Raw genomic sequence first — 72,089 nt, 5'->3', positions numbered from 1 at the left:
GATCCCCAATCAGGAGCGTGCAGGAGGCAGCCCTCTCTCATCGTTGATGTTTCTACCTCTCCCTATCCCTTCCTCTCTCTGAAATCAATAAAGATATATTTAAACAAAAGAAAAAAAAGAAATATGATTTGGAGCCATGGTTTCAGGGTATATTAGGCTTCAACACTCCCCTCCCCAAAGACCTATATGCTGTCGGTTTAAGTATTTTCCCTTTTACTTTACTTTAAGGAAGAAATAATCAAGATTCTTTTCCTCAGGAACTGAGGGGATTTGGGACTAACCTTAAGTAGGTGGCGTAGGTGACCAACCTGTGGGCTTGAGCCAGGAATGCTGACAAAGGCCTCTCATGGTTTCCTACCGGCCTCTTGCATTCTCAAAAGCACCAAATGTCAGAGTTATGTTCCTTTTGGTCTTTTGATTTTCTTTTTTTTTTTTGGTCTCTTTTTGAAACGTGAATTTCCCTTAGAAAGGTAAGCCATCTTAATGAGGATTTGTTTACAAGAACTTCTCATGTTTGACATCTGGCTGGGAACAACCTGAAAACATGTAAGTAGGAAACTGGAGGTACAATAGCAGCTGAGGAAATGTGCTTGCGATTCTGTCTAGGGTGAGCCCCTAGCATAATTGAGTAGTCCTTTTTTATTTCCACCAGAATTTTAAGACCTTTCCTTCCTTCTTTCCTTCTTCTCAAAATGTGAAGTTCAACAGGTTTTAGTCTATTAAAAAAAGAATTATTATAAGAGTTGACAAAAGAGGGGAAAGGCATTCATGCCACATAGGAAATTTCCCCTAACGGAAATTTTCAGTAAATTTTTCCTTCAATGAGTCTTTCTTTTAGAATTTTTCCCTTCAGAAATTCTTTATTTAATTGTCCCATAGAAAATCAAATTATACATCTAAACTGTGGTTTCCCAAGACCATGAAGTTTCCTAAATGAAATTAAGCATCAGTAGTGGTGGCACCAAGTTAAACAAATGTGTCTGTGCACAGAGTTGTCAGCGCTGTGGATAGGTTTAGGACAAAACTGCCAGATTTTATAAGATAACAACCAAGTACAGCATGACCTCAATAGACCCTTTTCTTATTTTAGCAAAACCACATTCTGCTTTGAGAAAGGTCAAACTCAGTGCAAGGGTATAGCCTTTTTTCTAGTGGTCTTTCATAAACGTGTCACTTGAAATAAGACACAGGACAAATGGGGCATTTGCCTCATCTAGACAGTTTACAATTTCATCTCAAAGTTCCTAATTCTCTGGGCCGATCTTTTACAGATTTATCTTGTTGTTGTTTTTTCCATAATGAATGATGCTCAGTCTTATTACTTTGAAAAGTTATTGACTATTCTGCCCTGGCTGGTGTGGCTCAGTGGTTAAAGTGTTGGCCCGTGCACCAAAGGGTCACGGAATTCAATTCCCGGTGAAATGCATGTACCTGGGTTGCAGGTTCGATCCCTAGCCTCGGTTGGGGCACACTCAGGAGGCAACCAATTGATGTTTCTCTCTCTCTACCCTTCCCTCCCTTCCACTCTCTTCAAAAAAATAATAAAATAAAATAAAATAAATCATTCTTTAAAAAATAGCAAAGTAAACTTGCCGGCTGGGGGTGGGGGCAACTATATTGGGCCACGCACATACACCTGGGGCAGAGCCTATGCCTGAGCATAGAAAAGAATGAAACAGAAGAAGAAAATATGCGGAGAACTAAGCTAGCGACCTCGAGGAAGGAAGAAAGGAAGAGAGACAAGCGCCTAACCACAAGGTGCCCTCGCATGGATTCTGGCATTTTCGCTGCTCCTGATAAGTTTCCATTTCCTGGCTCAGGTCCCTCCTGATGCCTGATGTTACTTCCTGACACTTGGCTTCCTGGTAACACTCTTGTTAAATTTTCTCTTTGCGTATGAGGTGGGGACTTAATTTAGTTCAAGTGGCTTTTTATTGCCTGCGGTGTGAGGAAAAAAAATGTGATTCTGACAGTCATTTACTAGGTGTGTAATCTTAGGCAAGCGATTTAACCTCCTGGCTTCATTTTCCTCATTGGTAAAATGAGATTGTAAGAGTTTTACTTGCCAGGGTGGCTGTAAAAATGACACATATGAATTAATATATGCAAAGAGTTTAACAAAATGCTTGGCATGTGGTATGTTCTCAACCCATTACATGATATTTTCATTACTGGTTTTCTTTGCAGGCAGACTGCCACTATACTGAGCATAGGACACCTTGTGACGCCACCAAGAATTATACAATGCCACTGTGATGTGACGTGCCACCTAGATTCAGGTACACTCCTGATTTTACCACCCTCTAAAGCAGTGATCTATACCCCTAAGGACTTTCCTGAAAGACTCAGGAGAGACTGGAGTGGGCTGGGCACAGTGGAGAGGGTGCGGGTGGAAGGAATGCCTCTCCGGAGGGACCGCGTGGCCTGCAGCAGAGGAGGGAAGGGGCTGATGCTGGCCCCTGACCCTTTGTTGGGGCTGGGAGTCTGTGAAAGTTGTGAGGGAAGTAAGTTGTTAACGGGACTGGCTGATGGCTGCCAAAGGCTCAAGTGGCATTTTCCTGGTTTTAGTAGAGCCCACTTCCCATGTGAGGACTCTTGGTTTAGACTAGTGACTGTCCAGTGCAGCTCTCCCGGTGATGATCACTGGAAAACAGCAGACTGCGTTGCCGCCGACACCTGCTTCCCTAACAGGCTTTCTGTCTAGCTGGCTAGCCGTTAGTGTGCCCGCGTGAGGCTGTTATCACCAGCATCAAAGGATGTAAAATGGGCCTTGAGAAAAGGAGTTCTACAAGCACATCATTTCCACCCCTCCCCAGCTTTACTGACATATAGTTGACATTACGGAAGTGTAGGGTGTGCAAGGTGATGATCTGATACACATATACATTGAAAAATGATGACCACGATAAGGTTAGTCAACGCCTCCATATCATCACATAATTACCTTTTTAAAAATTTGTGGTGAGAACATTTAAGATCTACTCTCTAAGCAATTTTCAAGGATGTAATACAATATTGTTAACTATAGTCACCCTGCTGTACATTAGATCCCCAGAACTTAATAATCTTATAACTGGAAGTTTGTACTCTTTGACCAATATCTTCCCATTTCCCCCCCTTCTCCCAGCCCCTGACAATCACCATTCTACTCCCTGTTTCTGGGTCAGGTTTCTTTAGATTCCACAATTTCTTTAGACAATTGCTGTATAAGTGAAGTCATATAGTATTTGCCTTTCTCTGTCTGATTTATTTCACTTAGCATAATGCCTTCAAGATCCATTCATATTGTCACTAATGGTAGGATTTCCGTTTTATGGCTGAGTAATATTCCACTGTGTATATATCACATATTCTTTATCCATTTATCCGTCCATCCATCCATCCATCCCTGGATGCTTAGGTTGTTTCCACATCGAGACTATTATAAATAATGTTGCAACGAGCACAGGGGTACATATATCTTTTAAAATTAGGGTTTTTGTGTTCTTCCGATAAATACCCAGAAGTGAGATAGCTGCGTCATATGGTAGTTCTATTTTGAACTTTTTTGAGTAACCCCCAACTGTTTTTTTCATAGTGGCTGCACCAGTTTACAATCCTGCCATCAGTGCACAAGGATTTCTTCTGCAAAACAAGTGGGAGGTGGAATAGGGAAGCAGAGAGAAAAGAGGAAGCCGGGGGATGCATTCATTCGCTTAACTATTTATTGAGGCTTACTCTGCATATCAGGTGCTGTCCTTGGCACTGTCGATAGAAACGAAACAAAGATCCCTGTGTTTGGAGCTTCAGGTCCCGCAGGATAGAGCTGAACAAGTTTTCATCACAGCCTGGATTGGACACGAAAGTGGGAGCTGTTGATGCGCAAGGGCAAGTTCACATTGACGTCTACAGAATGCTTCCTGCCGCCGCATTTGAAACTTGTAGATATTAATTACATACGTTCACTTATGAGGATCCTGGCAGGAACTGCGGCAGTGCTGTTCCTGATGCTGTTGGTGAGCCACCATTCACCATATATAAGGCGTGGAGAGACCCAAAACTTACGTTAGAGAGGAGAAATAAGGCTGGAAAATGTTACATGCTCTTACAGTGTTAGCCTCAAGTGTCCATGACACTGTGGATTTTTCCTAAACTTTGTTACCAGAAAGACAGTTAAGTGACGTCATCTATAGAAAGTTTCAACTCTTCTAGCCTGGAAGACACCACAATCTCCACGAACATTTTCCAGGTCTTTCTTCTGATACGTAGCTACTTAAAAATCATTTGTGATCCTGTAAGATGTGAGATAGCAAGCACATTTCAGAGAAGTGTTTTTCCATGTGAAGGCTGCAGTAGGCACTGCTAGTTACCTTTTCCATGAACGTTTCCCTCTTTTCTCTTGTTGATTTTGTGAAGGCAGCAATGGCTCATCCCAGCGTAGACATGAGCCTTTATTGGACATGAATATGCTGGTGCTGGTGCTGGTGGTGGTGCATGTGATACGGTTCTGGCCACTAAGATATCGCCATCATCTGGCACCATCTTTGGCTCCTTCCTTCCATCTCCTGCCTTGAACGGGATGTGATGACTGAAAGAGCAACAGCCATCTTGGGCCATCAGAGTCAGAGTGAGAAAATCACAGAGGTGTCATCTCTGACTTAACTGAGATGTTGAACCAATGCCTGCAGCCGCTACCTCCATCCTCTTGTTACGCGAGGAAAATAAACGGCTATAATCATGCATCATTTTGGTCAACAACAGATCACATATATGGCAATGGTCCTATAAAATTATATTGGAGCTGGAAAATCCCCATTGCCTGGTGATATAGCCGTTATAATGTCATAGCGTAATGGGTACTCGTGTGCTGGTGGTGATGCTGGTGTAAGCAAACCTACTGCACTACCATTATTTAAAAGTGTGGCACATACATGCTGGTAGGTGATAGCATCGAGGTTTGGGTAAGCACTTTCTATGAGGTCCACACGACAGAGTCGCCTAACTGCGTGTCTGAGGATGTATCCTGTGATTAAGAGGCACGTGGCTCTATTTGTTTAAGCCACTGTGGTCCCGTTTTCTGTTACTTGCAACTGAATGTAATCCTAGCTGATATGAGACATTGAGGGCAGAGTAGTGCTAATTCTGCTGGTCAAACATCCTCACAAGCAGTGATCGTAACTAGACTTTATTCTTTTCAGGGTCAAGACCTTCTGGTTTCCATGGGCTTGAATTTCATTTTTCTCTGTGCATTTTGGGATATGCCTTTCATGTGCAGGTTTCCCTCAGATGTCTGGATTCATTGGCTGGCCATTAATTTTTAAGACTGACTTGTGAAAAATTCTTTGGAAACTGGGTGTATGGACAAGGTTTGTTGCCTGGAGGGCTTTGCTGTAGGATGATTGGGTAGTGAATCAGCCTTATTTCCACTGAGAGACCCTATGATGTCAGTGTATGGAGGTCTTTTCTCTGGAACTGTCCAGTTTCTCCAGAGGAGAAACCTCTGCTTGGGTGGAGGAACAGATAGGTATATGCTGGTTGCTGGCATTCTGGGAGCAGGACAGGGAGGAGCCTGAGGCTTCCATAGTTCAGTATATAGCTTCTTAAATAATATACCAGATTTCAACTCTATGACTTGTTCTTGCCTCCATGGAGCCTAGACTCCAACTCCAGAGCCTCTTGGGTTAATTTCTCAAGAGTATGAATCTCTATTCTCCTGTGGGGTGGTGAGTAGAGAGGAGAATATTTGTTTGGCTACTTGAGAGTTGGGAAGGGGACCTGGGGCTAGAAGTCCAACCATTTTCTACACATATGGTCTACCAATCCCACTAATTTTAGAGTCATACCTTCACTTCCACCTTTTGTGGACCTTCCTGCCTCCAGATACTGAGAGTCTCAGTTTCAAGTTCATTATTCATTGTAATTCCCCCTCTGCTTAATTTCCAAATTCTCCTGTTCTATTACGCTGGTGGTGACTTCTCCATTCACTTTCCATCTTCTATAAGCCTGTTGAACATTCTTTGTTTCTGTTCCTCTCCATTTTGCTGCTGGAGCCTGTTGGGGGGAAACCTCAAATGTCTCAATTCAGGATCAATTCCAAAGAACTAACGCATCGTCTGTTCAAATCCGTAAGAGCTTTAAGCGGAGAAACTTACGTACACGGTGGTGGGCTGTGAAAAAACCCACACCCCTTTCAGGACAGGCTCTCGTTTTATAGGAGGTTAATAGTAAAGCCAAGTGCTGGGCAGTCACATAGACAACCAGGAAGAACAACGCATTCCCAAGTTAACAGATAGCATCAGGCCGTTACCACGCTCTACACCTTCATTAGCCTCCTTCCTGGGGCCTGTTCTGTACCTGTTACCGGCTATCGTTGGGCTGCATTCCAGTCCTCTAAGTCAGCCAAGCCCGAGGCTACAGAGAGTTAAGAGCCCAACATTTCGCACACACCTTGGCTGCTGGAGTTATATGCATCTCCGTGAGCTCCCCTATAGGGGCTAATAATTTTTCACTGTATTTCTTTACTGTAATTTTACTGGTGTTTGGGGGGGGGCGTGGAACACAGGTGTGTGGTCACTCTACCATGTTTTCCTTCCTTTTTCTAGTCAACCTGACTTTGAATCCCAGGAATTTCAGTAGTGAGCATCCCAATAATTGGCTGTAGGAATGAAAACCCCTGAAAATGGTTTAATAGTTCAGCAGATTGTGGCAGGAAATGGAACCATTTTTTAGTGAAAGAAACCCTGCCCAAACAGGCTAAAAGCAAAAGAAGTTATTGTCTTATCAAAGTTAGTAGGTTCAGAGGATTGAATGGACAATTTTGGTCTATAAAAGAAATTCAGGAAGATTATCTATTATGTAGGAAGAAGGGAAGCTACCTACATTAGTCAGTAGAAGTGAAATAAGTTAAATTAGCAAATTCAGGGCAAAGTAAACATGCGAGTCAGTAGTTTTGGAAGGAGAAATAAAACAAAGAGAGACATGGGCAGGAACTGCAGGATGTCTGTTTTTAAGAACACAAAAGCAAGGGGAACCAAGAACACAGCGGGAAGTGAACCTGATGTGGTTCAGGCTTCGCTCAGGTTGTGCTGTGCTCTTTCCCCACAGTCACTCTGGCGATGGAACAGCCTCCCAGTGATAAAGGCAAAGACCACTTGCAAATGAGTAAATAACAATTAGGGGCAAAACCACAGGTCGGCTAGTGAACTGAACCTTGGGGGACTATCTGGAGAAGAGTTTTGGAAATGATTTGCAGAGAAACTTTAGAAATGATTTGGCTACGTATTAGAATAATATCACGAGGAAAACAGTTTCTGTTTGTAACAAGGATGATCTAAAACTTGTGGGATTGAGAGAGCCAGGTACTTCCAACCCGATGTCTTTCTCCCTGATTGGTTGACGTTAATGAAGACAAGGAATCACGGGCTCATATATTCTAGCGTCTGACTACTTGTTTCATTGGCACCACTGTCTGGAAGGAAACTCCAGGAACTCAGGTCTTGGAAATGCTGGTAGTTTTTACTCCTGCTGAGCTGGGCAAATTGTTCTACTATTGGAATGGCTGAGCCTACTCCTCCAGAGTGGATGATAGGAGAAGGAAAGAGAGTTAATATAGAGCCAGCTTCAGACATAACTGGATCCAGGGACTCAAATGATGTCATCAGGACTGTTTCCCCCTCTCCCAGCTCTGCTTACCTCTCACAGTTTCATTCCAGGCTTCTTCAGTTCTAGACGCCTATGCTCCCAGTTTAGCAAATCCATCAAAAAGAAGACTTTTCCCCAATAGCTTTGACAAAACACCCCTGGAGGTGACTCTGATATGTTCTGCTATGTCACATATACACCTCTGAAACAGGCAATGACACTAAGGAAAGGGGAAACTCTACTTGGCCTGGCCTGGTCACTTGCACAATCTTGTGAGGATGGCTGTGTGGCCCTGAGTGAGAGCTGAACCCCAACTAAAACACCTAGATTTGGTTTCTCACAGAAAAGAAGGATTCTATCATAAGGGGAAGGAACCAGACTGTTAAAAAAAAGAGATGTCCATGGTTCATTTACCATGGATGGATTAGAATCTTATCCTTGTGTGCTGGCCAACATGGACTGTAAAACATTATAAACTTTTCGAGTGAACATGGAACTGATTTGTTCTATATAATTTTAAGTACACATTAATTTGGTGTGATGATCATAGTACCTGCAGAAATGATGCTATTATAGCCTCACTCTTTTTAGGCTTTATAAATCCCAGCTTAGAAATTTGGTAGCTGTGAGCATGAAGACCATGGCAGTGGCTAACTGTAGAGGAATAACTTCTTAGTAGGGGATGTGTGCCAACTGGCTTGTCTGACTAGCCTTCATCTCAATGTCTTTTCATTATCAAAAGTTTTTAATCCAACTTATTGGAATTTTTCCCCCACCGGAGAAGAATTGAATGGTCACGGTGTATGTAAATTATACCTAAAAATGGCTACTTATAAGAAAATAGGGTTTGCTTTACATTTTATTTATAGTCAAGTTTTCTGAAATATTTATTTTATAAAATGAGGAATACCTATGGAATATAAAACTGGGAACTGGTAGGGAATTTTTGTATATTAGGTGGAGTCCAAATGTTCATATACCTAGTCGGCCCAGTGGAACCAAAAGAGTCAGACTCAAAATACATGCCTACCTAAAAAACTTCAGTAACTTCCTCTCACAAAATCTTCACCAGTTAATTTGGAAGTTGTGAGTGGGTTTCTTGCTCATGTCCCTGTGGTGGTCCAGTCTCCTGGTGGAGGTCCCTTGTTCATAACTTTTTTGAAGGAGGCACTGACCCTATTGCTGGTCCCCTGGAGCTACTTTTCTGCTGCTCCATCCAATACAGCACTTGCTATACTTGCTTTGCTCCATCCATTCAGAAGGAAACAAAGACAATGACCCCAGCCCGCTCTGTCCTTTATGACCTGGGTCTCAAAACAAAAACAGTGGTGCATGTGCCTAGTCTGACAAAGTATCCTGAGAAAGTGTCTTCAACTTCTGGTTCTGTCGCTTCTTTTCACAAGGATCAAATGAGTCCACAGAACCAAGTGGGGCAGGGTGGAGTTGCCACATTCTACAAGCTTCCAGGCATAACTAAGTCAAGCATCAAACACCCCTGTGTTTGTTTACAGATTCAAATATATGTCCCAGAACAGGAGAGACTGTGTGTCAACCGCCCACATGCCCCTCTCTGCCAAGTCTTAGGTTCACCAGATCACCCGCTTCTCAGATAAATCGCTTTTTAGAATAATGCCATCAAGGCTTTCAGAAATAGTTTTTAATCATCTGTTCCAATGGATCAAGGAACAGAATGCTATATAAAGGCTGATAATGGTTTTATTCTTTCCCAACCCTACAGTATCCGAGTAGCCTACACTTTCTTTGTTCTACATTTTATACTTGCTGAATTACTCAGCACATATTCATAACTGAGGCTCTATTTCTTGCACTCACATTGCTTAAAAGAGAGAATGAAACGCTATAAAGCATTCTGCAAATGTTACATGCTGTAATGCTTAATACACATTTTATGAACAAAATTGGGCATTGTCAAAATATTTTCAGTTACTTTCCCATTGAAGCCAAACATACATTTTAGTTCTTACCCAGATCCAGTGACGGGATCAGTGGTGAAATAATTCTGAATTTTTTTTACTTGTGCAAAGTTTCCTTTCAGTGGCAATTCTGAACGTGGGCTAGCTCCAAGCAGCATTCCGCAGAAGAAGAATCACATCCTCTGTTAATGAGCCTTCCTGTCCTTCTTCCCCCTCCGAAGCACATATTGATTTGACTTTTTGAGTTTTTAAAAAATGATTTTGCAGTAATCTGAATAAAGTTTCTTTTGACGTTATGATTATAGTGGTGAGATTAAAATTCATCTTTAATAACAAAATGTATAGTAATCTGAAGATTAAACCCCTTAGAAGAGTTTGTAAATCATAACAGTACTCAATTTTATTTTAACCCTCTTAATATTTTTATTGCAAAAATATTAAAGAGAATGTTTAAAAGCTTAAATAACTTTATCGTCATATTAGAAGTAACCTTTTAAATTTTTTCAAATTCCCTCCCAGTTTTGTCTATATGGGCATATATACATTTTTTTTTCCCTCTTTGGGAAGAAATTGTACTAAAACGGTGCTGCCTAGGGTCTGAGCTCCGATCCTATAACTTTCCTGCCGTTGTGGAGTGTGCATGTTCTCTCTCATACACACACGCAGACGCACACACGTATCTATACACACATGTGACCTTTTAGTATTCTATAGGTGTGCAGGTTAAAACGTGGTCTACTTAAACCAAACATTCAGTTTCTTTAGGTGAGTGTGGAGGTGGGGAGGGTGGCACCTAACAGGCTCTGCATCGTCCTTCAAGCTTCAAGTCCCCTTCCTGTACTACAGAGGCCTCTAAGCCAAACATCACATCTTCCAGACTCTCTTGCAGCTATTATTATGGAAGTGCCTAGGTCTCAACAATCAGATACTTCCATGTAAGACCTGGAGGACTATTTCTCTGATAGGCATGGTGAGGAGCCTTTTTTTTTTTCTTCTGTAGGGGCCCCAATGTTCAGTCATTAGCTCTGTGAAGGTCAGGAAGCGTGGGACAGCGCATCCATTTTGCTGGTTCAGATGACAGTTGGTTTGGTCTGATTCTGGAGCGGGCTGTGGAAGTGGCAGTTTCTTGATCCTGGCGGCTTCCTGGCGGTGGCTGGGATGATGTAGTTCTGAACCACAACCTACTTCTTGGGGTGAGGTGGGCCATTTCCAAGATATTTTTATTTAGCTCACATTAAAAAAAGGCAGAAAAGAATTGAGAGCTCATACTTAACAACAAAGTTATTAAGAGTCACTAATCGCTCCCAATTATTTCACATTCTCAGTACCTTTTTAAGTGTGAGCAACTATCTGTTAATTTTGTTTTATCTATACTGTCACATGCAAAATGAATTTACTTTGATAAATTCTACTTACTCTCAACTGGGGACAGAATGACATGATTTTAATCTTTTTATTAAGAATATTTTTAAAGGTCTCTAAAGCACTATCAATTCACTTGAGACAGAGAAAAGTAAATTAATTTAAATATTATTTCTAAGACTTAGGAGAAGTAGCCATAACTGATAGCAAGAATCTGATGTATATGCTAGTCCTTCTAAGATCATTGTTTTCTTTTTGCAGATTAATCACAAATTATTTTTCTAAAGAGGCTAAACCCAGTGGCAGCTCTAGCCCCAAAGCAGCTGTGCTGATGATAGCGCCTGAGAGAGAATACCACTGTGGTTACGCTTGACTACCCAGCGAGCTAATAGTGTTCGAGGCACTTCCTGTGGGGTGCATCCTGGTGGAACGGTGGCTTCTTCTCACCATAACTAACCAAATGCGGATGGAATTACAGGAGCTAGTCTGGGCACCAGTGCCTCAGTGCCACTTTCCTGATGATCTCTGTCAAACAAGGAACATGACATCATCACAAATAATGTACTCTGAATTTGACAAAGTTTCATAGGAACTAATTGATTTGCCTCTGAATGGACTTTGTTCTAAGCTGGACTTATGTTAAACGTGTCTTAATTAAATCTACCTATATGGTTCCAATCCTTTGGAAATGTGGCTCATAGATAAGGTGTATATGAAGATTTAGTTCGATTTTTTCAGGAGCTGAGGCAGGAAACAAAAGTTTTGTATTTTCAATGTAGTAGCAAGAATATTGGAAAATGAATTTTGGTATGAAAAGCTCATAGTTTGCATCTCTAGCTGTTCAAATGACAATATCCATCAGAAAATGGTGACACTTTCTCATAATTTCTGAGGCTTTTCTATAGAAATTACATTTTAAAACAAACACTCAAACTGTGTATTATATTTGTAATTTCCTGTGGAAGCTAATTGAATTTCCTTATACCAATAAAAAATGGTGAAAACTATAATTTATTCACTCCTTCCCATAATTACAGTTGTATATGCCCTGGTAGAAATTAGTGAATGAATTAGTATCATGATAAGTGACTATAAATTAAATCTATATGTTCATGGCAGTAAATCTTGATGAAGGGTATTGGCTCTGGAATCAGACTGCTTGGGTTCCAATCCTGGCTCTCTAGCTTACTAAGTATGTCTTCTAGAGCATGTCTCAATCTCTCCTACATTATTTCTTAACTTGTACAATGGGCACAGTAATAATGCCTCTGTTAGGAGGCTTCTGTCAGAATTTATTGACATGACTTTGTAGCAGTTAGCACAGTGCCTGGTACAATGTAAAAGGCTGTTATTATTACATGTATATTATTTGTGCCTTGTAGCCTATCCTTTGGGCATGTACCTTGTTTCCTCAACTTGATTGCAAGCTTTGAAAAGGCAGGGACCAGCTCATATAGTTTTTTAGTCCCTTCATCATTTAGTGCAACGTCTTTTAAATAGTCAGCAATGAGATTTAAAATTAAAGGGCAATTTGGGGATAGATTATAAAGGACCTTGACTATCAGTTTTCCCAGGCCTGTTCCGGACCTGTCTCCCACTCTAGCATAACCCCTGAATCCTCTTTGAATTGTGGCATAGGGAGTTCATGGCTGCTTCTTACCCTAATCAACAGCAGCCAAACTAATTAAGCATTTAGACCATTGGTCCTTTGGCCTGAGGCTGTATGTAGTCCGTACAAAAGATCCCAGATGGTCGTCATTTAGGAGCAGTTTCTGAGTTTCTTAGGCATTCTGACTACTGGCCGTATATTATTTCTTTCCCTCGTCTAAGTTAAATTATGCAGAATATAACTTATGCGCTTCTTTTCCTCTTCTCAGGGTAGAGTGATGAGCTAGCTTGTATTTTCTTTATCAAAGAATCTACTGTTACAGTCTGAACAACTCATCTGCAACAGGCTCAAAGGTCACCCAAGGTCAGTGTACTGACCTTTGTTCTTTAAACATGTTAACTTTTACTTCTTCAGTTGGTTTTGTTTTGTTTTTTTTACCTAGCAATTTGATTTGAGCTAGTCCAAAAAAGAATTAAGCTTAATACCGGTAGATACTGACTTATACCTATAGTTCGTGAAGTAAACGCTGAGTATAGCAGCACGTTTCCTTACTGATGGTGTGGGAGTTGCACTTTAACCTGGTAGAATCCATAGGTTGGATGAAGGCTCTGAGAATTTAAAATATTTTCATCACCACATGAAATAGTTGGGAAGTTTGTATAAGGCCTTCGGGCTCCTCTCATTCTTCCCAGTGCTCTGCCAATGACATTCCCTCATCTGCAACCAGCTCTGCAGCTCCCTGTTTCATATTTCTCCTGTCCACTTCCACTCTATCTTAATTTTCAAAATAAATTCCTAATTAGTTTTTTTTAGTTCTATTTTGTTAGTGATTACTTGCAGCCACACATAAATTTGATTATAGGTCTATGGTGCTGTGAAAAAGCTTGCAATTGGATTCCAAAATGACAGTCAGTGTAAATTATAAAGTACAAAACACCGTGTTAAAGCACTGTCAGCAACAAATAAAGATGTTTAAAAAAATGTTTTGGAAAGGAGAAAGAACTAGGCTGAGAGAGGAAATAATCCACACCTAGGAAAGGAACAACCACATTCAAGAAAGCATGTGAGGGACAAGAACAATGGAAACACTTAAGTGAGTTTATTTTTAATAAAATATAGTAACATACAATATATTAGTTTCAGATATACAACATAGTTATTCAACATTCATATACCTAACGAAGTGATCGCCACGATGTCTAGTAGCCATCTGACACTATGCAGATATCACATTATTATTAACTATATTCCCTATGCTATACATCACCATGACATTTCCTTTATAACTGGAAATTTGTACTTCTTATTCCCCTTCACCTTTTTTGCCCTTTCCGCACCTCCTTCCCCTCTGGGAAACATCAGTTTGTTTTGTACGTCTAGGAATCTGTTCCTTTTGCGTTTTTAAAAAAGATTCTACATATAAGTAAAACCTTATGGTATTTATCTTTCAGACTTCTTTCACCTAGTGTATACCCTCCAGGCCCATCCATGGTGTTGCAAATGGCAAGACTTCGTTCTTTTTCATGGCTCTGCAATATCCCACTATATCTATGTGCCACAACTTTTTTTTTTTTATGTAATTTAAAATATATATAAATATCTTTATTGATTTCAGAGAGAGGAGAGGAGAGGGAGAGAGAGAGAGAGATAGAAACATCAATGATGAGAGTCATTGATCGGCTCCCTCCTGCACGCCCTGACTGGGGATCGAGCCCGCAACCCGGGCCTGTGCCCTGACCGGGAATTGAACCCTGATCACCTGGATCCTAGGTTGACGCTCACCCGCTGAGCCACGCCCGGCCAGGTGTGCCACTTCTTTATCCATTCCTCTGGACGGGGCACTTGCATTGCTGTCATACCTTGGCTATTGAAAATAATGCTGCAGTGAACATAAGGGTGCGCTACTTTTCAAACCACTGTTTTGGTTTTCCTTGGGTAGATACCTAGAAGTGAAATTGCTGGGTATGGATCCTTGGTAATCCTCCAAGGACTGAGTCACAGAGGGCATTAGGTTGCATTAGATCTGCCGGTGACTCTTCTGGAAGACATAGTGGATTTTTATTCCCCAAGGGAAGGCTGGCGATGAGACTTGCAGAGGAGCTATTGCTCGGCACCCCTTCGGCATAGTTGAGCCCTAACTTGTTTCGGAAATTGCACAGGAACTAGGTTTGCCAGCACAGTTCCTGTCTTCAAGCACTCTTAGTCTTTGAAACAGAACATGCGAGGCGGCAGGTGTAAAGGGCCCGTCTCCAAGAGGAGAAAGCGCCGGCTGAGCTTGGAGGAGTCCTCAAGGCTCCGCAGAGGAGGAGCGCCGGGCTCCACATGGCAGAGGGAGTTGCGATCGGCTTTCGTGGTTTAAAAAAATAATGTGAAATAGATCGTCCCTACAGGAAAGGGTTGGGATGATGACATTTTACGCAGAAGGTTTAAAACATTCAACTGGAGCAGGAACTTAGGCAAGTCCCCGGCGACTGTCGGAGAGGAGAAGGATGCCGGCGGCCCGCGCGTGCCGCTGCTGGTGCCGGCGCCGCCCCGCGGCGCGTCCTCCGCAGACCCGCACTTGCGCTCGTCAGTGCCGACTGCCTCTCCATCTGCTTAGGGCCGGGCCCACCGCCATCGGACTCCGCACGCAGCGCGGGGAGAAGGGTGCCGGAGCAGCTCCGGAACCCTGCCTCCCTCCCCGAGTTTTAGGCTGCGTAGGCACATCTGCAGTAAGTTCAGCGGTTTTCCCTCTTTTTCATGACAAATAGAAGCATTCAGATTAGGGCGGTTAACACCCGCAGCCCCGAGCCCCTGCCAGCCCGCCGCCCGCCCTGCAGGGTTCCCTGCGCGCCGGCCTCGGGCTCGCCCGACAGCGCCAACCGCCGCCGGGGGGCAACCGCCTCGGGCGGCGCGCGCGGAGCGTTGCGCGGCCGGGACTCGGGCCGGGGTCGAGCTGCGACGGAGCCGGGAGGAAGGCGAGGCCGGGCCGTGGGGGCTTTTGACGAACGGCCTTGAGAGCCAATGGGAAGCCCGGTCGACTTTTCCCCCTGCCAATGGGGAGCGAGCCCCAGGTGGGGGGGCGCTTCCCGCGGGCTGCGGCTGGATTCGATCCGCGCGGCGGCGGCGCGGGCGGGGCGGGGGCGGAGGCTCGGCCTGGGCAGCGGGCAGCGGATCCGGGGAGGAGGGAAGACCGGAAGCCGCGGTCGCGTCCCATCCTTAGATTCGCTCCCCGGGCTGGGAGCGGAGACGGCGCAGCGGGTGAGGCTGGATGTCGGCTCCTTAGTGGAAGGGAGCGGCCGGTCGGGAGCCTCCTCCCCGGGCGCGCGCCGCAGCCCCCGGCCCTGGGCGCGCCGGCCCGCGGACGGACGGACGGACGGGCCGCGCAGACGCCGCCGGAGACGCGCCGTCCGCGGCGGAGGCTGACGGGCGCTCGAGGCCCGCGCGGCGCCGCCACCCCCACCCGCCTGCCCGCCGGTCCCTCCGGCCGTCGCCATGTCCTCCTCCTCCTCCTCCCCGGGGGAGACGTACGAGGAGGACCGCGAGTACGAGAGCCAGGCCAAGCGCCTCAAGACCGAGGAGGGGGAGATCGACTACTCGGCCGAGGAAGGCGAGAACCGCCGGGAAGCGACGCCCCGGGGCGGGGGCGATGGCGGCGGCGGCCGGAGCTTCTCACAGCCGGTAACAAAGCGCGGCGCCCCGCGGCGGCCCCCCGGGAAGCGGGGCCCGGTGGCGGGGACGGGGCCCGGGGCCTCCCGCCCGCCTTGTTTCCCTTTCCTGCTGCGCAGACCGGGTAGGGAAGCGCTGCCTCTTCTCTTCGGGGCTTTTCCTTGTTTGCGCTGCCTGGTCTCCGCCATCCCGGCCGCGGGCCCTGAACTTGGAGAGGGGCGCGGGAGGGGCGGCGGGGCGCTTCCGCTCCGGGGCCGAGGGGCGCGGGGGGCTCTTTGTTGGTCTGACTCTCGGGGCTGCCGGCGGGCCCCGCACGGCCCTCCCGCTCCCTTCCCTCCTCCGCGCGCAGCATCCACGCGCGGCCGCGGCCACGGGCACGGCCACGGGGCGGCGGCGCCTGTTCCTCGCCCAGGGCCGTAGGAGAGTCTCCGCGAGTGACTTGCTTCGCTCTAGCGCTCACGCCCCGCAGTTCAGAGGAGGTTTATCTTAGATTTTTTACTCTGGGCAGGTATGGCGTGCATGCTTTGCTACCCAGTTTTATGGTTATTGCCTAAGACAGTTTTTAGCTCTACATTGAAAACAATGTATTGGTACGTGTTAGGACGTCCCTACTTTCAAGGGGGGGGGACACACACCTTAAAGGCACCTCGGTTCTTCATGGACAGTTTATTCCCCGCGGAAGACGGACTTGAACCCAGGAGCATGAAACACGTGTTCCTAGATTCCTGTTTCTCTCATCAAAAGTGTTAGCTGGAGGTACAAGGAATGTGAAAGTCGTTTATCCGTAGCAAATAGGAACTCAGACTTTAAGGAAACAAGCAAAGCAATTGTTTTTGCCCCTTTTATTGGTGCATTAAGCTGTCATAATGACTTAGATGTTCTTTAAACATTTAACACATTTTAACCGTGATTTGATTTTATTTTCCTTTTTCTTTTCTTTTTTTTTTATCCTCACCTGAGGATGTGTTTTCCATTGCTTTTCAGAGAGAGTGGAAGGAGGGGGAGAGACAGAGAGAAACATTGATGTGAGAGAAACGCATCAGTTGCCTCCAGCTGGAGACCAGACCCAGGCCAGGGACGGAGCCTGCAGCCAAGGTCGGTGCCCTGGGCGGAGTGGAACCCGGGACGCTTCAGTCCTCGGAAGACGCTCTAACCGCTGAGCAAAACGGCTGGGGCGTGACTCTGTTGTTCATTTTTTTGTTTTTTGTTTCTTTTTCATTGTTTTTGCCCTCCCTCCCTTTCCTTGTGATTTTTTTGAAAAGCAAACCATACTGGATATTTATGAAATTATACACATGTTCTATAGTAAAGTGTTTTTCACCTTTGGTAAGAGGCAAATTAAAAGCTTTTTAGCTAATGTCTGAATTTTTGCGTAAAAAATTCTGATCAGTAGTCCCGAAACTTCTGTTAGAGTTTCCAAATACTGTATGATAATATGATGGATAAGGTTATAACACTTTTTAAAAAAGGAACTCTTCTCTAAATAAACTAGTTTTCTTATGGCTAGATACTACATTTGATTTTTGTGCCTAGCTATTTGGATTATTCAAAATGTAACTTGGAAGTGTGAATAAAGAAAGTACATTTCTTTAAAGAAATGTTTAAAGCCAATTTCATTATGGAACTTGGAAACAGTAATATAATAACTGATATTTAGATTCATTGGGTCAGTGTGTTTCTTTTGCCAAACTCTTGCTTGAGTTTTTGTGCAGCATCACGAAATGTCTTCCATTAAATGTTAATCTTGGAAGGACAGTTAGTTTAGAAATTTTTTTAAAAAAACAGATTAAACATTAAGCCAGTAGTATAGGATGTTGGGAAGAAAATAATATATAATTGATACGTCCGGAGAGAGTTGTATCTAGAAGTGGAAGTAGCACCAGGCAGGACTCGGGGAGAGTCAGAAGTCTTAATTAGCTACCATGCAATCTATGTGACCTTGGGAAAGTCATTTAACTGTGTTGAATTCTTAGTCTGTAAAATGTGAAAGTTGATCTACATGCCTTCCATACCTGAAGTTGTAGTTCAGTGATTAATGTAATGCAGCTTTGAAATTACCCAGGCAGGAACTAATATATACAGATTGAGTTATAAATTCAAATTTTTGTTTATCTTACTGCTGTTAATGTTTCTTATGGGAGAGTGAATTGCTTTTATTTAACAGTAGAATCCATATTGCACTGTGAAATCTAATGAATGTGTATTTTTCTTGTTTTTGAGTATTTTTCTTCATGTAATTCTTGGTACTGTTTTGAAATCGTTACCACTATGGAAATCTGTACAGAGTAAAATACTGTTAGGATAGGCATTTTCTGGATAGAAGTTTCCTGTCTAGTACGTCATCATCTAGAAATATGGTAATTCATCTAACTGAAAAGGGTTTGACTCCACCCTACTGGTCCTTCAGCCCAGCTAGAGAAAAAACACTTTTGTGGTCAAACTGTTAGAGTAAATGCAGAGTAGGTACAACATGGGCAGTCTTTTCAACTCTAGTTGGAAGTTCGTAAAGTACAGAGTAAGATTTACATTGTTTGGCTTTTCATAATTATTTTCATGAGTGCTTTAATAGTATAACTAGATTTAAAGAGGAAAGTGAATACATATTTAAGAAAGTGTTCCAACAAATGTTCCTAATTTAAAAATGGTCATTGTGAATGATCATGATGTTTTAAGGTACAAAGAGAAATGAGTTAATAGTTTGGACATGAGAAATAACACATCCTTCAAATTTGTGTCTTATGGCACTTATTTTGAAGAGCAAAAATTCCCTGAGTGATATAGATTCACTGGGCTACATTGCTGAACAAAGCTTGATTATGGAGGTTTTATGGTATGTATTATACAGTTACTTTATTCGTACGGTATTATTAAGTTTAGCAGGCATGACCTTCGAGGTTAGATTAATAGAAAATTTCTGTATCTACTCACTTTTAAGAAAGCATTTTGACTTCCAAATGTTATGGCTTCACTTGGCAAAACTAATTGAATTGAATTGGGAGGTTACCTAGGAAAGATCTGCTTTTATAAAGACTGGTATCAAAAAAAATTTCTGGAGTACTAATTTATTTTGAAGATTTTCAAGTTTTTCTTTTACTCTGTTCTGCTAGTGAGTAAACTAAACAGGAAATTAAAGATTGTTAAAGTGGTTAAATTAAAGATTGTTAAAGAGGTTTGTTTGCTGATGAGGTGAAAATTTATTTCTCAACTTTTATTAAACAGATTTGCAAAATGGCAAAATGCCAAGATGAAAACGTAGATCCCGGGATTTCCAAATAAAGGAATACATATTATGTAGAGAATCTAGTTGAATTTGATACACTACTATACTTTAATGATCTAAGTTACAGTGATGATAGGAATATGATGATGGCTTACTGGGTGTATATATGATGGGAGATGGGATGAGGTCACTTTGTTAGCTTAGCTCCCACAGGAAAAGCTTAGAGACTGTGACAGTAAGCATGGTAACTACACTCTGTGGAATAAAACATTTCAAGGATGTGTGCCCTGGAGGTAAGTACCAGATCCTTGAGGCTTCTAGAGCAGGAAAATCTTTAGCTAAACTACAGTAAGTGAGGATTTGTAGGCCTAATTTTGGGAAAGAAATGAAAAGCAGTAGGTATTACTATCTTTTGGTTTTATTTCTTCATGTTAATAGAGGCATAAGCCCAAGCAAGGCAGGTGCCTTGGCTCTGCTACCAACATGCTTTGGAACTCACTTTGCTACCTGTCACATGAGATGGTTGGATTAGATGATCACTGTGACCTCTTAACTCATTTAAAAAATAATTCTTGAGCCCTTACCACGTGCCAGCTGCAGTTCTCAGTGATATAATAGTAAAAAAATTATGTTCTGAAAGTCAATGAGTCTACATCATTCAGTGCTTTTCTTTTTTCTCTATGAAATTGAATGTAACTTTCAAAGCTTGCATTTGCAGTCACAGCAACAACTCAGATGAACTTAAGCAAAACAAAAAGGGGGCAGGGTAGGGAATTTATTGGCCTATATAACTGGGAAAGCCAAGTTGTGTCGCTAGTTTCAGGCATGGCTGGACCCAGGGATTTAGATGATGTCATAGAGACTTGATTCTGTCTCTTTCCATATTTCAGCTCTATCTTATAACTAGCAGATAAAGAGAACATTCTCTGTTCCCCAATGCCCATATTTATCTCCTCTGATCAACCATTTTTTATCTCTCACTTAATTCCCCCTTCTAATCACTGTGCTATCTTTGAAGTTGGGGAGACATGACTGTGTGATTGAAAATACCAATATAATAATAGGGAGTTGAAGAGGTTTTTTTTCTTTTTCTTTTTTTGGTGTGTTTAACCAGAAGTGGGAAGGGGTTATGGGTAGGGAAAACCAAAGGATTTGTAGTACATGAGGGGGGAAAAGATTATTTTTAAAAAGTTATTTGAATCACATGGCTGTTCTTTATAATCTTTGTTAGGTGATCAAATATACCTAAAAACTTTGGATGGGAAAATAAAGAGGTTCTTATATTTTGGATCTGTTATATTGTTTCTTTAAAACATTAAAAAAAAAAAAAAAAGACCAAGTAAAGAGATGTTTTAATTTAGTAAGAAAAAAATGTAGTTATATTCTAAGCATAGTGTGAGTTAAAAATATTTGCAGCTGCCCCGTAAAACTAGCTTGTAGGAAATCTCCAAAGTCAGAGAAGGGATGATCTTAAATATTTGGAAATGCTGTACTCCTTTCTTGATATTACATTGATAAATTCTAATGTATCCATAGAAAGATGACCAGAATGGAGAGGGCACTTAAAAATCACATCATAAGAGGAATGATAGAAGAATTGGAGGGGGGGAGGGTTATTTGTCCTGAAGGGTAAACTTAAAAGTGTGATTTAAAAAACCATAAGTAATAGAAGGTTATCATGTAGAGAGGGAAATGTAGATAAGGGTAGCAGTGCCAACATTTATTGAACCTTTATTCAATAACTACATCTTGCACTGCTAGGCATTTTGTATCTTTTGTTTATTGTAATCTTATATGATGAGGATATTGTTCTTTTTTTTTTTAAGTCAAACTCAGAAAGATTAACTAGTCTAAGATCACGGAGCCAGTAAGTGTCCAAAGATTCAAAAGCTGATCTGACTCCAGAGGCCATTTTGGATAGGAAACTACAGGAAGACAGAAATGGATGCAATATTTTGAATATTTTCTAAAAATGTAATGGATCGTCTCACTAGGTAGTATGTGTCCTATCATTGGAGGTGTTTAAGGAGAGGCTGGATAATCACTTGGCAGTGGGTCTCGTGTGTCTGGTGTTGGGAGATGAATTATTGAATTTGAGATTGGTCTTTCTTAATCTTATCATAGGAGGGCTGAAAAGAGAGTTCAGTGGCTCTTGAGCAACAAAAGAGCTGAAGGAAGTTGTGCCTGGCCTTTGTGAATTTACAGTTAAATTGTTGCTGTTCTGTATGAAGAGATGCTAATGGGTTTTGCTCATTCTTCTTAGAAGCTTCCCTTCTCTATTTAGTAGAGCTTGATCTTCAATCCCCAGTTGTCAAAATTAGCACCTAAGATTGGTTTATTAGAGTTTGTTCTTGAGATAGTCTTTGAGGGACCGGGAGTTTGGAATGCTTGTGACTAGACTGGTCTGTAGCCTGCAGTGGGGACCAATTAATGCCTCCGTAGTTGACCCAGTTCACCTAAAGAAGGGCTTGAGTAATTAAAAAAAAAAATAATAATAAATATATATATGTAAATATATATAAATTGCAGGCATACTTTCATTTGTTGGGTACTCACTTGGAATATTGTTTCTAGTCTGATAAATAATAGATATAAATAGAGCAGGAGAGAGCCTAGATAAGTAAATGTTTGAAATGGGAAGAATTTAGGCTTCTGTATGAGAAAGGATTAAAAAAATTGATTAAGCTGGAGACAACATAATTAAAGTTATTAATATTTGGATGGGGTAAACAGTACTGATTTATTCACCAGTTTAGGAATCAGATGCATAGTATGATGCTTCAGAGAGGCAATTTTAAGGTAGGTAAAAGAAGGTCTATAAAGGACTTCAGATTTCTTAGCATCAGTATATAGTATAGGTAGAAATAAGAAAAAAATTTTTTTTTTAGAAAGGTCAGTGTAAAGCACTTTCATTGCAATAATAAAACTTGAAATTCATGTAGTGCAGGGGTGGTGGTGGGGTGGTGGTTAGGCAGTAGGCAGCAGTAATTTCTCTCACCAAATAACTACGCAGGACAGCAAAGGAGTGTGTTGGGGGGGGCAGTGAGTAGGAAAAGCTAGGAAACTGAGATCAGCAGGGGAGGGTGAGCGTCAAAAAACAGGAGATTCTGCCCTGGCTGGTGTGGCTCAGTGGTTAGAGCGTGGGCCCCTGGACCAAAACGTCTTGGGTACTAATCCCAGTCAAGACTTGATCCCTGCTCCGGTTGGTTGGGGCATGTGCCGGAGGCAACCAATTGATCTCACATCGATGTTTCTCTCCCCCACTCTAAAATTGAATGGGAAAAAAAAAATTCTTGGGTGAGAATTAAAAAACAAACAAACGAAACACACACAGGATATTCTGAAGCTGTGATGACCAGCATAGCATCATTTTCTTAAGACAACATTCAAGGCTTTGTCATGATAGCTGGGCTCTCATTCGGTGTTACCTGTCTACGAACAGCACCTTCAATTTAAACTTTCGATTGAAGTCCTTAAAATTTAGGAATTGGAGCCTGGATAGCTAAGAGATTATAAAAGTCCTGAATATCTTAGGGGGGAAAAACACAGGATTGGGGTATGGGGGACAGCCAGGCCATGAAGAAGGCTTCAGAGGTGCCTGCTGGCCCAGGGACATATATTTCTCGTGTCCAACATTGCAGTGAAAATGATTTGCTTTTAAAAGGCAGAGGGTTTAAGGGAAGAGTGGGATGGGGCAATGGAGGCAAGTGCTCTCCCCCTCCCCACTTCAGTTTTGGGTAGGGCTCTTAATTCAACCCAAAGACATCTCTCAACTTGGAGATACTTTGGACCTCAGTAGCAACTCAAATCTATGGCTTTACAGCTCAGCGGCAAAAATATTTAACATATAATAGATAAAAAGTTTCATCCAAAAATAAAGATTGTGTGTCCCCCTCCCACACCAATTCCTATCTGAAGTTAACCCATTGCTTGTATTGTTACTACTTGACTAATGTAGATCCAAAAGACTGAAACTGAATCTTCACCCCCAAATCAAAACAGAATAAAAAGAGTAACTTGAAGTTTATTGTATATAGTTCAGGTCAACACACATATGAGGAGAAAGAGGAAGAGCAAAGCTGGGTGACAGAACACAAGGCAAATATTTATACAGAGAGTGTAGTAGAGCATTAGGAAAAGCTCCGGCAGGTCCCTCTCTGGCACATCCAAGAATAGGGAGCCCAGGGAACAGGCCATTCCTGTCATTCTAGGCTTGGAAGCTACCCGTCAAAGACCAGAGTGGCACCACGGGCATAGTCTTGGGAGATAGTTTGGTTCTCTGAACCACACTCATCTGGGCAACCCCTTCTTCCCAGCCTTGGATCACCTTCCGCTTGTCTAGCATAAATTTAAAGGACTTGTTTCTGTCCCAGGAGAAATCAGATTTCTTTCCATCTTCATGCATCCCTGCGTAGTGCACCACGCAGGTCTGGCCCTGCTTCAGGAAAGTGCTCATCTCCCCCTGCCCCGCTCAGCAGAAGCCGCGGAGGCTGTGGCCGCAGTATGATGGCGGGGGGTGGGGAGGGGTGTTCCAGGGCTTTACCTCCACCCCAAGAAAATACTGATTTAAGAAAAGTATTTGAGGGGGGAAGAGAGGGGAGAAATATAGTTTGAAAAGATATCTTTAATACCATATGTCAGTTTTATATTTGGAAACAACCCTAGGGGTTTTTTTTCTTTTTAAACTATAGAAAGAATGAGAAATTTTAAAATTCAAGAAAAGGAGACATAATTTAAAGAGAGATAAATATCAAGGTAGGTAAATTCATAAATGGCAAATTCATTGAGTTGGGAATAAGGAGAGGATGTGTTCAACTGAGAGTTAGTTTCATTTATTAGACTGGCTGGTAAGTTATATTGTTCTTCATACCCTTTTGTAGGTCTTAAATATTATATAATAAAATATTTCCCCAACTTTTTATTATATAAAAGGTTCAATTAATATGCAATTTTTAACATTTTGTTTGGGATTTTTATCTCTCTGTTTTTGCCTTGAGGGTGAGGTAATCATATCTTTTCCTGAATACCATGTTGATAGCATTCAATATTTTTCAGCTTTTATAGAATGACTTGAGTCTCAATCTGTTTCATTTGGGAACTATAATAAAATAATAAAATATTAAAGTCAGATCTTTTGAGGGATTTTAAAATCAGTCCTGTAATCTGTTTCTTTGTGAGAAGATCAACTTGAAAAAAGTCATGTTCTTTAGCACTGTGTACAAGATAGTGGTTATTTATGATGGGAAGGGAGGTAGGAGGAGAGGATGTGTTCAACTGAGAGTTTCATGTATTAGACTGGCTGTTAAGTTATATTCTTCATACCCTTTTGTGGGTCTTAAATATTATGTAATAAAATATTTCCCCAACTTTTTATTATATAAAAGGTTCAATTAATATGCAGTTTTTAACATTTTGTTTGGGATTTTTATCTCTATATATCTATATACTCTTTATATACATACTTTTTTCCTAAACTATTTAAAAGTAAGTTACAGACATCACAATTATTCTTAAGTATCCCAGCTATTCCTAAGAATAGAGATACTCTTTCCTATACCATTACCATTCTAATGGTACCTAAGACAAGAATTCCATTATATAATCTAATATCCTGTCTATTTAAATTCTCCGATTGTCCCTAAGATGTCTTTTATAGCAGATTTTATCTATTATAAAATGAAGGCTCACTTACTGCTTTTGGTTGTCTCTAGTCTCAGCCTGAAATCTTCCTTCCACTGTTTTTTGATACTTTTTGAAGAGTCCTGGCCAATATAGTTTCTTTTGCGTTTTTACCTTTGCCGGCTGATTTCTAAGGATCAATGGAGATGATAGATTATCTTATTTCTTGCACTTTATTATTGTCTAATTATTTTTAGAGTAAAACTTGTTATTTATACTTTAAATGTATGTCTAAATTCACGTTTTTAGGTTTTATTTAGAGCTCTCTTCCTGCATTGTTGTTCATTTGCATTTAAGAGCTTAATGGTGATAATGCACCATTGGTGGTTGAATTTCACAGGTCTCATTTGTTTAGGTTGCTAAGAGAATGTTGGCTTATATAGGGACAATCAGAATGATTTGTTTTAAGTTTAGTGACGTAATGAATATCTGTGTAAGCATAGAAAAGACTAAACCTAAGCAATTCAAATGAAATTTCAAGGATTGAATTAGTATTTGCAAAGGACTTAAATTGTTTTTTGGCTATGACAATCATGTGGCATCGTCCCATGATTACTTTACATATTTAAATCAGTTCTTTAAACTCTGACATAATTTTTTATTGGCAGGGCATAAGAGTTTTTCTAGTCTTTATAATGAAAAAAATTTTGGCAGGTCTTTTAAAATAGCCATAAAGGGATTTAATTGTCTTAAAATGATTCTTAAGTTTTATGGTGCATTTAAATTAGTCTGGATGACCAAAAAAACCTTTCATTCAATAGACTTTTGGGATATATATAATAGATATATATCTATATCTACATATCTCTCTATACACATATATATACATATGTATATATGAATGAATTGTACATGGAAGTCATTTCTGAAGTGATGCAAGAGAGGTGCCTGGCGGCTAACTGTAAATAAATCTTTGTCTTGATAGAACTTGAATAAGTAAATGAGAGTATTTTAATTTTCAAAGTAATTCTCCTACATAGTCCCTTTTAAAATAAATTTTAAGACCATATACTTACATTTTAAAACTTCCTGCTGGGCGTACTCAAAGATGCAGAATACTCCATAGAAGCCCTGGAAGGCTGGTGTTCTGAGTACCCCTTGTTCAGCAACAAAGATGGTACCTTGTATAAATTTAAGTTGTCAAGTATACTGAGTAACTTCAAGTTATAGTGGGACTAGCTAACCAATTAAACAAGGACAAAAGATGATATAAATCTATTATATTACAGGAAAAATAAAGTATATAATCTTAAAGAAAAGTTTTAAATGGGACTTTTTGTTTATTTGGACTGCTTGAGATTTTTATTTTATGGAGGTAAAACTGAAATTATGAGTATAAAATATATTTCCAATCATACTTAGCATGCTCTGTGTTATCTGCTGAAGTTTTTTCTGAGGTTTTCTAGAAGTTGAAGTAAGTTATTAAATAACCTACTTTTATTTATTATTGAGAAAGAACACTCCCTTTTAAGAAATCAAAATTTTCATGCCAGGCATTTGATTGGTGATTTTACTTTTAGGTCCTTTTGCTAACTTTTAAAAAAAAATGTTTGCTTTTTAAGGCAGAGTTGAATGTACTAAAAGATGCAATTTAAATTCTTAAAGTTTTTAATTACAAATTATTTTCTCTTACCAGGAGGCAGGCGGAAGTCATCATAAAGTTTCTGTTTCACCCGTTGTCCATGTTCGAGGACTCTGTGAATCTGTGGTGGAAGCAGACCTTGTGGAGGCTCTGGAAAAATTTGGGACAATATGGTAAGGACAGTAGGGCCTTCGTGTAGACTGAACACAGTGTGGGAGAACAAGCCTTGCTTAGTTGCTGCTGCCTTGAGGTTAAACCATTGTATATATTAAGTTTGCTTTTCACTGTATTTTTTTGGAATGTTGTTGTTTTTGACTTTTGCGGGATGATGCATGGATGTACTTTTGTGGCCATAATCACATTACCTCTCACTCCCCAACCAGGGTGTATGTAAAATTGATTATGCTTCCTTCATCTGGTTTTCAAATTAGTCCGTGATTCATCCTTAAATACTGCTTTAAACCGATGAGTTGATTACATCCTTCATCTTCAGAGTTTGAAGTGGTTAGTGGTACTTAAATAGTGTTTTAAAAAAAAATTATTTTGGAATATTTACAAGTTGGCAGCTAAGAGTGGGTAGGTGAAAGGTAGGCATTATTTGCTTAGCTACATGTTGTGGTGAGTTCTTTTGCAGGTCCTGAGCAGTCAGTGTTTTATCCTAGCTTGTCTTCCATTTGTGTGTTGAATTTACTCAGGCTCCTCCTTTCTCTTACCACAGCTGGTGTGTGCTTAAGAATATTGGGAAGTGAAAACATAATTAGAAAAATGAATCTGCTACCAAAAATAGACACTTAAGAATCCTTCCTAAATTATTTTTGGAGTATGCCTGGTTGTTCTCTTCTTAGCATGCATAATCTAGAGTTGATTTTTATTATTGTTTTTTCCTTGATGACTATGTTTGGGATTTTTGCTTTAGGCCTCAGTGATACAGACTAAGTCAAAATATATAAACAGGAGAAAAATTTCAATATATTGGCTCAGATAGCTTGATTGCTTCAATTTTATAAAAATTTATATGGAGTTTTTGAGTATTGAAAGGTTGATGCATAAATAGATGGTGAGGGGGAGTGATCAGACATGTCCAATAGAAAGAAATCATTGCTTTAAAAAAGTAGGAGTAGTTTTAGGCGATACCTTCTATTATGGCATCTTTTTTATTTCTTTGGCTACTTCATTGAGAGGTGGATGACTTGGCAAACCTGTTATCCTCAACTTATGTACCTCAGAAATCACTGACTGATACATATTGTTTATCCTTGGAGGTACAAATTGGGAATCCACATGGGCGTAAGAAAGCAAGCCCATTTCCTGAAGCATCATCACTAAGGTGACTATATCACTTCTCAGTCATTTGGAGTGGATCTTGGAAGTTAAGTCTGTCTGGAGAGTTGTGTATTGAAGCAGACTCCTTAGACCTTATTAGACTTGCATGTTGGCACTAGCCTAACTTGATTCACTATAAGGACCTTCTTCTAAGTGGTGCACTGTCTCATGGAGTTATAAAGAGATAGTTATTTCTGTTTTATTTTTCTTTTGTTCTTATATATTTAGGGCTTTTATTTTCTTATAGCTAAGAAATACTGAAGCATTGTGAGAAAAACAAGTTGGTGAAACTGTGATGTTAATTAGGACCATGACCTGAATGTTGGGATTAAAGAAATAGAACTATGTGTTTAAGTTGGTAATTTGAGTTACTTTTGGGTGGCCTATTAATTTTTAGAGTCTGTACTGTTTAATACCATGTTCATGGTAAAGTGTTCCATATATGAATATTACTGAGTTAACTTGCATAGTACATCACTCTGCCCTCAAGATTGGTAGTTATGTGGCTAGGAAGGTCGTGAAGTAATTGGAACAAATTAGTGTATAAATTAAGAGCTTAATTGGCATAAATATGAATAATAGGAGTTTTAGTTGTATGAAATGATATTGAATAAGTGACTGCAATTAAAGCTGAAAGAATCTTGAATAGACTCCCATGAAGAGCAAGTGTTTTACTTCAAAATGTTGTATTTATAGAACCTTTCCCTATTTATTTTGTGATATGTAATTATACAGATAATGTAGAAACTGCTCATATTAAAAAGGTGAATCATCAAGTTCAATATTTGGTAAGTTTATACCTAAAAACTAGATGCATAGGAAGAAGTTCAGGAGAAACTATAACAAGATGTTGAAAATGATTGTGTCAGGATAATAAAATTGCTATATTTTATGTCTTTATTCTGTAGTATATATTCATGTATTATAATCAAAAGATTTAAAAAATATATACTGAGTCTCCCTTTACCCCTTCCATTTTTTTAAATTCCTCCCTCCCATTAAAGGAGAGGATTCTAGGTAGTGATTAGTTTAGAATTTTATAACAGAACTTTTGAGATGTAATTTGTATAGTAAATCTTTTGCCGCCTCCTGTTTTTATTTAAAATTTAGTTAATATGTCTCAAACTGTAAGCTGAAAGCACCGACCATGTCCCTTAGACTTTTTGTTTATTTTTTTTCTCTTTGGTCTTTCAGTCTTCCTCATACTAATGCTTTTTAAAGATTTCTAAAAAATTATGTGCCAGACAACTTAAGCGCATTGTTAAAATATCTTCGATAATTTGAATTTTCTCTTCTCTATCTTCATATGATACCACTTTCCTGGGTAACTTTTTTAACTTTTAAGGCTTTGCTTCTAGCTCACTTCTATTGTAGTTCTAGAAAGCAATTTTACTGTGATCAAGTCTATGATATGCCAATAAAGAATTTTTTTTTTTAATGTTTATTAAGTTTTCTTTCCAAAGAGCCAAAAGCCATTATTAACATATTTACTTGGCAATATTATTTAGCTATTAAACCAACTTATATTTATGAGAGAATATTTATTCTTCTTTAATTTCTTCAGCATAGACCTGATTCCAGGGTTTTCTATTTTTTGTATGCCCATGACTTCTTTTTTATATATCTTGATTGTTGAAAATATGACAGATGTCTTCCCCCTCATTTCGGTAAGGAGTCTGTGATCCTAAAGGGAATGTTTCTCTCCTAGGACTTATATCTTGTATTTATAGTTGGTAAATCTTTAAATCCAAAGCCTTATTGTTTCTGTATTTTCTTTAATTTTGCATGATGTGAGCTAACAAGCGTCATAGACCAACAAATACTGATTGAGTGCCTGTTACATGCCAGGTTCTTTTTTTTTTAGATTCTGAGGATATAAAAGTGAATGAGGCAAGGCAAGCAGTTTGTGTAACTGTAATCTTGGTAACAATTCTCCAAAGTTTTATAAATGAGGAGGCTGAAATTCATAAGCAGTTACATAATTTGTGAGGCTACAAAGTGGTCTGTTTTTTATTAGTAAGCCATTTGCCAGTTTTTAAAGAATAGCAGTAGGTCCCAGATGCCTAATTGAGAAGCATTGTTGTCATCAAGTACTTGACCTGATGTTAATTTTCTGGCCTTCTATTATAAAAACCATGTTAATTATATTTAAAAACATTTTTAAGGTTCTTATTTCTGTGAATAGAGGACGTTGTTTCCCCAGTTGTGATCCATGTGCTCTGATTTCTCTCTTCCCTCCCTTCTTTCATTTATTTTTCATTTCATTTATTAAAATATATTCCTCCCCCAAAAAGAATATACAGTGAAAAGTAAATACTTCACCTTCTTGCCCATAGGCAACCATGATTACCATATTCTAGTGAATATTTTTTCACATTCTTTAATATTTAAAACTAGTTTTGGGGGAGATTATTGGTATGGAATTTGGTCAGTTTGCAATTGCTTTTGTTTGTCTTTGCTTCTCTGTTTTTAGTAAGATAAGTGAAAGTATAGTCAGCTATTAGTGTGAGCACTTATTTATTTGGAAAAATCAATAGAGGTGGTGGTTTCTGTTTTTAGGGGTCCCATCTGCTAAACTTCTGTTGAGTTTTATCACTGTAGATTTCTGTATCTAGATATTTTCTCATGCTACTGGGGAGTGGCAGCCTGAGGAATAAACGGTGTAGTGTCATTAGTAACTGATAACAGAAAATGGTGCCTGAGGAAGGCATGAAATAGATAAGGTTTCAATCACAGGAGGATAAGTTTTCAAATATGCACCATCTACGTGGTATATAGCACAATTTGTTTGGATGATTTAAGAGTTGACTAACTTTGGATACAAGTGGTGAAAAGTACTAATCAGTGTGATTTGACACATTTTTATTAAAGTCTGCTTTTACTTGATTGAAAACAAATAATGTTAATTGAACTTACTATATTTGGGTATTCCCTCCCAATCTTCTTTTCAGCTATGTGATGATGATGCCATTTAAACGGCAGGCTCTAGTGGAATTTGAGAACATAGATAGTGCCAAAGAATGTGTGACGTTTGCTGCAGATGAACCTGTGTACATTGCTGGGCAACAGGCTTTTTTCAACTACTCTACAAGCAAAAGGATCACTCGGCCAGGAAATACTGATGATCCATCAGGAGGCAACAAAGTTCTTCTATTATCAATTCAGAATCCTCTTTATCCAATTACAGTGGTATGGATTTTTAATATGACAAACTAAAAAGGGATTTTGGAATTTGCTGCTAGAGTGACTAACAGTTTTCTTCACTGCCATCTGGATATTTAAAAATAATGGTTGTTTTTAGAATTATTAAAATTAATCTTAGTTTTGACTTAAGTTTAATGAACAAAGAAATGGTGAGCACTGATGCTAAAAAGGTCAGAAGCACATTTGTCATAATTAAAAAAGCACATTTAAAATAAGCACATTTAAAGCAATAACTATTTCTAATAAGGGATTAGACAGACTTGTTGGAAATGAACCAAGAACTCTCTCTCATTGATGCCAGCACATGTGTCAAGAGCATCCCAGTACTAGGCAATGACAGACTCCCATAGTATAGTAAGATGCATATGTCATTATTATAAGGTCCTTTGATATAGCTTCCTAAAAACTGTCCTGATTTACTTAAAATTCCCTGCTTCACCCGTTAAAAAAGTGATGTTAGTAGAATTTTAAAAAGGATTCATGTTCTGAGCCAGTTGAGTGTCCTACATTACAATCACATGCTGTTTCACAATAAGCTAGTAACACAGACACTTGACTTTTGTAATGAATAGAAAACACAGTAAGGGAAACTTCATTTAGTGTCTTTTCTAGTAAAGGTATATGATATTGGGACATACATATATATAGCATTGTATGCTTTAAATTTAATTACATATTTATCTTTATATTTATAGACAATATACAGTGTTACTATATTTACAATATTTGGTGTTTTGGGAAAAGAATATAACTTAATCTCATACAGGTACTCTGGTTTGTGTATTGTTGTATCCCTAGTACCTAATGATGCAGCTATGTAATTGTAGGTATTCAAGAAATTTCTAGGTTTTTTTTTTTTTTAATGTATCTCTATTGATTTCAGAGAGAGGAAGGGGGAGAGAGAGAGAGAGAGAGAGAGAGATAGAAACATCAATGATGAGAGAGTCATTGATCGGCTGCCTCCTGCATGCCCCCGACTGGGGATCAAGCCCGCAACCTGGGCATGTGCCCTGACTGGAAGTCGAACCACGATCTCCTGGATCCTAGGTTGATGCTCAACCACTTAGCCACGCCCGGCTGGGCATCAAGAAATTTCGTGAAAGTTGAATTGTTCCTAAGAAGATATTTAGGTTTTCTCTTCGATGATTCAGGCACCTTGTTTGATCTCATCTAACACTATATAAATGATCTTCCCTGGGTCTTTTCTGAATAGACGTTGTTCCTTGAAAAATGGATACTGAGTTAATTCTACTACCGCCCCTTAATAAAATTTATTACCATAATTCAAGTGATTATAATATGAAACATTTCAGAGTCATATTTGGAAAAAACAAATTATTGATTACAGTTTTGGTATTAATTGTGTATAGTCAGTATTTTAATCACTGGTTAAGAAAATAAAAATTGAGGATTGGTAATAGTGCTTTTCAAATATTTCATTGGAGCTTCTCTAATGTGTGGGTATGTTGTGTAGGTGAAGAAATAACTTTAGATTTATTGAAGTTTAACAATTTTTAAAGTTTCAGTAGTAATTATTAATAGAAGTGACATCTCGATAGTTTTTTTGTTACTGTTTTTTAGTAAAGGAAATCAGTGTGTAACTTTAATGTTTTTCTAAATATAAAATGTAAAGAAACCTTTTTCTTTCCTTCTTAGGATGTTTTATATACTGTATGCAACCCTGTTGGAAAAGTGCAACGTATCGTTATATTCAAGAGAAATGGGATACAAGCAATGGTTGAATATCCTTTATTTGTAATTTTTTTTATTGATTTGTATGAATGCTGTGTAACATAGACCTTATTTTTCCTGCATAATCATTTCTAGACAATTCATTTTTATTCCCCCCCAATCTCTTTTTCTGAAATTTAAAAAAATGAAACTGTAGTACCCACAAAGAATTTTGCTTGCTACCATAAAACAGTCCAGTGCTTCATCTTACACTGTGCTTTGCATTTTTAATGAGGAAAAATAAGTTTGATAATATGTACACTTTCACGTTTTTGAAATTTATCTTGAACTTTTCTGATTCTCTTCTGAAAGTAGGTCATTTGGAAGTACCAAAACTTTAGAATCAATAGAACCTTTCTTACCTCTCTTTATTGAATCTTAAATGGTCATAGTTTATGTAAGAACTATGTTTGTTGTATTTGTTAGGCATTGAGTAAAAACAGCAAGTTGTAAAAAATAGTATAGTACAATCCCATTTGAAATAATAATTTTAAAAAACATATACATAGAGTAAGGTTAGGGATATACAGCAAACTCTTATAATGGTGTTGCTGGCAAAGTGTGTTTTGACTTTTTTTTTTTTTTTTTTTACCACTTGTTTTATTTTTTAGGGGAAAAGAATTATAGACTTCTGTAATGTTTAGAAACCAATAAAATAAGATATTTACCAATAAACCAATAAAATATTTACCAAAAATTTTTAGAAACCAATAAAATAAGATGATTATAAAATCAAGCCTTTTCAGAAATATATAGAAATTAAGTGTTTGTGTTGTATTATTTTGGTTCTTTGTAATGTTAAGAGTAAAATATTTCCTGTTTCAAGATAGCAAGCTGTCTTTTGCTAGGGAATGTGACCATGCTCCTTTCCCCTTCTCTTCAATTTATAAATTACTTCTGATTACTTAGGATTAATGTGTAGATAGATGGGTTGTATTATGGTGATTTTTTGTTTTGTTTTTATATATTTCACTGATTCTTTATTTTTTAATTTATTTTTAAAGTTTATTTTTCAGTTACAGTTGACATACATTATTAAATTAATTTCAGGTGTACAAACATAGTGATTAGACATGTTATATACCCTACAGTGGTACTGTTGATCTTAAAAATAAATTCCCCTAGTAAAACTCATCTAGAAATTCTATTTGTTAATACATTTCCAGAAGTGAGAGTTATTTCTAATTTTTAAAGTCTTTTTCTTAGGGATTGGATAATGATTAAATATTGGACATCTTAAACCAGATTTCCTTAATAGAGCTTATGTTTGAATCAGTCCTTTGTGCCCAGAAAGCTAAAGCAGCACTCAATGGAGCAGATATCTATGCTGGATGTTGTACACTAAAAATCGAATATGCAAGGGTAAATATTTTTTCCAACATTTCACCACAGAAATATTTATGCTTTGGATATACAATTTGAACTTACTTTCTTTTTAATCTTAACAGCCAACTCGTCTAAATGTTATTAGGAATGACAATGACAGTTGGGACTACACTAAACCATATTTGGGAAGACGAGGTAAGTATTTTATTCATTTTAGAATGTACTTATATCTGCTGAAAATTTTTACATGCAGTTAGATTCCTTTTTCCTGAGAAGAGCTAGTTCATTCAAATGAAAATCTTGTTGGTGAATGCTTTTGTTGCAAAAGGCCATGTAATGCTGGAAAATAACCTTGAACATTAGTGCCCCCTACTGGTATGTACTGAGTTATTTATATTTAGTTCAACAAAGGAGCCCACACATACAAGCACGCCCGCAGTTCAAGGACTTGCATTTCTCCAAGCAGCTCTCTCTCTTTGGAGGAGAGGAAACTGATTCAGAATATTCCTTACAAACTTCAAACTTGCACACTGCTTCTCTATGGAAAGGACTTTCCCCCCAAGCTGGACGAGGCATTAAGAAGGATAGAGGACTCCAGCAGGCTGACTCTACACTTCATCATGCACAACATCGGCATCAGCAAAAGCCCTCTGAAAAACTCAGACTTGCAATTCACCTTGACTGCATACTGCATGCACCATCACCCAAGTTTGTAAAGGAGGACACTTACAGTACTTCAGACTTGCATGGGATGAACACCATGATAGACTGTGCCCATTTATTCAAGTTGTATGTATATATTGGTCTGATTTCCCTTAAAGTTTCAGTTGTAGAATTTAAGATTTTTCACTAACGGATACTAGACTTTACCTACAATGTTGTAAATCTTAATGCCCATTACTGTAACTGTTTGCAGCTTAGATTCAAATTGTTAATTGGCAAATAACCAGGGCCAATTTATCTACAGGTCTTGGGAATTGATAATGCTCAACCAATCCACACAGATATTAAAGATAAAAGGATTAGAAAGGTGCACACTTGCTGCACTTAAGTTTTTTATTTCCCTCAAGTGTGTTCATTGAATAGAATAATATAATGAAAAGGTGCAAAAGACTATTATGTAAAAGACTATTTTCTGTGTGGTTTGATTTTTGTGAAGTGGCTGTTTATAAGTTGTTACTTTTTGTAACAATTTAAGGTTATCACTCATGTTAATTTGTATAACTAGAAATTTTGATATTTCAAATGTAGGTGAAAGTAACATGTCTGTTCAAGGTAGAATATATTTAAACTTTATAAATCTGAAAATAAGAGCAGTTCATTTGAGATACATATTCACCTATAACCTATAAATGCTAGATTTCATGAGCATAGATTTTACTGGTAAAATTGTTCAACTAAGTGTGTGGCAATTTTGGAATATACAGATTAAAATGTGGATCTTGTAAAAACAAGGGGGCTGCAATATTGGCTACATCTCAACTACAGTATCAGCATTTGAACCATATGTTGGGAAAACTCACCAAGATGAGTATATCTGTAAAATTTAATCAACTAGGAAGAATTTTTATGGCATCCAAAATACCTTGGGCAGTAGGGACTCTATAGTGTGTGAACTCTTGCCCAAAGATAAAATACAATGCAGTGATCCTTTGCCTGTTCAAATATTTAGGACTTTTGGATGATTGGCCCCTTTCATTCTCAATTCTCAGGAAATCATCTTGCCTTACATATGGGTGACAAACATTTGCTTTGTAATGCAGCTTTGCCTGGACCCCTGCATTTTTCACTACTCAAGGAAATCTGCTTGGTGTAGGGTCGGTGCAGTTGAATACAGTATTGGAAAACAGAGCCTCAGCACCAAACACCAGAACAGTGGTTGATGAGAAATCTCTCACGTCTGTCAAATTATAGTTAGTTATTGAACACTCAGGGTTTTTGTTTTTTCTTTTACTTATTTGAAACAGTGGTTTTGGTTACATTTCTCTTAATGTCTCTTAAAACGTTTATAGACATGCTTCTCATGTTAATAGTGTTAACACCTGTTCTTTTATAAGGTCTAAAGTTTACACAAAGCCAGCTTACATTTGTTTTCATGCAAGGAATTACAGTCAGAAAAGTTTAGCAAAATGTGTAAGGTAGATATTTAAATAGTGAAGTATAATGAAAGGAAGTCAAACAATTTTAGTAGTTTATGCTTTCAAGGGAAAAGAATTTTTGTTTTCTAATTCTTTATAGGTAGATATTTGTCTGGAAGACTGTAGCAGTTTATGTTTTTGTTCTTGTAGTGACTAGCTTCTACTCAAGTTGATATTGAATTGTATCTTTTTCTACCAAAACGCTTTTTATAAATATAGCCTCATTTTTAAAAGTCCTTTTCAGCCCAAATTACATTTTAGCAAAGAATTCTTAGCCTGGACTTCAGGGAATCACTCTAGAAATGTTAAGCAAAACTTGTCTGTATATGTGTCTCTAGGGGGAGAAGGCCCACAGCTTCTGTCAGATTTCAGATGAATCCAGGAAAGGTTATAAGCCACTGCTTATAGATGGGAGTATTCAGTGTCTGACGCTTCTACACACTTCTATCTTATGTGACCTTACATTAGGCAGCGAATGCTTCAAAGAAAGAGTATTATTAATGATGAAAATATTTGGCTGACAGGTACCTTGGAGATCATCTACCCTAACTCCTTCATTTTATGAATGAAGATTGTTTCTGTGATTATACAGCAAATTAGTGATTAAGTGGGGATATTCTGATTCTCAGTCCACTGCTCTTTCCTTTATAGCACACTGTTAACTATATCAATAATACTGAGCCTTGGAAACATGATGGTTTTGGTTTAAGATTCCTAGATCAGATAAGGAATTATATTTAGTGTTTGGTGGCATGCTTAAATAGAGGTACATTAGCACAGTGTATCAGCAGATTGGATTGGTTCACGAGGAGTGAGACTTAAGTGATGATGCCGGAAGCCATGTAATGAAATGAAAAGAAGGAACTATGAATGTTTAGACTGGAGGAGAAATGACCTTGGGGAAATGGAGGGAGGATCATCATAGCTTTTAAACACTTGGAAGGGTTTTTGATGGGATTGAATATGGGTACAGGACTGTTTCTATACAATACAAAAATAAATTTCCTGATGATTTAGGACTACCTTGAAAATGTAAGGGAAAGTAGTGAGTATCTTGTTACTGGTGTTGGGTAAGCAGAAGCTAGATGGACCCAACTGGTCAGGATGATGTAAAGAGAATTTAGACACTGAATAAAAGTTGAACTAGATGACCTCCTAGGTCCCTATCAGTGCTGCAATAACTTGGAATGGGTAATTAATACAATATTTCTCTAGACTGAAGTGAAAATGAAAGTATTTCTCATCTCCCATAAACCTCATTTGTTTAGGTGACTAAAGATATATTAAAAGCCTCTTTCTGAATTTTCAAAGATTAGAATGACTGGACTCTTAAGATACATTTTTAAAAAATCTTACTGGACACTATAATTTGATCAGCAAACTTTCTAAAAGTATTGTACAATGAATTTTAAAATTTACTAACCAACGTAGGAAGTGCTATTTTAGAAACTTACTTTTTGTTGACATCTCACATTAGATTTGGGGAAATTGGCATGCCATCCCTGAAAATGTAGCTAAAATAAAAATTATCCTTTAGGACTATTGATTGTAGTACTCTCATCCAATAATGTAGCCCCCTTGGTTAGCTTAATCTTGGCATATTTAAACTTTGGGGGGTGCTCGTAGTCCTGCCTGGTGTTAAGATCTATACACAATGACCAGTCCATGATATAATCTGGGCCAGTGATGTGCAAATTTCCAGCTCTCAAGTCTAGGTGTTTGTAAATATGTGTATATACATACAAAATACTCTGTGTTTACTGATTGTGAAACCATGTAATACAGGTTGTTGTTGGCTTATGCTGAACTTCTTGAAAGAAGCCCACTTTGAAAATGTGTTGCTGTTGAAGCTAATAGTATGATTCAGGTACTGTCTTTCAAAAGTACTGCACTTAAAGCTTGTTTTAAAGACATGTATTGGTAAAAACTTCTGTACAGTGTCAAACTCTAGCATTGTGTACATTCACTTTCTGAAAAGTATCCATTCTTCTTAAACTTGAAAGTGTGATTGTATTTGGCATTTGCCAAAAAGATATTTTCAAGTTAAGTGGAGTTTGTTAGATAGAAGTACTTCCTTAAACTTTTGGTGTTTGTATTTAAAATGGATATGAATGGATGTTTAAAGTTAACCAGGAATCATACTTCTTTTATGAATTGTAATGGATGTTTTGAATGGGTTTTCCCATGTGAGAACTCTGTTAAGTACTTGAGTCAAAATTGTTAAAACCATGTTTCTACTTTTGTGTCAGATAGAGGAAAGGGTCGCCAGAGACAAGCCATTTTGGGAGAACACCCTTCTTCGTTTAGACATGATGGCTATGGTAAGTTTGTCAAGGCAGAAGGAAGGTAGTATAGATGAACTGTTAGCATTTTTGCATTTCTGATGAATGGCACATTTCTTGTTTTCTATTTTTCCTGCTCACCTGACTTGGTTTATATGGGATTGTTCCCTTATAACTACTCCCAAGGAGTTGTCCAAAATCTTCTGTGTTTTTTTTTTTTAGAATATTGATATATCATATAATCCTTGAGAGAAAGGAGAGCTGTTGGTTGGGGATTTGAAAGCTTTTTTACCGTTATGTTTTGTTTTGTTTTGTCTTGGTTTTGATTAGTAATGGGCTCTGGTTCTGTTAGAGGACCAAAAAGAAGTATTAGTTGCTCAGTAAGTGTATTTTGTTCCATTCTAGCAATTATGAGCAAAGAGGAATTTTGAGTAATAAAGGCAGAAAGAATGGGGTATTTAGTGAAAAGGAAACATGTTTCTGGTTAGATCTTTTTTAGTTCTACAGCTGGTATTTTGGCTTTGGTTATATTGGTTTTATATAATTTCTCTTAAAACTTATTTAGTTTTAATGTTTGCTATGTTGGTAAGTTAAGATTATAAAACCTAGAATAATATTCTTCCTCAGGAAAGAGAGGTATCAGGCTATTGTCCTTGTGAGTAGATGTTGAGAATTACTATTGATAAGATTTTTAACTGGTTATAAGTTCTGTGGTTTTAAACATTTTCTAGTTTTTAAAAAGCATTAATTATTGACCCCACCTATTCTGTGGCTTAAAGTTGACGCCCAATGCTATTTGAAGTACTAGAAAATAGAAATTGCTATTTCTGTTGGGATTTATCATTGAAAATCCCTGGTTGTTGCCAGTTGTCTGAAATATTTTCAAATTTGCCTGCATGTTTGATGATCATTCGTAGCTGTGAGTTTTAGCCTTTTCCCTGTTGTCTTTTTTGGAACTCCAGGAATTTATCACGTGTGTGTTTGTTGAAGTTTCTATAGTAGTCTATATGGCAGAAGAAATTAAAACAATATATCATAAGTGTGGTGTAGAGAATTAAAATCTTACTCTGTGCACAGTCATTTTAGTGTGTGTTCCTTGATAATTTGTCTTAGTTTCTTTAACAGTGTGAATATTAAAAATGGTCCCATGGGTAGTTCTGACCCTGCAGTAAAGAAACACTTATTAGGAGCCCACTGTGCTTTGCGTGATGGAGGGTTAGGAAAGAATTGCTAACCACAAGTTTGTAGTGGAGTTGTGCAATATATAACTGTCATGGGAATCAGCTGAAGGCTAAAATTGGTTAAATGTTTTGCCAAAGCAGACTAGGAAAATCTGTGAAAGGATAATGAAGGGTGAAGAACTCTACTGTAGTAGTGTTGACACAGGCTGTTTTTTCAGTGTGAGTTTTCAGGTTTTCCATTCTTTATAAATTCATCTTATTGAAAAATTTTATAAACAAAAGTATGTTATATGCCCTAAAAGAACTTTGTATTTTTTTCAAAAGCCTGTTGTAAAATACTTTGTCAGTTTTATCCCCTAATTTATTCAGAGTGTTTGTTTGTGTGTATGTATATAAATTTTAAAATGCAAGCTTACTTAAAGAGATAAGGTGCAGGGATATTTGGAGTGATGATGGTTGTTAAATAGGGATCTTTCAGGCTCTCGAGAGTCCTGCTGAAGAGAAATGGTTGTGGTGGGGTTGGATAGTGGCATCCATTCTGAGCTATGTCCATTGAAACAATTGAGAATAATCCTACTTTCCTAGGGAAGTAAACAGAATAGGGTGTAGGAGGGGAGAGGGATGGGGTGGAGGGCAGGGGGAGAGAGAGAGAGAGATGAATATAAAGTAGAGAAGTAAGGGTGACACTGGGGAAAGGCAAGGAAGATGGGAGTAGGTTCTAGTGATACTGAACTTTTTTACAAATACTGCAAATCACAGCTGTATCCCCTAGTTCAGCAGTTCAGCAAAACAGGTTTATTTGCATTTTTGTGCCATATCATGCATGGCTTTTCCCTTATGTTGGTATGTAAAAGGTTTAATTGTTTAATTAGATTAAACATTATTTAATTTATTATAACAGTATAAATCTATGCTTTCAGAATTCCTTAATTCTTTTTATTTGGGAAGCCCAGCCCTATGAGATGAACTGGTGGAAGCCCTTATATTTGAAAAGTGACAAAAATAAATATACAGATTTATTTGTTATGAGCCCAAGAAAAGTTTGTATATTAATTGCTAGTATCTTTGGATATTATGGTTCCTGGACCAAAGATTTTAGAATATCAAAGAAGGAAAATGCATTCAAAATGTTAATAATGTCCATTTATGTAGCATTTTTTCACGTAAGTGAATTTTTTAATACCTGAAGCATAAGTTTTTTTTAAGCAACAAAACTTTTTTGCATAAACTATTTAGTATAGAAAACTTTTAAAAGACTTCTATTTTATCTTCTTAAACAATATAGGTAACAATTTAAGTTCTATAGGTAACATAATTTAATCCTGATGGCTCAAGGTCATAATTTTAAATATCCCTTATACTCTTGCACTGAATTTGATCGTTACGTATGGCAGTAGATCTCAAAGTTTTTGACCTTGGCCAGCTTAGGCAGAGTGAAAGGTTTCTGCTGCCCGTCTACTATACATCTTTCCACTTTCCATGGAAAAGAAATTTAGCAATAATAGTGAAGTGTCATTACTGTACAAGCAAGTGGTGGGGTGGGGTGCAGTATAATAGGTATATGTACTTTTGCAGTAGGGGTAAGAATGATCTATATATGACCCCAGTGTATGTATAACAGCTTAAGTTAGAGGCCAAAATATGTGTAGTTACTAAGAAGTAACTCACCATGAACTATATTGATTGTTTTGATAAACTATCAGTTACCAGCAAGAATAGCAGTTGAAAACCTGAACTAATTTAAGGCAACACTGATGATGATGCATTGATAAAATATTCCTCTATACCAACAATTTTCAACCTTTTTCATCTCATGACATACATTAAACTAATTACTAAAATTCTGTGGTACACCAAGAAGTATATCTTTGCCGATCTGACAAAAATAGGTATAATTTTGATTCGTTCAACTGGATACCTATTGTTGTGTTGGCTGTGGTCATTTTTTTATTTGACAATCTAAGAAAAGAAAGGTCAGTGCCCCTGACTAAGAAGTCAGCTATTGCATGTTTTAAAAATTCTTGTGGCACACCAGTGTGTTGCACACGGATTGAAAGTCACTGCTTTATAAAATTGCAGGAATTCACATAGTTTGCATGTGCTCAATGGTAGTGTTGCTGTGTTATGAATGGCAGCTACATTTAGAATACTGAATACTGAATTGGGGTCTACCTAACTCTAATAGCATGCTATAATACCAAAATACAGTAGTTCTTAGTAACTCACCTGGTAGATGACAAGTGTCCTCTTATTCTTTGTTATTTTAGTCTTACATAAAGGTGAAAGTTAGAAGCATTATATACTCCTCACTTTTGAGAAACGAGGAAAGGACTTGGGTTTGGACTCGTTTCTTGCCCATCAGAAGGACCTTTGCATGTATCCCAGAGTATGCTTCTGCGATTACTAACTCAGGGGCACCTAAGATGTGTCAGTTTCTATTTCGGAGCTACCAGCCTTGAGCTTAGTTGCCTCTTTTGAGTTCTTAAGCCTCTCGTTGCTGTGAGAGTGCCCTGTGCCTACTTCACAGCTTCTCCAGACCCACTCATCCCTGGTCTTTCATTCATCTAGCTCTCTTTTCCTTGTTACTTCTAGTCTGTTGTGGAGGGGAAAACCAGATGAAGTTGTTTAGAACTACTCTAAAGTTGGCAGGTTGATTCTTAAGAATTCTTAATATAAGAGACATAGATTTTGTGTTTCTGTGACAACAGGTTCAGATACTCAGCTATTTTCTTCTGGTTCTTGATGTTGCAAAAAATGGGTTGCCGAATGACACCTGAATAGGTGTGATATAAACTAAATCTATGGTTTTAGTTACCTGAATTAGAATTGGAATAAAATACTAACCTGAAAGTACATTATAGTAAATTATATTTAAAGGAGACAACTTTTCATTGGAACTAAAGATGTTCTTTTTGTTATATCTGTATAAAGACAGTTTACTAGATTTCACTGTATGTTATTGTATTATCCTCTAAAAGACATTGACAGAAGGTGTTTTTAAAACTTGAGTTATAATGTATATACAGTGGCCCAAAGATTTACACTGATTTCCCCCTCTCTATCTATGGCCTGATCCTATATACTTTTTTGGGTTAAACTACTGTTTTTTAAATATATATAAACATAAAACCTGATGTATGCCGGTGCATGCGGGCCAATATATATTGGGTCTAGTACAAATAAATGTAGATTTTATTAATTCTCACAGGTTATATTTGAACATTCATGCAGTTGAGTTTTCTTTGGACATACATTAGACTATAGTAAGAGTTTATTTTTTGCGTGGTATAGTGTATTTGCTAAAGCTGTGTTTTCTCTCTCTCTCTCCCTTCCTCCCCTCCCCTCCCCTCCCCTCCCCTCCCCTCCCCTCCCCTCCCCTCCCCTCCCCTCCCCTCCCCTCCCCCCTCCCTCCCCCTCCCTCCCCCTCCCTCCCCCTCCCTCCCCCCTCCCCCTCCCTCCCCCCTCCCTCCCCCTCCCTCCCCCCTCCCCCTCCCTCCCCCTTCCCCCCTCCCCCCCTCCCTCCCCCCTCCCCCCTCCCTTCCTTCCTTCCTTCCTTCCTTCCTCCTTTTTATAGGATCGCATGGCCCATTATTGCCTTTACCAAGTCGTTACAGAATGGGCTCTCGAGATACACCTGAGCTTGTTGCGTATCCATTACCGCAGGCTTCTTCCTCTTATATGCATGGAGGAAATCCCTCTGGCTCAGTTGTAATGGTTAGTGGATTACATCCACTGAAAATGAATTGTTCAAGAGTCTTCAACCTATTCTGCTTATATGGAAATATTGAAAAGGTAAGTTTCATGTTATATTGGTTTTTTTTGCTAAGATAATGTAGTAAGAAAATCTGAAAAGGCAGCAAATACATGTTTTGTCCTTGAATTAGGAACTACCAGGGTTTTTTAGTAGTGACCCACACGAGCTAAAAACTCACTAAGTAGGACCTCTAGAAATTGTTTTTTGTTGATAAGTTATTAGTATAGGTTGTTGCTACTAAAGATATTTTTTAAATAACTAATATAAATAGAAATCTAAAACAGTTGAATCAATTACTAGAATATTTTAAGTGCAAATCTTATTTTTTATCATTTCAAAGAGATTCTAGCACTTAACATGTTAAACTGTGGAATTTGAAAGAGTAGTTACTTTCATGGAGCTATGTATACATATAAACATGCCTCAGGCCTGGCCACAAATCATGAGTCTTAGGAGAGTCTAGATTTATATAATTGCCTCCCAAGTGCTAGAGTTCTTGTATCTTCTAATGAACAATGTGCTTTTAGCTTCAGCGGTGTCTGAAACTGACCCACTTTGACAAAATGTGTCCAGAACTTTGGAGGCTTATTACTTAAAAAGAGCAAAACATTTGAATTAAACATATTTTGAAGATCTTTAAAATTGTAACCTTATTTTCACCCCATAACTTTGTGTTTTCCCCAGATCTGTGATATTTTGTTCATTGGTAATCTTACAAATACTGAGGATAATCCTTGTCACAAAGTAGATGTTAAACTACTTTTGAAAGAATCATGGGAAATTTAACTGGGGAAATGATTGGTAGTCTTAAATTACTAATTGTTTGATACACTTGCTAATTTGAGTTTCAGTATCGTAGTCATGATGTTTTCCTGTTGTTTTAAGTGATTTTTAGTGTTCTTTTCACAACAATAAAAAAGTATAAGTATGTGAGTCTCTTGGTACTCTTAGTTCGTATTTTAATTTTAAAGCCTCCTTGATTTGAGGAAGCAGCTTGGAAAAAATCTCTGAAATAAGAATTTCCTCAACATAACCATTTGACCACATTTTTTTAATAAAGAAAAAATTCATATTTGGTCTAGGGGATAACATGGGATATTTCTACTTATATAACTAGCCAGGACTACATGGGACAGAGTTAGCAACATGGGGAAAAATAGTTCAGATTTTTTTCATACAGACAACTGGGTGTTTAGTTAAGGTCTAGGAGCCTCATGCTTGATAACTAAAAGGGCTTTAATTTGAATTTTAACCTTCTTTATGTAGTGTTACTTTTCTATTTGTGCTTTTCATATTTGTAGATAATCAGAATCAGTTTAATCAACATCTTTAGTAGATCTTTGTCTCTGTGTTATGAACTAATTATCTTATGATTTAGAAACCAAATCTCTTTGTCTAATAAAACTTAAGTTTTCTGTATATTATTTGAACAATTCTAGTCTCTCACTCCACATCTCAGAAATGTTTGATACATTAAACTCAAGCCATCATATCCTTAAAATATCTCTATATAGTTCATTTTTCCTAACTTCTTTTAAATATATATATATATATATATATATATATATATATATATATATATATATATTAATTGATTTCAGAGAGAGGGAGGGAGAGAGAGATACAAACATCAATGATGAGAGTCACTGATTGGCTGCCTCCTGAATGCCCCCCCCCCTTGGGGGTAGAACCTTGAACCCTAGACCCCTAGAATCGAACCATGACCACCTGGTTCATAGGTCAACACTCAACCACTGAGCCACACTGGTCCGGCCCTAACTTTTTTTAAAGATTTACCAGCACAAGAACTACATACTTCACAGATAAACTTATTCACTATTAGATTTGTAGGACGTTATTAGATTTAATCAAGGGAGAGAAATTTTCCCCACAAGAAGATAATTGATTTAAAATAAAACTGAAACCCTAGCCAATTGGGCTCAGTAGTTAGAGTGTCAGCCCTCGATTAAAGGGTCAAGGGTTTGATTCTGGTCAAGGGTACATACTTCATTTGCAGGCTTTGATCCCTGCCCCGGTCGGGGCGCATGGGAGAGGCAACCAATCAGTGTGTCTCTCTCACATCTATGTTTTTCTCTGTCTCTCTCCCTTCCTTTCACTCTCAATAAAAAATCAATGGAAAAAATATCCTCATGTGAGGATTAACAAAAAAAACAATGAAAAACAACTGAAAAGTCCTTTTACAGCTGAGTTTTGTTTCAAGTACAGGTATAGTATAAAAATGCTAGGATAACCCACTAACAGTTGTAGTGGTGGATATAAATGCTGTGTTGCATTTGTTTTGTAAGTCCATTCCCAGTATTCAATATTTTCTTGAGGTTAACTGATAAGGAAGTATGTTCAAGATGTCATGGACATTAGTGGTACTTAATAGTTATTTACAGACTTTCCAAGGGGTAGGAAAATCACTGTGCCGAGTGATTTTCATACTTTATCCCCTCTAACCCTTATAGCATTTATACTAAAATTGGAGTAATATAAGAGGATATGTGGCATCTGCCCAAGATGTCATGAAAACTTACGGAGTATTGCCTATTTTTTAAACTACTACTACCTTGCACAAGCCTTTCTACTGGCAATGTTATCTCAAGGCCATCTTGTATTTCTTATATGGGATTTTATATATCGCTCTAACAGCACCCTGGATATTTGGTACTTATTACTTACTTTTAAATTTCTGACCTACCTACTAGAATATAAATCTCAAGAAGACCATGTCTGTTATGTTCACCATTAAATCCCCAGTGATTAGCACAGTGCTTATCAAAACATATTGGGCATTTAATAAATATTTGTTGAATGAATAAGTATTGAAGAGTCCTGTCAGATGTTGTTATCTCCATGTTGTAGGGGAGTCTGAGGCTCAGAGACATGAAGTCATTTGCTGTAGGTTCCACAGTTGGTAAATAGCAGAGCCAGGGTCAGCCTGTGCTTTCCTGGAGTGCGCTCTACCTTATAATTGTGGTCTTCCTTTTTAACGAGGTTGAATTTTTATATGCGTTAAGTGTCTAATAGCATATCAGAATAAAGTTTAATATTCTAGGTGATCTGCATTTGACATAAACCACTTAAATCATATTATCTTTTATAAAAGGGAGCTAAATGGTCACCTTTTGGGGGTTTTGCGTTTACAGGTAAAGTTCATGAAGACCATTCCTGGTACAGCACTGGTAGAAATGGGCGACGAGTATGCGGTGGAAAGAGCTGTCACACACCTCAACAATGTCAAGCTATTTGGGAAAAGACTTAATGTTTGGTAAATACCTTACGTGGTAAATTTTAAAATCTTTATCCTTTTCATTAGAGATGTAATTTCAACGTCAGAATATTTTACTGTGACCGAGGGCACGTCTGAAACTAGCACCTATGGTATTGTTATTTTAGACAAAGTGTTGGGTCATAAAATTCAGGTTTTGCTTACCTGTGCCTGGCTTTTAGTTTTATGATCATAAAACAGCATGTTAAAATGGGCATATTTATGTTAAAGTTTTCTCATTTAAAAACATAGTCATAGATTTTTCTTTCTAATTGATGTCTAAATTATAAGAATGATTTAACTCAAACTAAATGTAAATATTTAAGCACATGTTCGAAATGTTAAATGTGTAAACTGTTTAAATAGCTATGTGTGCCTTTTTTGTTAAGGTTGGTGCCGGTATATATGTTAACATTCTGAGACTGCCTTACTTGCTTTTTATCTAACAAGGTATGTTCTGTACCTGTTTCCTTTCCAACCTTCAGTGTGTCTAAGCAACATTCAGTTGTTCCAAGTCAAATATTTGAGCTGGAGGATGGTACGAGTAGCTACAAGGACTTTGCAATGAGCAAGAATAATCGCTTTACAAGTGCTGGCCAAGCATCTAAGAATATAATCCAGCCGCCCTCGTGTGTGCTGCATTATTATAATGTCCCACTGTGTGTCACAGAAGAGACCTTCACAAAGGTGGGCGCTGAGATACAAATTTTGTAAAATGGTCCTCTTTTCTATTTTAAAATAGGTCATATTTTAGCCTCATTTTCAATTCTTGCTCTGTTCATCTGCTTTTGATATTATTAGTATTCTGTTCTATAGTTTATTCCTTGGCCAGCATACTTTTCTGGCCTCCCTTCTTCATTGGTCTTGTTTTGGTTTGTGGCACAATCTTTTTGAGAGTTGGAATTAGAATGAGATGCCCTTACTTCTGCATTCAGAAAGGGTTTTTTACTATGTTCTTAATTCTTACCCATACAAAATTTTTATAGCTCTGGCCTGTTTGGCTCAGTGTTTAGAGCATTGGCCTGTGGACTGAAGGCTCCTGGATTCAGTTCTGACCAAGGGCACGTTACTAGGTTGCAGGCTCGGTCCCAGTTGGGGTGTGATTGGGAGACAACCAATTGATGTGTCTCTCTCACATCGATGTTTCTCTCTCTCCCCTCTCCACTCTCTCTGAAATGCAATGTAAAAAATATCCCCATGTGAGAATTAAAAAATAATAATAATAAATTATATATACCTGCCTTTTCCCCTAACTGTAGGAAATGCTTCAGAAGAGAATTGATTTTCTGGACTCCACTCCTATTGGTCATCCAGTAAATTCTGGTCAACTCTGAGAATACGTATTTCAGTTACAAATCTGTGGTTTTATTGTACGGCGCTAAATTATTTACATAGTTTGTAGAAGATTGCCATTTTTAATTGATTTTTCTCATACAGCTTTTTAATCTAAAAACATACTTGGTTTAATTCATTCATGTCAGGCTCAAAACTTAAACGCTGCCATAAAGTTTACTTTCTTTAAAGAGGTAAGAATATTATTTTGGCCATATTTTTAATGGAGTTTTACATTTCTTTAACAGTTGTGTAATGACCATGACGTTCTTACATTCATCAAATATAAAGTGTTTGATGCAAAACGTAAGTGCACACTCCCTCTTTTTAAGTTTTCTGGTTAAGTTGATGACAAGCAGATAACAACTGGATGTGTGATTCTTTGTTTTAGCTTCTGCCAAAACGCTCTCCGGGCTGTTGGAATGGGAATGCAAAACTGACGCGGTAGAAGCCCTTACAGCACTCAATCACTACCAGATAAGGGTTCCAAGTAAGTAGAATTGTGTTAACATGTGTCAGCCGTATATGAGAGTGCCCAGTGCCCAGCACTCTTGGCAACACTGAATGTAGTCAGATTTTGAATTTTTAAAAAATTTCTATCAAATGAAATCATCACAGTACTTACTCTCTCCATTTTGTGAAGGCCTCTTTTTTACTGTGTAAAGTATTTAACTTTTGAAGGTTTGTGCTGTGCAGTTTACTTTGATCCTGGACCTAAAGGCTGGTTAAAACTATTTTTCTAAATAGTGGGAGAAACATGATTAATTCCATGTGGTAGCGACTGGTAGTTAAGGGGGGGATACAAACTGAAGGATTTATGGGTGGAATAACATATCTAGAATTTGCTTTAAAATATCCCAGCTCTGCTGCGGTGTGTGGGGGCAGGGAGATGAGATGGCACTGCCGAGTATTGACAGTTATTGAGGTGAGGTGACACGTATGTGAGGGTTTATTACACTACTATATTTTTTTATGTTTGAAAATTTTTATAAGATAAATAAGTAGGACTATTCATTTTACTTCTAGTCACAAAAATAAATTTTAAGTAGTGAGTCAGGCTTAATTTTGTAGAAAGTTTTATTAAAGTATATATGAGATATATGCAAGGTAGTGTGTGAATTGTAAACTTTGTGGAGACAGGTATAGTTATTTCTGTTTTGCCCTCTGCAATGTCTTGCAAATACTTATTGATATATACACTTTTTCCTTTAATCATTTTTTTTCCCCTTATGGAACTATAACTTTGAAAGCTAAAATTCTGAATTGTTTCTTTGCATAATCAGTTGATGAAGAGTTACCTCTGCTTGGTCTGAAAGTTAAAGAAAAATGCATGAAATGGAAGTATTTTTGTGGATTATACCCATTTTTTTCCAGCTAATTGATATCTTTGTGTGCACTCCAGTCTGGTCCCACTTCCCAAACTATATTTGAATTGGTTTTTGTAAAGGAGTTACCATCGGTAATATTTTCTGCAAAGTGAGCTTTTGCTCGTAGACATAGGCCTAATCCTGATACTATTTATCTGTAATGATTAAGTCACTTAAAAAAAAAGTCAAGTGCCTTGGGTGTGTCAGATAATGTTTAGCACAGTAGGAATGCAGCAGCAGTCCCTGGGGACAGTCCCTGGCTTCATGGAGCTTACCTACTTGTAGATAAGAACAAAAGTAGTCTTCCCTTTAACCTTACATAGAAATGTTCCTTCTTTATATTCCTGCTTCTAATACTGTAAAAAGGTGAAATAATTTACTCTGCTAATTCAAGGTAATCTTGAAAGTTTGAAGAAGTGAACTATTAACTTTGTTTTTAATTTTTACAGATGGTTCCAATCCCTACACGTTGAAGCTTTGCTTTTCTACATCGTCCCATTTATAAGAAGAAAGAGCATGTTAGAACTTACGTTCACATTTATTACAATTTTAAAGCTATTCTTCATTTTAAAAATCTAAAAATCGGATGTTGCCTTGCTTACTTTGACTTAAGATCCTGTTCTGTAATAAATATTTTGCCTTGAGTAAATTTGTTGTAAACTACATACTGAATTGTTTTCATTTTAAAATAGAATGTCATAATGTAGACTATCTACAGCTTCCCTGTAGATTACTCAAATATATCATTTCTAATCTTATTATTTTTCTTCCACAGTGAAAATATATTTGCATTCTTGATGCTAATTATCTGCAAGTATTTTTCCATTGTGTATGAGATTGACGCAGGTGGAAGGATTGCATTTTAATACTATAGAATTCCTATTAAATGTTTAGATGTTTTAAGTATGTTGCAGTTATTCATAATAAACATAACTTGTATTTATTAAGTATTTTAATCAAGTTTGAGAATAATGTTACACATATTAAATTTTAAGTACTACAGATTTAGCTGATTTTATATTTCTGAAAAGCTAACCGACATGGTACAGTGTACAGTATGCACTCAGACTTATTTAAATTGGTGTATTTTTTTTTAAGTCATTGTCCATTTGTATTGACATGCCTCTGTTTCTAGTTCCAGTTTGGAGATTTTATAAAGTTACAACAATGAGTTAATGTGTTCATCTTCATTGGTTGCATGTGACTTGATCTTGAAAACCTGTCTGGTATTTGGCATTGAGATTTTAATAGAAGTTATAATTAACGGTGTCTCTTCTAGATAATCTGAGATCCATGGATGGGCTTTAGGGAGTCTGTGAACCCCCTAAAATTGTATGTAGAATTTTGGGTACTTGCATTTTTATTTTTTACTCTTGAATCCATCAGTAATATATGTATTTTTCTATATGGTGCAAGGTATAAGGATCTAATTTTATTTTTATTCCAAACAGATAGCTATTTGTTTCAACACCATTTATTAAACATTCTTTCTCCCAGTGGATCTGTTTCCCCCCCCGCCCCTTTATTTGGAAAATAATACGTCTCATACATAGGCAAGTAAGATGGAAGGACGAAACATGGGATTACCAGACTATAGCACACTTGTTACCGACATCACAGCTTACTTATAATAGAAAATCGATAGTGATTTAATTTTCATCTTTAAAAGAATGGAGAATGTTTCATCTACCTACAATAACTGTGAAGTCTGTATAGTTGGCAATAGTAGTTTTGTGATCCTGAGACTTTTAAACAAATTTGCGTATAGAAGTTCCGTTTAGATCTTTTCTAAAAGCTGTATTTTGAATTTTACCACTAAAAGAAGGCAGTTTCCCATAATCTTTTTAGAAATGACATGGGTGTAAAAAAAATTTAAGAGCTGTTGAATAGAAAATTTAGATAGAAACTAAACACATTAACATTTATTTCCTCTTAAATTTTGACAACAGTGGACCCCAGTGTTCCTTTAGTCCTCTAAAGATCTAGAAAAATTTAAGTTCAACTTAGAACAGCAGTTTTCGACCTTTTTCATCTCACAGCACACATAAACTAACTAAACTCTATGGCACACCAAAAAATATATTTTTTGCCAATCTGACAAAAAATGGGTATAATTTTGATTCATTCACACTGGACGGCTATTGTGTTGGCTGTTGTCATTTTTAAATTTGACAATCTTAGGGAAAAGAGGTCAGTGCCCCTGACTAATTAGGTATTGCATGTTTTAAAAATTTGTGCAGCACACTGGTTGAAAATCGCTGATCTAGAAGCATTTTAGACCCTTATGGAATCCAGTAAGTTACACCAAGGGTAACTTGTGTATGAACTGTTACAAGTGTATGATACTGGGCTGTGTATATCCCTCACTCAATGCCAATTTGAATTTGATACCTAAGTTTACCTAACTTTACAATAAACAAAGCTTTTTTCTCCCCCCTGTAAATACTTTTCTTATAATACTATAAATACATTTGTTGCAAAATTGAGATCTTAGTTTTAAAAGGTAACTTGTGAGTTTATGTAAAGTTGTCTCTTTTCCTTCCCCTCCTCTGAAAGCTAGTATGGATGGGTGTCAGTGTTATGGATTATTTTGTGCCTCAGATTCTGGGAAACCCGTGAATGATGACAAGGCCTACTTACTTTAGGTTGGCTTTAAGTGGTATTGACTTGTAGATATGAACTCTGTCTTAACGGTCTGTCCTCGCCACCAAGTGGCAAGTAAACGTCCTTCAGGAGTAAACTGTAAATTGGGTCTTCCTAATCTATGCACTGGTATGTCATCCCTGGACTGTTGTTGTCAGTAATTTCTTCGACAGTTTATTTGGACGTCACCACTATTAATGGAGTTTGCTTTGGCAACACTCCCTCTTAGCCTGAATAATGTTCTTCCCTTTGCTATCTTTCTGCTTTTAGGAGAACATGAAAGAGCAGATTTTATAGATGTAAAAAAATAACTTTGAGTGTAGTTTTTAAATATTGAAATTCCATTCCATATCCAATGAAATATTTGATAATAAATTTGCCAAACTGAGTTATGGAATGTAAGCTGCTCTTTAAAGTTCATTGCTTTTTCCTGAAACCTAGCATTTCCACCAAATGGGTTCAGGTGTTAATTAAAACCTGATGTATTTTAGTTCAGCTAGTCACCTTCCTAGCCATCTCAATTTTAACATGCTTTGAGCTTGAACAAATAAAGTAGACTTTGCTTTACTAGTAAAAGCTTCTTCAACATGAAGCCCTTTATCTGAGGGAGCACTTGAAATTCTCTTAGTTTTAATTTATGAATGAGGAAGTTAGGAATTGTGGCTAACTGCCTCTTACCCTCCATTCCACCTTCCCCAGTTTTGTAGAGTAGTCTAGGTTTGAGTGAACCTGACAGACTTAGTCTCCTCCCCCCCCTTTGGGGAACATTTTGATAGTTTATTAGGGATGCTTTTTCCCCAATTTGGAGGATACTACAAATATTTGATGGGCAGGGACCAGGAAGAATTGTCCTGTGTCTCCTACAGGAGTTCCCAGTGTCCCATCAAATAGTAATGTATCCTAGAATGTAACACTGTTTGTGTATCTAAATACGAAGTATTTTTTGTGTACAGTACACTGAATTTTCTAGAAATGCAACCACCTTGTAAATAAAGTAAAGATGATTGTTTAGAGTATTTTCAAGAGATGTTCACCACTTTGGAAAATTACATCATAAAAGTGATATTTGAGTTGACATTACAATATATCAGGATCACTATTCATTTGTAGCATTCACGTTAATTTATGTCTAATATTGTAGCCATCGCTGAGCATTTGTGTATCACAATGCATTTTCTTGTAAATTTTATTTCTCCTTTATATTAGGGTTTTATTTTTTTCTTCAAATTGCGTGTGTGTGTATAAGTGGGTTGGTAGTATACCTGTCTAGGAATATTATTTCAGCATAATAAAAGGGTGTCAGATTATTTGGGCTGGGAACCATTGCTTTAAACAAAGTCATTTGGTTCTGGGTTGAACAGATAAGCCTAGGTTGATCCAAAGACAGTGAAGCCAAGGATTTGTTGAAGAATGGGTGAGGAGATGCTCTCCCAAGGGGGTGTGGTTTGTCTGTGTGAGGTGGGTCTGTGACTGCTGTTGTCATTTGCTATTTCGGAAACAGCTGGCAGAGAAAAAATGGTACACGGAAGAGGGTAGAACTAAAGGCGCCCGGATTTAGATGTGTTCGTCAACCACTGTGGGCATAGACTAGTTTGACCATTTCATGCTTAGACTTCTGTCTTCAGAGTTCCCTTTTCAGTGATAATTCATGGCTCTATTTTAAGAATCTATGGTTGCCTAAATCTCACCTTTAACTCACCATTCTAATAGACAAACAATCATCAAATGAAAGAGCATTGGGAATTGACAGGAGGCACTATTTTTAAACCTGAAATGTTTATCTTTTTGCCAGTCTTAGGCCTGTGAACCCATCTTATAGTCTCATAAAGTTTAAACAGGTGGAATATTTCTGGACCCTTTTCTATACTGAGAATATTCTGTCTAGATTTGTTAATGACTCCCTTTATTTTCAAGAGTAGAACACATACATACTCAAAAATTCTATTGTGTAACTTAAATCCTTTTATGTAAATTATAGGGAGCTGTCCATTGAATTAAGTAGAAGCATTGAATGAGTGGCGTTCCTGATTTGGAAACATACATAATCACATAGGCTGAAGCTGCTAGACAACCTTGAGATGTTTGCTGTGAGTTTAATTTGGTAATTTGGTTATCATTTCTGGTTTTGTTTTTTTCTACCCAGAAATAAATACCAAGAGAAATCAAGAGCAATATTGCCCCATTCTGGGGAGTAGTTACGGTTTATTGAGAGCCTGGAAAATCAGTAAATGGCTCGAAAGATTATGGTTCCTATATTTTAGAGCAGCTTATTAGGTAATACTAGTGGGATGGTTTGGGGGCTTGCTACTCAGATTACAATTTATGATTGTGAAATTTAGGTTATTAAGATGATTTGGGGGTGTGATTTTATTTGAAATACCTTTTTCTCAGGACCGTAGGAGAAAATAAAAGTCATGGTAGATAATGCTTGTGTTGCATAGTAATATTTAGCAGTGATTCTCAATGGCTAGAAAAGAGGGTTTTGGGGGGTGGGGTGGGGATAATTCCATCAGTATAAACTAGAATCACGTGGGGAGCTTTTAGAAAATACTGATATCCTACACCATCGGCAGATTTTATTTTTTTCATGGGAGAGGGCTCCGGGGGGTTAAAAGGATGGCTAGTGGTTTTGGGGGGAGGCCCAGGCAGAAGCCAGACCCCAGGGGGAGGCAGGGGGGCCCTCGGCGGCCTCTGGGCTCCAAAGGCTCCTCGTCTGCCTGAGGGGAGCCTTTGGGAGACTTGCCCAGCCCAGCCCGGGGCCGGCCGCGGGTGAGTCAGGTGTCGCCCGTCTCCTGAGGGGTCTCACCTGCCCGCCTGCCCGCCTGCCCACCTGCTCGCCAGGACGCGGGTCCCGGGCGCAGAGCTGCGGGGCCGCGGCGGCTCCCGTGGCGCCCCGAGTTCTGCCCACCCGTCTGCGGGAGGCTCCCGCACGGCCCGGAAGAGGACGGTTTTGCATCTCAGACGCCCGCGCCCACGAGGGGCTCCGCCCACTCGGGGAGAAGGCCCGCGCCCCGCAGAGCCGCGCGGCCGCGGGGGAAGCGCCGGAGAGGTGGGTGCAGCGCCCGCGGTGCGCGGCGGCCTCCCCGAGCGGATTCGCCGACGGATCCGGGAGCTCGTGGGTCTGCCGTGAGGAGTGAGGTCAAAGAACCGAGTGGGCTGGTCTCGGAGGCCGAGGGGGTCCCCAGGGGGTGGCTGGACAGAGGGGGCGGCCGGAGGCTGGAAGAAGGGGCACCCCGGGCCTGTTCGACCGAAAAAGCAAGAGACAGGCCCGGGCGCTGCGGGCGCTGCCCCTCGGCAGGCTTTGACTTCATTGGACAGTGTGTGTGTGTGTGTTTCTACTGTCAAAGCAAATTGTATTATTAATTTCCATTTAAAGTTTATTTGGTGATACTGTGATGTCACAAAGCATGAATGGAAAGGAGATAAGATTGTATTAGATGCAAAAGAAAAATGTCAGTTTAAACCCCAAAGGCTTAGTTTCTACAAAAGCTATTTCAGAAGTGTCACTTGGAACCATTTGGCTTCTTGGATATTTAACTCATTTATTTTCCCAGCATCTACCAAGTGCGTGAAGTGGGCCAGGCACAGAGTTCAAGCAGACAGTTACCTTTAAACAGTCAATAGGTTAAGTCCTTATGAAGGAAGCAACGGAAGAGTGGCCGAGGCATCTTTCCAGGACGGAGGCAGAACCCTCCTCCATAGGAACTGAATTGATCAGGGAATGATCGTTGGGTAATATACCCTGAATCTGCTGTGGCTTTTACAAATTTTGTGAACTGGGAGAAAAATGAGGTCAAGGGCTGGTTCGTGCCGCGTGGAGGGCGACGGGGATGGTCGTTCTGTTTCACAGGTTCATCAGAGGCCAGATACCGTGATACGTGCACGTTTAACAAGGCGAACCTATAGGGACATTCGGACCTGAAGTTAAATTTGGCTTAGGATCCAGATGTTCGTAATCAAAGTTCTTGGACAGACAAAAAAGCCTTTTGCTTCATTGAGTTAATTGGTCCTCCTGAGTGCCTGGAGGTATTAGCCGCATTGCCCAGCTGTTAGTTGCTCTGGTAAGTGGTTAGAAAGGAAAAGAGTGGTTGCGGGGGGCTGGGGAGTGGGGAACGGGGAGGGCCTGCTAGTGGGTACAGGGTTTCCCTTCTAGGGTGATAGAAATGGTCAGCTGGATCGTGGTGATGAATAAAAGAAAGGAGCAGGCTACCCACCAATGTCTTGCATCACAAATGCTCGTGAGAATCCTTAATGCTGGTGTGGGTCAGAGAGGTAACGGGTTAGGGCAAGAACCTCTGACCCCAGTTTATGAGAAACTAGAGAAGCAGCTGGTTCGGTCCTTGCGTGCTGGGGCCAGGGCGTGGGTTGCTGTGATGGGGAGGGAGGAATGATAGTGTTGGCACATCTAGGTATTGAGTTTGGATATCTTGAAAACTGCTCTTGAAACACCAGCTTTTCTGAGCTTGAAGAAATATTTGAGGTACACCGGGTCCTAACTCCAAGACTTGGGGGAAAAGAAAAACAGTAGTTAGGACTTAGAGTCTCCCCCCTGCAGTTACGTGATTTTGAGAAAAATCTAGACTCCTGTGGTCACAAGAAAATCTCATTGTGCTATTGGCTATCTGGTGGTGAGAGGAGTGATCATAGGCGTTTTAAAAACATCTCCATGAAGTGGGAGAGACCTTGCTGGGAAGACCTGGTCTATATAGTCTGTGTGGACTAGTCAACCAAAAATCCTGCTTCATTCATGTGTGTATCTTGCCAGCTCCCCAGGATTCTTGGAAGAATTATCTCTGAGCTGGCAGACAAGCAATTGGATATACTGTAGGAAAGTGGCATTTTTCAGTTAAGGCACAATTTATGTATGTCCCAAGGTAATATAGGAGTTAAGAAGGGACAGACAACTCGTTCTGGTCATTTTGGATGAGTCAAGACTGAGTCTCACTAACGCTGAGGTGGCCCTGTAGTAGGATACTAGGACTTGTAGGACCTGACCAGTCAGCTCTGCCGGCTGATGAGCTGTGTGGCTGAGCAGGTCATTGAAGGGAACTTTTAACTTTAGAGTCCTTTTATATAAAATGAGAAAGGTAACATCTGACCTGCTTATCTCACAACGAAATATGTTTAAGAGTACTTTTGGTGATACTCAGTACAAATAGGAAATAGAGGCTGCCCCGACCCAATCATGGCCATTTCAAATGCCTGGTCAGTTGCTCCTTTGAGAATTTTTCAACAATACAAAGGATTTTATAGGTAAGTAGAGCTCAGGTAATAGAAAATCCAGCAACTTATTCTGGACAGCATTTTTCCTTCCCTTTTCCCCTCCCCCTCCCTCTCCCCTCCCTCTTTCTCTTTTTTCCTTTCTTTCAAGACTTGGCTCATATCAATAAAAGCCCTTCTAAATTCTAAAGGCAGGCAAAGTTAAATTTATTTAAAGAGAAGTTTATGATAGAATTTTACTTCTAGTATTAGATACATACAAATTATGTATATTTGTTTACACATAGTGAATGGAGATCTCTTGTACAGTTGGGATGTGATACACATGGACCGTTTTCTATGAAAATGGAGGTTTGAAGTCATACTGGATTTTAGCAGAATGGTGGCTGTATTTGTGATCTGATGTAATGCTCCCATCATACTGCTGGGAAGTGGGAAACAATGGGAAAACACAATTTAATTCCTAATGATCAACTTATAATACTTTATAGGAGCTCCCTGTGATGAAGACTCTGCCTGACTTTTCTGGCTGGAGCTGCTTCATAGAAGCTTAGAGTTGACACATTTCTGCTCTGTGGGGAAGGACTAGCAGGGGTGTGAAAGGTGCCGCCTGAATCACAGCAACAGTGCCCGTCAGTCTTGGTTCTGTCAGGCCGGATTTCATGGAGGTTTTTTCTCTTGAGGCACAACATTTCTAGGCTGAAGAGTTCCAAGTTTTTTTCCTGTTTCTTTTTTTTACATTTAAAAAAAATTCTCACCGGAGGATATGCTTTTCGTTGATTAGAAAGAGAGAGAGAGAGAAATATCAATCTTGCCTTCTGCACACGCCCCAGCTGGGAATGGAACCTGCCACCCTCTGGTGTGCGGGTGATGCTCCAGCCAGCTGAACACCCGGCCAAGGCGGTTTCTCAGCTTCTTCTAGTGAAGTAGTTTTTCGGTCATTAAAGGCCCAAGATTTAGTTGTCCCCTCCTGGGCCTCTGTCTGAGGTGTAGGAAGCAGCGGTGTGCCCATCCAGTTCATAGGGAGCTATATTCCGTTTTAGTTTCCATACCCTTAGAAGGAAGAGTTTTGAGGGGGAAGGAGAATAGGATTTGGAGTAAGAAATTCTGGGTTCATGGCCTTGCTCTGCCCTTTGTTACTTATATGAGCCTCAACAAAATGGGGATGTTAATACCTCCTTTATCTCATTTATCCACTTAACTAATTTGTCATCGAGTGGGCCTTGGGTACCTTGCAGTGACATTTTTTTTTCTCATTTGTGAAAGAGTGTGAACTCCATAACAGCAAGAACCTTGGTACTTTTCCCCTTTCAACGCCTCACCCATGGAGATAGGGTCTCCCGCATGGAATTGTTTTCACAGACAGAGCTGCCCTCATTGCTGCCAAAGCCACAGCTTGACCTCGTGACTGAGATGAGGGACTAAGTTTGCTTATCAAGGGGAAGATAACACTAAAAGGAAGTAATACTGAAGGCCACAGAATCAAGATTAAAAACTGTCTCATAGGCTTTGGACAATCAGGCGAAATTTAACTGAGATAAGAAAAGGTTCCTCATTCAATAGTTAAGTTAACTGCGAACATGTATTGAATGTTTATACATGTTAGGCATCCTGCTAAATATACATGTTGTGGCCCGGCTGGCGTGGCTCAGCGGTTGAGCACTGACCTAGGATCCAGGAGACCCCGGTTCGATTCCCGGTCAGGGCACATGCCTGGGTTTCGGGCTCGATCCCCAGTCTGAGGTGTGCAAGAGGCAGCCCATCAATGACTCATCATTGATGTTTCTATCTCTCTCTCTCTCCCTCTCCCTTCTCTGAAATCAATAAAGACATATTTTAAATAAATAAATATACATGTCATGTAATTCTCTGACAGTCCGATGTGGTAGGTACCATCATTACAAAGATGGGAAATTTAAAGTAACCTTCCCAAGATTGCTCAGCCATTAAGAGGTAGAACCAGTATTCCAACCCTGAGGGTTCCAAAGCATACACACTGCCATGGCCTTCGGAATAATGAACTCTAAGAAATTAAGAAATCAAAATTAAGTCAATGAGTACTAACAAATATATTTAAGAAACAATATATTTAAGATACAATAGCATAAAAATATAAATTGAGAGGCATTCTTGCTCATGAGTCAGAAGACTCAATTCAATTAAAATGTCCATTTTCCCCAAATTGATCTGTAGATTTCATGCACTCTCTACAAAAACCCCAGCAGGGATTTCTTTCTTTAGGTTGAAATTTATAGCATGATTCAAAAAAGTCACATGGAATGTAAAGGACCAGGAGTAGCCAAGATGACTTTGAAAGGACAAAGTTGGACTAAAACTACCTCATTTCAAAAATTATACAGCTATAGTAATCAAGACAGTGGTTGGTGGTATAAGATAGAACTACATCAGTGAAACAATAAAGAGTGTAAAAATAGATCCACACATACAATGACTTTTTTTACAAAGATTAAAAGGATTTAGTAGCAAATGGAAAATCTTTTCAACAAATGTTGCTGAAATAATTGGGTATACATATGCAAAAAAGAACTTCATATCCTGTACCGTATACTAAGATTAATTCAAGATGGTCATAGACTTAAGTGGAAGAGTTAAAACTATAAATCTTGCAGACAAAAACATAGAAAAATCTTTGTGACCTTGGGTTAGGTAAGGATTTTCTAGTTATGATACCAAAAGCATGATCTATAAAAGAACAAACTCATAAATTGGACTTTATCAAAATTAAAAACTTAGAGAATGAAAAGACAAGCCATGGACTAGGAGAAAACATTTGCAATGTGTACACCTGATAAAGAACTTGTATCTAGAAAATACAAAGAACTCTCAAAACTTAAGAAAACTCTTAAAACTTAGCAAGATTGTAACAGTCATTTCACCAAAGAAGTTATGTGAATGATTGATAAGCACATGCAAAGATGCTTAACACCACTGGTCATTAGGGAAACGGAAATGACCATTCCATACCATTAGAATGGCTAAAACGAAGGGGACTGACCATACTGAATGTTGGTGAGGCTGTGGAGGAACTAGAACTCTCAAATACTTACGTCGGAAATGTAAAATGGTACAACACTCTGCAAAAACAATTTGACAGTTTCCTAAACGTCAAACCACACACACACCTGCCATATCCAGCCATTTACTCCCAGAGAAAAAGTGTATGTCCATCCAATGACTTGTACACCAATGTTCACAGCAGCTTCATTTGTAAAATATATGTATATCCCCAAATTGGAGACAACCAAATGCCCATCAGCAAGTGACTGAATAAACAAATGGTGGCATCCGCAGTGCCACAGCCTCCCCAGGTTCCAGGGAAGGGCACCCCCCCCACCTCTCACCATGTAGGAAGAGCATGTGAGATGAGAGAGGTGGTTGAATGTGCCACAGTGTATCATGTATGTTCCCTTGGGAATACCCTTTTTAAAGCCCTACACCACATGTGAAAGTCAGAACACAGTCATTGCCCCACCGCTTGGTACAGTGCCCCTGTTTGTTGAGAACCCATTAACTAGAACAGCTCTGCCTCTGCTTAATGAAAGCTCTTTACTGAGAGAACAGAATGTTCTACCCTGAACTAAGTGCTCTTAGTTCAAGAACTGCCTGAGCTCAGACAAGTGCAGTGCAGGACTGTGGCTGGAGGGCCAGACGTGAACAAAGCAGTCAGCATAGGTCAACACTTCCATGGCTGCTGTGTTCAGTGGAATATTTCTCGTTGCTAATCACGTCTGCAGTGTGGCCACACTTTACAGCACTGTTTAGTTCTACAACCACTAGACTTCTTTTAGGCGCTCACACTCTTAACGGAGATACTGCAAAAGGACTCCAGGAATTGGACTCAAGTGGCTATTGAACTAGCAGCTCCTTAGTTTGAAAATGGTAAAGGAAAAGAAAAACATTTAACTTGCCTTTCCAATAGAAACTTTTTTTACTTCTGAGAAAACAGCCCAAAGTGATGAGGAAAATTTTCTCTTTTACCAAACAATATCTGCAAAGAATGTAGTGGGATTGTTATAATTAGCAAAACCCTTCAGTCAGGTAACAATTATCAATGGCCTTAAAAGCATTAGGTGTATGGTTGATGGGAAACGGTTCATGTAGAGCCAAAGTGATACATAGAGATTTCTTCCTAGTTGCAAGGGAAAACATGTAACTGCCCCAACAGGGGATCAGAAAGTCATTACCCTCACCAAGTGGTTGATCTTAGCTTCACTGACGGCAGGTCAACCAGAGGTTACGTTGATTCCTGATGTGATACAGAGATGAGGTCAGCTGCATTCCCTGTGGTGTATAGTCAGGCTTGACTCCATCAAACTTTAATCTCCAATGATAAGTAATATAGAAAATGAGGGAACAAAGTAATTAATCATAAAGAAGTCTCCAGAAAAATCCAAAAGATGGCACAGCCCTAGCACATCTGGCCTGGCCTACTTAATAAGAAGTTAGTGTTATAAAGAGAGAGGGAAACTGTTATTAGTTTAGAAGAGAAAACTATTATACTGCAATGTGTGGATTGATTAAACCAGATGTATAGGAAATCTGAGTATGGACTGGTATTAGAAGAGACAAAATTTTATTTACACGGAAAAGTAGAAATCATTAGATAAAAGATCCAGGTTATAAAATAGCATGTACAGCATGGCCTGATTTTGGTACAAAAAATATAGGAATATATACATGCAAATTGTCTAAAATGGAACACTTATGACAATAAAGGGGGGCACTACTGCTATTTATGCCAGGACAACAGGTATAAACTGGGTCTTCCAGGTGACCCAAGAGATTTGTCATCCACAAGCAGCTGTTCTCAAACTTGACTGTGCAGCAGAGTTTCCTGGGGATGTTAGGTGTGGGGGGCATGTAAAATGAGCATTCCTAGGCCCCATCTCAGAAGATTCTGACTCAGTAAGTCTGGGATGGGCCTAAGGATTGGCCTTTTTTGTAAGTGAGTAGGTGATTCTGATGCCGGGACTGGTGAAGGAATGGAGCTTGGCCCGGAGCACTTTCTGTTGACACCACTAAGCAGCGGTTGGCTAATCTTCGTGGAAATGTTCAACTGAATTTTGCTTTTTTTCTTCTTGAATTAATTGCTCAGCAACCCCTCTGTTGCCCATTAAAGGAGACAGGAAAGCATAGCTTTGGCACTTACTAGCTGTATGACATCGGGTATGTTTCTTGACATTTCTAAGTCTGTTTCCTTGTAGGTAAATTAGTAATGTTGATAGAGTTGCTATGGGGATTCATTGAGAAAATATTTAAAGTATATGTCCCAATAAGGAGTAGTTCTGACGGTTACTATGATCACTATTACTGTCGCTGAACAGGCAGCGAATGCACTTGCTACCCCCTGGAAGCGCTAGGTTGTGTCACCTGCCTTTCACATGTCGAGCGTCTCCTGGAAAGCAAAGTGAACACCTCTTCCCTGCTCCTCACGATGACTCATAAGTGCCCGGCGAGCAGCTTTTCCCTGCACATCTGTTTTCTGACAGCCCCTCGGAGGTCAGTGGAGCAGTTGCCTGAGTCTGGGCCTGGGAGGCCTACGCAGCACAGCCGCTTCCATATTTTGCTCTGAAATTTTGAGTCTGGTTACCATGCAATGGAAAGCTGAGGGCGGTGACTGGAAGGAGATTCTCCAGTCTTTTGGACTCAACTTGACCTTTCTGGCTACATTTTCCTTCCTGTCCTATATAAGTCTAAGGAGACAAGATTTTCTTGGCAACATAATTATTAGTGCCCAGTCAGGGAAGATGATTCCGGGAAGATTCCTGCTGTTGTCTTAGCGGGTGGAAACTTCTGTGGCCTGCAGAGGCTGTGCGCTGTTGTTGTCTTTCTTGGGTTCTTTCTTTCTTTCTGTTCTGAGACAGGAAACAAAACATCCACAGAAAACAATTGCTAGTTCTGTCCCTGTTTGTACTCATTTGGGGTGAGCATTGGTTTGGTGTTTATTTTTGGGCTTTGTTTGCTTTGTCTTTCACACTTCCATTCTGTGCATTATCACCTGTATGTTTTGAAGAGTCGAGATGCGTCACTGGACACATGGTCTGATGAACTGTTTGGAATAGAGACCGTCCTAAAATCTCTGGGGCCCGGTTACTGCCTCCTGGAGGGGTCTGAGCAGCTCTGTCCAAGGGGTTAGGGTTAGAAAGGGTGCCCGACGTACGTCCTACTTTATCCCATATAAGGCCAAGGGGAAATTTACCCTGAAACTAAAGGAAATTAAGCTTCAGTACCCCTCACTTGCCAGGGCCTGGTCTTTCCTAAGGCACTGGGAGGGGAACTACTGATGTGTTCATATGTTTTTATATAAATAGCAAAAATAAGATATTCTTGTATTGTTTTCCCATTAAAGAGAATCTCAAAAATTTTATAAGATTTAGACCCTCTAAACCTGGATTCACTCTTGACAGGGTTTCCTCTCTGTCCACGGCTGGTGGGCATCCCCTTCACGTAACCAGACAGTAAGCTGCCTCCACTCCAGGCCGGGCACACTGGAATGCCAAGGATTGGGTGGAGTGCAAGGACAGGGGGGCACTCACCACCCAGGTAGCTGCTGGACGCGGAGAAGGCAGCAAGCTGCAGCCAGAGCAGAGCCCTGGGGAGAAACGAGCCTTAGATGGGGTCTGGTGGAAGGAGTTCCTTCTTCAGAGGGTGGCCGTTAAGTGACACTGTCCGAGAAGTAGCCTATAAAAAGTTAACAAAAACCCCAAAGGTGTGACTTTCTCATGTTTGAATGAAAGATGTATTTAAAAATTAATAATTCATAGAAGCTGCCTACTGAAATATAAAATGAGGCTAACACTGGTGCTCACTATGTGCTAGGTACATGTACAATATATATACCTAATTTAATATACATTATATACCTATGTCATCACATACTACATATTATACCTATATAATATGCTGCATATAATTATATGGTGTATAGGTATACAAATGTATTTTATATGTATGTATAGTTTAATATGTACATATACTCAAGTGCACCCACGTAGTGTCTCAGTTCATTTCATTCCTGCCAACAGCCCCACGAGGCGAGTTCTGTGGGAATTACCTGCGTCTGCAGATGAGGGAGGGAGGCGAGGCGGAGGTCAAACGGCTGCGCGGGGCGTTGAGCAGGATGCCGGGGCAGCCAGGCTGCAGAGCGCAGGCCTCCGGACCGGCTCCTCCTGCGGCCTGCGGCCTGCGGCCCCGCCCACGCGCGCCCCGCCCCCACGCGCGCCCCGCCCCCACGCGCGCCCCGCCCCACGCGCGCCCCGCCCCCACGCGCGCCCCGCCCCCACGCGCGCCCCGCCCCCACGCGCGCCCCGCCCCCGCGCGCGCCCCCGCCCCCACGCGCGCCCCGCCCCACGCGCCCCGCCCCCGCACGCGCCCCGCCCCCGCACGCGCCCCGCCCCCACGCGCCCCCCCACGCGCCCTCCCGTCCCCACGCCCCGCCCCGCCCCCACGCGCCGTCCCGTCCCCACGCGCGCCCCGCCCACGCGCCCCCCCACGCGCCCTCCCGTCCCCACGAGCGCCCCCCCCACGTGCGCCCCGCCCCACGCTGTCCCCGACAGCTGCCCCTCTCACAGCTAATCGTTGGCTTTCGGATGGACCGGGAGCGGTGGGGGAACATGGTCAGACGGCCGTGCGGCAGTTCGGAGGAGGCTGCGTGTCCCCCGTGGCCCGGGCCCGGCTGGCGGACTGAGCCCCTGGGGGGGGCGGGGCTCAGGCGGCCGGCGATCTGGGGTCCCGGGTCCCCCGTCGCGAAAGGCCCGCCGGCCGGAGCGAGCGCGGGCGGCGGCGGCGCCACCTGGTGGCAGGACCCGCGCAGGGGCGCCGGTCAGACCGTGTCCCTGCGGGAAGCGCCGGCCGCCTGGACAGAAGGACGCCTGGGCGACAGGCCTGGGAACCAAGGCAGCTGAAGGGGCTGAAGACGTTTGCTTCAGAACAGCCGTCTGCAGCCTTTTCCGTCTCGTGGCACACACCAGCTAATTACCAAAATGGTGCGGCACACCAAAAAATACCTTTTTTGCCGACCTGACAAAAAAAAAGGTGTAATCTTGATTCACTCACACTGGATGGCTATTGTGTTGGCTGCTGTCATTTACTTATTGGACTATCTAAGGGGAGAAAGGTCAGTGCCCCTGATTAAATAGTCAGGTACTGCGTGGTTTAAAAGTTCCTGTGGCACACAGGTTGAACCAAAGACCCATCTCTTTAAAAACTGAGAATGTTTGTGCGAGAGAAATATTTATCCTGTGTAGGATCAGAGGGCAACACTGGGCGCGAGGATAAGTTACTAGGAAGCAGGTGGTTTTTTAAAATTTATCTTTCTTGTTGAAAGTATTACAGATGTTCCCTTTCCCCCCCTGCCCCCTCTCACCCCCACCCCCAGGCTTCACCACACTATTGTCTGTGTCCCTGGGTATCCACATATGCGTATAAGTTCTTTGGTTAATCTCTCTCTGTCCCCCGACCCTGCCTTTCCTCTGAGATTCGTCAAGTCTGTTAGGGAGCGGATTTTTGCCCCAATATTAAAACTAGTCCCGTAACCCCGAGGAGATATTCAGTGAGGTGCTGCTGACCACATGGCAGTGTCCTGGGAGGGAACATCCTGGCTGGAAGGCCACCGCTTCTTGCAATCCCTCGTCGCAGGCTTTCTGGAACAGTCCCCTTTGGAATATTCTGCCTGTGATGGTGACTACAAACAATTGTATGTCCCAGAAACGCCATTACACTCACATTTACTCCACACCTCCGAGGGCCTCTTGCTTTTGGAAACAGATTAAGGATGTTTTGTCTAATATAGCCTGGCCTGCATTTTTAAACGTGGGCAAGGTGCTAGAGTTTCATCCAACTCTCCAGGATTTAAAAAAAAAATCTTTTATCAGATGAGATTATGTAACCACTTTAGATGACCCAGTGACATATTAGCAGAGTGCGATCTAGAATCAAGGAGCTGACTTTTTTATTTGAGCTCTTTGAGACTTTTACAAGTCCTGGCTCAACAGGCACCGGCTTCCTGCGATAAGAACCAGGGATGGCCTTGGTTTGGGACAAGCTCCCCTGTTTAGCTCTGCCCGCTCCGTCCTACAGGCCTTCCCCGCAGCCTCCCCTTCCTTTCCCGTCTCCACAGTGGCAGCTTTCATTGTCAGTTGGGATGCCCTAGGAGATGAGACAGAGCTCACTCCTGGGTGGAGCTGGTGTCTTTCTGGAGGTGAGCTCTCACCTGTGCATATCCACCTTTGGCAGGGACAAGCCCCAGTGTCATCTAATGTCCCCAGGCTAGTTGTGTATTTGGAGACTCTGCCCAGGCCCTAAGAGCAGGAATCATTGCTCTGAATCCAGCCAGCTCCTCAGGTGTTACACCCTGTGGGCACTGGCTAGATGCTTGCTTTCCGGGTCTCTTCCCCTCCCACGGGGCATCTCGAGACCCCGTCATCCAGGGAGCCTGGTTCACACTGTCCTCCTAACCCCCAGCTCCGCTTCGAAGGGGAGAGTGTCTTCCCCTGTACGGCTCTGTTTTCAACTTGATGTACCTATTTGTGCCACGGTGACAGGGCCATAGAAATAGAAAGAAAGAGCAGGGAAGTAGAACAAAGGAAGGGAAGATCCAAAGCGCCAGGGGGCTGGAAGCAGTACTTTTGTGACACGAAGGCTGGCAGCGTGGTTTGTCCTGTGCCCACGCACGACCTCTCTCTCCCGGGAACATACATGCCGTCTGCTTCCTGTGCACCGGCATCCTCCGGGCCTCGAGAGGCGGGGAAACGCTGAATTCAGCATAGAAGGAGACCCATCGTTGTCACTACTTCTTGCATTCGTGTGCCACTTGACACTTTTCGGTGCACATTGATGCACATGACTCCCCCAGTTGATCTTACATCAGGAATAGCGACCGCTCTGTTTTCCTGATGAACTGGAAGTTCAGAGACGAGCTTGTGCGAAGTCAAGCAGCCAGCGAGCGGCCAGAGCTAAGTGCCTGCTCCCTCGCCCTGCGTAGCCTCCGGATGCTAAGCCCAGCTCTGTGCTCAGTGGTGGGAATTCAGGGCAGGCTGCAGACACCCAGTGCATCGGGGGCAGTGTGCTCGGGTTAGAATGATCCCTGCGGAGTGACCGAGTTATGGACAAACAGCTGGTGCTTCTGCATGGACCTCACAGAAAAATGTGATTGTCGGCAGAAGACCTCTTGCTAATTTTATGTCTTGAGACAAAGGAAAGTGTGAGCCATAGATGTACCCTGTGTGAGGGCGGAGAGCCGTTCCACACGGCTCCTGGCCAGCGCGAGTGCCCTGAGTGCTCTCAGCCAGTCGGCCACACAGCTGTCTCCATCCCTGCCCAGGGCAGACTGAGGCAAATGCCACATGAACTAGAACCCTGGGCATGGCTGGGCACATTCCTGCCTCATTTCTATGACCCCCTTCGTGCATGTCTGATGAACTGAAGGGTGCTACCTGCCTCCGAGTCCTGCAGATTCTTGTCCCTGGGCCTTCATTTCTGCTGGGCCCACCATCGAGGATGCCCTCTGCTTCCCCTTCCCTCTCACCTGACCATTAGTCTCTTCTTGTTGGTGACTTGCATATCTTCTTTGGAGAAATGTCTACTTAAGTCCTTTGCCTATTTTTAAATTGGATTATTTGGGGCGGGGAGGGGGTGTTGATGTTGAGTTGTAGAAGTTCTTCGTCTAGTCTGGATTTTAAGCCCTTACCAGGTATATATGATTTGCAAATATTTTCTTGCATTCTGCCAGCTGCCCTTTCGCTCTGTTGACTGTGTCCTTTGATGAGGCTTATCTCTTTTATCAGTCTGAAGTTTTGGGGGGGCAGGATTGTATTTCAGGGGGATCTTTAGTAAATGGTTGTGGAGAGAAGCAAGGGACACACACTGCGGGTGACTGGGCAAGCTTATTTTTAATGAAGCAGGATTTAAGTTTCAGTGGGCAGGGAGGGCCCCAGTAGAAATGCGGGTTGCTTCTGGTGCCCTTTCCCCCTCCCAGCCTTTTCTTCCATCTGTCCCTCTCTGCTCGGGCACTAGGTCCTCCACCTGGGGGTGACCCAGTTTGGTGCAATTTAACATGTGGTCATAAAACACTTACTGGGTGTCAAAACTGCTGGGGGCTACAAAGCAAACCCACCATAGGAAAAAAGGCAAAGAAGGGCATCTAACCTGGGCCAGGGGGTAAGAGGGAGTCCTGGAGTCATCGGCACCAGGCCTGGTTTGCTCTCAGGGCAGCCTGAGCTCCGCTCCTCAGCCCCGAACGTCACCACCCGGAGTCGCCAGCAGAGGGCGCCCCACAGCGGGAGGGGCAGAGGGCGGACGTCGGGATCTAGGGTCAGGGCTCCCCCTAACTGTTTACAGGTGCAAAGTTCATTCTAGAGAATAATTGAAGAATCTCAATAAACTTTATTTCCTTTGGAAAACTAAACGGAGAAATACACGTGGCTGGTAAATTTATTCCGAAAATTAAATGCTTAAAAAGGATTCGCTGTATTTAATAACAGGCTGTGCTTCCTATGTGCTTGTCACGCTTCTCAGCACGTGGTGTGTACAGCTTACCTCCTCACAGCGACCCTGGGAGGTTGGCGTCATCACCCCCACCCAGGGAAACGGAGGCACAGGGAAGCCAAGTGACTGTCCCAAGGTCACAGAGGAGGAAGCGGCAGCCCTGGAATTTGAACCTGCAGCCTGGCTCGAGAGCCTGTGCGCACGCCTTGAATGGTTTGATTTCTACTCCCCAAGACAGTTTTCCCACTTCAGTCAGCTCCAGCCAACAGAATATGTGCTATGAGGTCATTCCCTTTAAGACTCCAGTTGCTCACTTGCAGCTTCTGAAAACTTCACCGCTGCCTGAGGCGTCTGAAGAGGACTGCGTGTCGCAGAGCCCCAAGAGCGCCTCCCCAGGGGCTTCAGAGCCACCGCTTCGCCCTGCTGCCCCGATGCCCTGGAACCTCACTCAAAGCCACACTTAAAAAAAATAAATCTGTAAACATAAGGGGGAAAAAAATCTCTGAGAGAGGTTTAAAACCATACTCACCATTCCATCATCACATTCAATAAAATTAATAACAATTCCTTAATACCATCTAATACTGGGGTTCAGTTTTCTCTGGTTATTTCAAAACTGTCTCTTCCCAGTTGCATTTGTCTGTAGGTCGCTTACATCTTTTCTCATCTGTAAAAGGATGTCTTCCTTTTAAGGGGCACTCGTTTTATTGTTGACAAGGCTGAGCCATGTGTCCGGTGGAGTCACTGGGCGGACTGGGCGGTGGGGTTTGACGTCCTTGTCGCTTTGGTCGCTGGGCTCTATCAAGATACAGTGAAATAACCCTCCCTGTGATCAGGAAATCAAGCGGACACACTGTTGCTATTTGTCTCGGTTTGCTTTTGACTCGTGGGGGTTGCCTTTTCTAAATATAATTTTGTGTCTCAGTGCTGCAGAATATCCGCATGGCTGGAAGCGGAAATCATGAAACGGACGTGAGCAGAGAGGCACAGCCTCCTCGTCCCCCTCTCCCACCCTCACTCTTCCCTGCCTCAGAGATACCAGGCTTCAGTTGGTTTTGCTTCCCTCCCCGTCGTCGTTTGTATGTTCGTATGCTTGTGTTCCTCTCCTTTCTAACCAAAGTGGACAGCACCGGCGCCTGCGGCTCCGGCCTTGTATTTCTGGGGACCATCTTCATTCCTCACAGCTGCTTAGCACTCGGCCCCCTGCTGATGGACATCTGAGCCGTTTCCAGCCTTTGCTGTTGCAGATCTGCAGTGGATGACCTTGAGCACAGGTCATCTCGCAATTTTGGAAGTTATTTTGGGGGTAGACGCCCAGAACCGTGACTGCTGAGCCAAAGGGGAAGGCACAAGCGGGTTTGCTGACATCCAAGACTCTCCTCCACGGACATCAGACCCTTTTGAATTTCCATCGGCCACGCATAGGGAATGGGACTGTTTCCCCAGAGCCTTGCCCACAGAGAAAATTGTCAAACTTTTGGATTTTCATCTGTCTGAAAGATGAGAAATGTTCTCTCAGTAGAGTTTAAATTTGCAGTTTTCTTGTTATGAGCAACAGAGGACACATTTTCCTTTGCTTTTCTTTCTCTGTGAAATGCCTGTTCATAGCTCTTGCCCACTTTTCTATCAGGTTATTGGGCTTTTTCTTCTTTGAAGTTCTTTAATTGTGAAGGATATTAGCCCTTTGTCTGTGATATAATTTGTAATTATTTCTCCAAGCTTTTTGTTTGCCTTTTGATTTTACTTAAGATGTTCCGATATTGCCAACAAGACAGATTCATTCATCTTTTCTCTTTCGCCTCTCCTAGGTTATAAAATATTTCACCCATTTTTCCTATTGTTTATGGTTTCATTTTTACATTTAGATCTTTGACCCATTTGAATTTATCCTGGTTTTTTGTGTGATAAGTGGATTCAGTTTTCTCTTTTTCCGTATGGCTGTCCAATTGTATGGTAGGTGAATTACGTCTCAATAAAGGTGTTATAAAATATCTATCTATCTATCTATCTATCTATCATCTATCTATCTATCTATCTATCTATCTATTATCTATCTATCTATCTATCTATCTATCTATCTATCTATCTATCTATCTATCATCTATCTATCTATCATCTACCTATCTATCATCTATCTATCTATCTATTATCTATCTATCTATCTATCTATCTATCTATCTATCTATCTATCTATCTATCTATCTATCATCATCTATCTATCATCTATCTATCAATCAATCAATCTATCTATCTATCTATCTATCTATCAATTATCTATCTATCTATCTATCTATCTATCTAAAATTGTTTGGAAGGATTTATCCCAACACTTAAACACTGGTTGACTCTGCGTGGTGGGATAATGGACGTTTTCTATTTTGTATTTTCCCTCTATTTGACCAGATATGCTCTGTTTTGTTCTCTCTTTCAGCAAGACCTCTCTCTCTGTTATATGCCTCAGAGCTGGGACATTTATTTCTGACAGGAAATAATGCAGGCCCGATGAAAAATGCTTTTAAAGAAGTTTTCCCATGGTCCATATTTAGGCAGTCAGACAACGGATGTTGGAGTATCTGTTGTGCACACTGGATGGTGCTATGTGCTGGGAGCATAATCCTCTGGGTAGACGTGTCTAAAAGTCAAGTAAAAGTCAAGTCCGCTAACCTCAAGGGGAACAGAGGCCTTTTACAAAGCCAAGGGAGTGTGCAGACAGGGAGGGCGAAGAACTCATAGGGGGAGAGGTCCCCGTGGGGGGCGGGGGTCCTGGGGGACTTAGCGAGGAAGTGTCTTCCATCAGTCCTTGAACAAATAGGATTTAGGTGGACAGGGAGAGCAGAGGCACATCCAGGCCAGGCCAGCACTGCGAGCAGAGGCGATGGCCCTCCTTGGGGCCCTTGGGGGACCAGGTGGACAGGGCTGGTCAAAGAGGATGTGCCTTGAGCACCCGACGCTGTTCACGGTGACTGGGGGGCAAACCTCTGCTCCTGACGGCGAGGCGGCCTTCGGTGCACCCGAAGCCTCTCAGGGGACCCAGTTACACACAGACCCCTGCCCCCCCAGGGGGCTCACTCTTGGTGGCGGAATTCCCTGCGGGTTCCGAAGCCCACGGGCAAAGAGACTGTCAAGGTCTGGATTTGTGGTTGCTGTTAACCATG

At 40.3% G+C, this 72,089-nt stretch overlaps 1 protein-coding gene and 1 long non-coding RNA gene across 2 annotated transcripts; one reads left to right on the top strand and one right to left on the bottom strand.

Annotated features, from left to right (window-relative positions):
- Positions 1–15,731: 15,731 nt before the first annotated feature.
- Positions 15,732–50,737, top strand: HNRNPLL (heterogeneous nuclear ribonucleoprotein L like). Its single transcript, XM_081157309.1, has 13 exons — positions 15,732–16,185; positions 26,709–26,827; positions 30,929–31,166; positions 32,838–32,918; positions 34,173–34,274; positions 34,361–34,433; positions 38,626–38,697; positions 43,414–43,631; positions 46,746–46,867; positions 47,353–47,554; positions 48,448–48,505; positions 48,591–48,689; positions 50,016–50,737. Exons 1-13 carry the CDS (start codon positions 16,000–16,002, stop codon positions 50,069–50,071), a joined length of 1,626 nt encoding a protein of 541 aa, XP_081013435.1. The 5' UTR covers positions 15,732–15,999; the 3' UTR covers positions 50,072–50,737.
- Positions 50,738–62,008: 11,271 nt separating this feature from the next.
- On the bottom strand, positions 62,009–64,643 carry LOC308566240. The gene is made up of 3 exons (XR_014000141.1): positions 64,505–64,643; positions 63,987–64,131; positions 62,009–63,305 (listed from the first exon to the last, which is right to left on the bottom strand). It is a non-coding gene; the product is annotated as an uncharacterized lncRNA (long non-coding RNA).
- Between the last annotated feature and the right edge of the window lie 7,446 nt (positions 64,644–72,089).

The sequence above is a fragment of the Miniopterus schreibersii genome (assembly GCF_964146895.1).
Source record: "Miniopterus schreibersii genome assembly, chromosome: 13".
In the NCBI taxonomy this organism is placed as follows: domain Eukaryota; kingdom Metazoa; phylum Chordata; class Mammalia; order Chiroptera; family Miniopteridae; genus Miniopterus; species Miniopterus schreibersii.
Note: the sequence above shows the minus strand (reverse complement) of the source record. Positions and strands in the feature narration are given on the sequence as shown.

Excerpts from the sequence above, each read along its gene's own strand:
- HNRNPLL (XM_081157309.1), top strand. The coding sequence starts at position 16,000 with ATGTCCTCCTCCTCCTCCTCCCCGGGGGAGACGTACGAGGAGGACCGC. Across the intron at positions 16,186-26,708 it reads GCCGGAGCTTCTCACAGCCG|GAGGCAGGCGGAAGTCATCA; the intron begins GTAACAAAGCGC and ends TTCTCTTACCAG. Across the intron at positions 48,506-48,590 it reads TAAAGTGTTTGATGCAAAAC|CTTCTGCCAAAACGCTCTCC; the intron begins GTAAGTGCACAC and ends TCTTTGTTTTAG.